We start from the raw sequence: 72,089 nt of genomic DNA on the forward strand, positions 1-72,089 counted from the left end.
CAGATCCACAACTCTTTAAAACATTCATTGAAATAGGATTCCTCGGGCCATTTTTTTTGCCAGAACTAATTAAAGTCTTAGAGCTGAGGTTTCTTTATTTGTAAAAGAAGAATAATACTTTCTGCCTTACCTACCTTCATAATTTTTTAAAAATGAGGATCAAAAAAAAGGAGGATGGAAAAACATTTCATTTCAACAGGTTTTTATTCTTTTTCATTATCAGGAGTTGTTTTAGCCTGAATTTGTGTTCCTGGATCAGATTAATTATTTGTTCATAGGCTTTGAGAGCCTCTGTCCAATGAATCATTCTGTGACTCAGCAGTGGGGGTCAAGTTCGAGAAGTTAATATCTTATTTTAACTTTGAGGATGCAGGCAGAAAACTCTGATAGTGAAGGATATTTCAGGAGAGAAATCTTGCAACTAACAAATGCTCTCTTCTCCTCAGGGCCTATCAACAAACTGGTGGAATTACTGGCACTTCCAACATCATGTAAAACCAAACATCTACCCCAAAGACCCAGACATTGATATAGGTCCACTTTTTGTTATTGGAGATTCGCAACCTGTCAAGGTACGTTTAAAAATCCTGGGCACTGGAGAATTTTCCTGGAAGCGGTTCTTGGAAAGGTCTACAACCTTGTCTTGGGGAGATCAGGCTGGAGGTTCCCATTCAAGCTTGTTTTCAGAGCATCTCTTCTTTTAAGTCCAGGATACAGATTTGAAATAACTGCATCTGGGGTTGTAAGAATAGAAGAAGATGTGGAGTGCATGACTCCATGACCTTAAAGGTCACTCAGTCCAACTCACTCACTCATAGAAGACACGCCGGTACATTCAACGAGCGCTAAATCACAAACGTCTAAATATCTAGTTATGTCAACTAACTCTAGCTCTGTTAGAAGAAACTAAGCTGTTATTTTTAATTCAGGTTCATTTTGGTTCATTTATACACGAACCACAGCTCAAATGCCTCGTAAGACACTTAGTGATGTCTTACCTCTAATTCAGACTTCTTAAGCCACAGACAAAGGAAGGGAAAACTCCAGAATGTCTCAGCTATTGACTTTTTTTAACCTCAACTTAAAATCATCACTTAAAGGATTATTACCAAGTTTTTTAGAAGGGAGTCTTCTTTCAACATAGGTGGTATAAGGATAACCACAGAAAGGTATATCTCCTCAAGGGGAAATGATGGATCCTGAGAGTCAGGTGCTTAGGAAGAGGCTGCTACCTCCTTCTGGAAGAACTTTAGGAGTTTAAAAAAAAAGAGTGTAGCTTTGTCAGTTGCTGCCTGCACTTTGTGGTACATAAACCAAAATTACACAACTTTCTGAAAATAGATTTTCCCAGTTTTGGAAGACTCAACTTTCTCCAGTTAGGAAACAAATTCTCTTGCCTATATATATATATATTTTTTCACTATTTATTTATTTATTTATTTTGGCTGTGTTGGGTCTTCGTTCCTGTGCGAGGGCTTTCTCTAGTTGTGGCGAGCGGGGGCCACTCTTCATCGCGGTGCGCGGGCCTCTCACTGTCGCGGCCTCTCTTGTTGCGGAGCACAAGCTCCAGACGTGCAGGCTCAGTAGTTGTGGCTCACGGGCCTAGTTGCTCTGCGGCATGTGGGATCTTCCCAAACCAGGGTTCGAACCCATGTCCCCTGCATTGGCAGGCAGATTCTCAACCACTGCGCCACCAGGGAAGCCCCTCTTGCCTATATTTAAAGAACAAGAAATCCTTGACTGTAGTCTTGAATCAGTTGCTGTTGACAATGGCTCCACAAACAAGTTAGACCTCTCTGATGTTTGTGGACTCCTAGGCTCATCACTAAACTTATGACATCTTGATTTCTCTAATCTTCCCACCCCACAGTAATGGCGATTTGTCTCAGTGGAGTTCAAGAGGCAGCGTGACCCCCTCCAGAAGTGTCTTCTTTAGAACTATATCCAGTACACATGCCGCTTCTTCACAGATGATGGAGGTCACCTCTTCAAGTTTTACAGCTACTCTTGAGACATATCCCTAGAACCTTAGGCTTCTGTATACTATAGTTTCAAAGCGACTGTACAAGACATTACTTAAAATTATTTACACTCTAAAATTCAGTTGTTTTGCATCAAAAATTGTTCTGATAAGCCCTAAACGTTTCTGTTCTTCCCATTTTACTGTCAATCCTTCTACCACTTTCTTCAAACATTCATTCCTTCGACAAGCATTAATTAAATCTACGTGCCAGGTCCTGTGTTCATATTTTGGTAAAGTTAGAATTCTCCTTTGGAGTGATACTCAAAACCAATCCTTCACCTATGTTTGCCAGCTCTCAAAATTTTCCCACCCACCCCCTCTTCCATGTTTCCTACTACTTAAATATCTAGAAACTTGGGAGTAACTGTAAATATCTATTATTACTTTATCACTAGGACATTTCTTTTTATTTATGACAGTAAGAGAAGGAAGGATCAAATCTACTATCCAAATAAGAGAAGAAATCTATTTGTAGAAGGGAAGGTGTCAAAAGAATGGGAAAAACAAAAATCAAACACTGCCCATAGTGTTGTAACTCAGTGATACATAGTAAAACTATAGAGGAGATGTGAAATATCATTCATTCATTCATTCCTTCAGTTAAACATTTATTAATTGTCTGCTAGGTAATGGAGATATACTATTACTTCTATGCCTCCTCTCAGGATATTTGTTGTCTTTGTGCATTCGGCACAGACTAAATTAACTAAAAAGACCCCTAGAAAATGTCTCAAATTCCCAGTAGTAAGATTATATATAATATCATTATGCCTTAAAAATAGTAAATCACAGCATGAGATCCATGATGGAAACACAAAGGAGGAAAGATGAAGCAGATATTAGGGGTCATGCCTGTATCTTTTATCACTTGACCATTCAGTAAATATCTGTTGAATGGATGAATGGAGATGGAGACTGAGCTTCAAGCAGAATACTAAGCACGTAGGTTGAAAAAGAGCTCAGAAAACTTATCAGAAATATTTCTTTTTAATCATCATTCCAATCCACATAAGGACAAAAATTTCAAAATGGCTTCCATGGGCATAATAAAAGTAATAAAAGATCACAATCCCCGTAGTCAAATGGAACAAACCACGCAAGCAAGAACTGCCCATATTTAAATAAAGCCAAAAGACACCACAGTATCTCCTCCCACTCCAGTTCTGGTTCTTCTAGTGCCTCAAGTTTGACAGTCAATGAATTCTGACCAGATGGCTCTTTCTATAGAGATTTTACAAACACACACACACACCTCACACACACACACACGACCTTGAGTATAATGACAAGAAGTTTATATTGTCTCTTATTTGAGTTTTATTCTCTCTTCATTCAGTATGGCAAGAAGAAAATAAAATACATCGACTACAAGAAGCAGCATCTGTACTTCTACATGTGTGAGTCACCTGGCAGCCACATTCCTTATCATCCCATTTCCCTGAAGCAAACAGTTGTCAAGCCAAAAGCCATGACTGAAATCCTCCGACAGAGAGACCAGCTCATGTCTTATTGTGACCGAGAAAAAGCAGCATGTTTTATTTCATACTTACTAGGGTGAAAATCTGAAAAGGAAAACAGGAAAGCAAACAGGCATTCTTAATGGGCATCTCATCACTCTGGGTACTGGGCAGGGAAGGAGATGCTGCAAGAAGGATGGAAGGCAGGATGCCCATCAAGGGGTCTGGCATCTGGGACTCTCATCCTGGAAAGACTAAATACCTCTCAAGAAGAAAAGGATGGTGGTATTTGGGTAGGGAGGAGAGACAGGAAAACAATGCTCAAGCACTGACAATAGGATGCCAGAAAAAGTAGAGTCTCATGAATAAAAGTCACCTATAGAGTTTCTGTGTGGAAGAAAGCTAGCTGTTCCCATGGCTTACATACAGTTGTAGAAGATATTTTAGTGGATATATATATATGAAACAAGTAAAACAGGTCTGAATGGGGGTCTAGGCTTAAGAGAAAATAGGGTAGCTGAATAATGCTAATACCAATAAAAAAGCATCAGAAGGAAAAATGCTTTGCTCTTGACCAAGTCAAACTCATGATAGCTCACAAAGAAAGGTTTAGTGGGATCCCAAAATATGCTTATCTAAAATATGCTTATACATTTGGAAAATAAAACCTTTGGAAAGGTTCCAAACATTTTCTATAGATCAGTGGTTCTCACCTAGGAGCAATGTTGCTCCCAATGGGACATTTGACAGTCTAGATACATTTTTGGTTATCATAGCAAAGGGGCAGGGATGGTACTGGCATCCAGGGGGCAGAAGCCAGGGATGCTATGAAATATCTTACAATTCTCAGGACATTTATCTGGCCCTAAAATGCCAACAGTGTTAAGACTGAGAAACCCTGTTGCAGATGATCGGATTTGCCCAAATGTTGGCCACCAGTGGTCATCTGTAACACGCCTGACCAGGATGGCCTGTGGGCCCATTTTCTGAGATATGGGGATCAATTACCACTGCTGCCCTTCCACTGCTAGAATTCTGCAAACCGATCCTAAGGCAGTCCTTCTCTTGCATGACCAAAATGAGGAATGAGGACATTGGTGTCCCATTCTGAAAGGTAACCGATCCCCAGCCCAGATAAATGTATATTCACATAAGAAAAAGCTGTTGGAGTTTCTTTTCTGAACTCTCCTCCCCTGTCTGTGGTGCTACAATACACCCTTAGCTTCCGAGGAATGAATAAATGGTGTAGATTCACTGCAGAATCCAGATTACAAACCACACTATCCTCAGGAGCTGTTTCATTGTGTCCTTTCCCTTCATATGCCTTCAACTTAGTATCTCAGGTACAAGTGAGTCATGCTCAAACTGTCAAAGAGAAACTGGGTTGGACGTTTGGTAAAAGTGGCAAGACAGATTTGATTCAGGTTTCTGTAGTAGGGGAAAGGGACTTCAGTATAAACTGACCTTAACTCTGCTGAAACAAAAGTGGGAGACTTCTTAAACACTGGGACATGCTAAAGGAAATTACTGAAAGAGGTTAAAGTGAGAGGAAGCTGGTCATGGGCCATGTGTGTCTGCTAACTGGTGCTTATCAAAGTCAGGCTCCTACCCTCCCAGAGACTGGGGTACAGGGCCCAATTCTCAATGATTACACTTCAAAGGGACGACTCCCAGGTCCTTGAGAAAGACATCTCTGGGTTAGGGAAGAACCATCTCAAAGGGACAGAGAAAGGACTTCATAATTGTAAGTTTTCTAATAAATGATCTAAGGAAACAGAGATCAGAGGCCTATAGTCAGGTTTTGGCTTGAACAAACAGTAAGTTCTTTGGATAGACTTGAACTTTCTCAGGCAGGAACTTTAAGGGGGCTGGGGTCATCCCAGGGGCATGGCCTTGAGCTATTCTTAGAAACTATGCTAGCATTTGTGAAAGTCCCTTAGTATGTAGGGTGGACAAAATCATTTGTGCTGACAGTTTGCAGAGTTTGAATGTTTACGGGCCCACTTTGAAGCCTAGTCAAGAAAGGGGCTCAGAGGATCTGACTAAAGTTTGGTCAAGGAGAGAGTTGTCAAAATCCAAAGGGTCTCCATAAGACTCTTACATGCTCCAGGCAGCCTCACTGGTCCTGGGGGAAAAGCAGGTAAATAACTATGTGGCCAGGAACTGAGTACACCTGCTCTATTTCTGCCACCTCGACATACTGTGATAGGGCCCAGTGCTAAGGATCGTGAAGGACTGAAGGATTCCATGGACCTTGAGAAAACTTGAAAGCTCACAGCAGAAGCCCTTCCAGGATGCCTTCATCAAGAATGACTCAAATCTTCAAAGCTTCCCTAGTCTCCTGAAGGGAGCTGGAACCAAAGTCCTGGTTCAGCCTCAGAGACTCTAAAGCCCAGTGGAGTCCAGGATGTGGTCGTGGATCTCCACCTTGCATCCCTTCTCAGGGGTTAACATTCCAGGGGTGGCATGTTAAGGAGATCGACCCCTGCTGGTTTCCAAGGGAATCACATTCTGTTCATTTGTTCACCATCTTTTTAAAAATTGTTCTTCAGTTGGGCTCCCCCTCCTCATGCCTGTGTATTTCAATGGGCAATCCATGCAAGTGATGTACCTCCAAAGGTATTGGGAGGTGAGTAACTTGCCTCCTTCTCTAAAACTAGATCAGGCTGGTAGAAAAGGGGAAATGAAAATGCTTGGTCCCTTCCAGATGTAGCTTCCTTGAGTAATAGGATATAAGATTTAGCCAGTTTTATTTCCAAGAGCCTAACTTTCAAGCACTTCTTTCTGCAGGACATTGCCTGGGTCAGCAGGTTTTACATCCGCTATTTCATCACATTTGGCCCTTTCTATGGAATCTTCGGAACCATGGTGCTCATATATTTAGTCAAGTAAGAAAGCAAGAATATTCTCTTATTCTCATTACCTAGATGGCCCTTTACCTTCCTTATCTGAGCTATTTATGATTAGCAATGATTAGCAGATTATGACACCATGCCCTGTTCTCTCGTAACTGAGACGTTTCCAAGAAAATGTGGGAAAAAATAGCTGAAATAGGTGAATAAGAAGAGTTCCTTGGAAAATGAATTTGCCCAAACTTGCCTTTTTTTCCACTTGCTTAATTCCCCATTGCAGTACAGTCATCCCTCAGTATCTGTGGGGGATTTGTTTCTGGATCCACCACAGTTACCAAAATCCAGAGATATTCAAGTCCCAGAGTCAGCTATCTGTATCTGTGGTTCCGCATCTGTGGATTCAACCAACTGCAGATCATGCAGTATTGTATGTATTTACTGAAAAAATTACTGAAAAATTACTGAAAAAAAAATTACTGAAAAAATCCACATTTAAGTGGGCATGCATGTTGCTCAAAGGTCAACTGGGTTCCAGCAATCCCCAAGTCCTTAAAAATTGTAATCCAACAATTCCCAAAGCCCAAATGACTTCAGACTGAAAAACCCTCTTCAAATCCCCAATTTATTCCTCCCTCATTCTTTCACATTATTATTCTAAATCCTACATAACAATAAAAATAATGGTAGCTACTATGCATCAGGCAATTTGCTAAAGGATTTATATGCATTATCTTATTTGATGTGATTATACTTACAAAACCCTGTAATGTAGATAGTATCAGCTTCATTTTTCTCTTTTATATATTTTCAAATCTTTTACTTTAATGATGACCAATGATGTATTCATAATTATACATATTTCAGAAAACCAAGGTTGTGTGTAACAAGAAATGTTGGGTGTTTCTTTGTTTCCAAGGGCTAAGTGGGGACTCCGGAGTCAGACTTGTCTGTGTTCCAGGCTCTACCACATGTTAGCTGTATGACCTTAGTTAATTTCTCTACACTTTGGCTTTTTTTTTTTTTTTTTTTTTTCATGTAATGTCTGAAACATTTATATTAACATATTTCCATACAAATAACCCAATGAAAGTTTAGTATTAGTTGTTTTGTTTGTTTTTTTATACTGCAGGTTCTTATTAGGCATCAGTTTTATACACATCAGTGTATACATGTCAATCCCAATCGCCCAATTCAGCACCCCACCATCCCCACCCCACCGCAGTTTTCCCCCCTTGGTGTCCATATGTCCATTCTCTACATCTGTGTCTCAACTTCTGCCCTGCAAACTGGCTCATCTGTACCATTCTTCTAGGTTCCGCATACATGCATTAATATACGATATTTGTTTTTCTCTTTCTGACTTACTTCACTCTGTATGACAGTCTCTAGATCCATCCACGTCTCAACAAATGACTCAATTTCGTTCCTTTTTATGGCTGAATAATATTCCATTGTATATATGTACCACATCTTCTTTATCCATTCGTCTGTTGATGGGCATTTAGGTTGCTTCCATGACCTGGCTATTGTAAATAGTGCTGCAATGAACATTCGGGTGCATGTGTCTTTTTGAATTACGGTTTTCTCTGGGTATATGCCCAGTAGTGGGATTGCTGGGTCATATGGTAATTCTATTTTTAGTTTTTTAAGGAACCTCCATATTGTTCTCCATAGTGGCTGTATCAATTTACATTCCCACCAACAGTGCAAGAGGGTTCCCTTTTCACCACACCCTCTCCAGCATTTGTTGTTTGTAGATTTTCTGATGATGCCCATTCTAACAGGAGTGAGGCGATACCTCATTGTAGTTTTGATTTGCATTTCTCTAATAATTAGTGATGTTGAGCATCTTTTCATGTGCTTTGTGGCCATCTGTATGTCTTCTTTGGAGAAATGTCTATTTAGGTCTTCTGCCCATTTTTGGATTGGGGTGTTTGTTTCTTTGATATTGAGCTGAATGAGCTGTTTATATATTTTGGAGATTAATCCTTTATCCGTTGATTCATTTGCAAATATTTTCTCCCATTCTGAGGGTCGTCTTTTCGTCTTGTTTATGGTTTCCTTTGCTGTGCAAAAGCTTTGAAGTTTCATTAGGTCCCACTTGTTTATTTTTGTTTTTATTTCCATTACTCTAGGAGGTGGATCAAAAAAGATCTTGCTGTGATTTATGTCAAAGAGTGTTCTTCCTATGTTTTCCTCTAAGAGTTTTATAGTGTCCAGTCTTATATTTAGGTCTCTAATCCATTTTGAGTTTATTTTTGTGTATGGTGTTAGAGAGTATTCTAATTTCATTCTTTTACATGTAACTGTCCAGTTTTCCCAGCACCACTTATTGAAGAGACTGTCTTTTCTCCATTGTATATCTTTGCCTCCTTTGTCATAGATTAGTTGACCATAGGTGCGTGGGTTAATGTCTGGGCTTTCTATCTTGTTCCATTGATCTATGTTTCTGTTTTTGTGCCAGTACCATATTGTCTTGATTACTGTAGCTTTGTAGTATACTCTGAAGTCAGGGAGTCTGATTCCTCCAGCTCCATTTTTTTGCCTCAAGACTGCTTTGCCTATTTGGGGTCTTTTGTGTCTCCATACAAATTTTAAGATGATTTGTTCTAGCTCTGTAAAAAATGCCATTGGTAATTTGATAGGGATTGCATTGAATCTGTAGATTGCTTTGGGTAGTATACTCATTTTCACAATGTTGATTCTTCCAATCCAAGAACATGGTATATCTCTCCATCTGCTGGTATCATCTTTAATTTCTTTCATCAGTGTCTTATAGTTTTCTGCATACAGGTCTTTTGTCTCCCTAGGTAGGTTTATTCCTAGGTATTTTATTCTTTTTGTTGCAATGGTAAATGGGAGTGTTTCCATAATTTCTCTTTCAGATTTTTCATCATTAGTGTATAGGAATGCAAGAGATTTCTGTGCATTAATTTTGTATCCTGCAACTTTACCATATTCATTAATTAGCTCTAGCAGTTTTCTGGTGGCAGTTTTAGGATTCTCTATGTGTAGTATCATGTCATCCGCAAACAGTGACAGTTTTACTTCTTCTTTTCCAATTTGTATTCCTTTTATTTCTTTTTCTTCTCTGATTGCCGTGGCTAGGACTTCCAAAACTATGTTGAATAATAGTGGTGAGAGTGGACATCCTTGTCTCGTTCCTGATCTTAGAGGAAATGCTTTCACTTTTTCACCATTGAGAATGATGTTTGCTGTGGGTTTGTCATATATGGCCTTTATTATGTTGAGGTAGGTTCCCTCTATGCCCACTTTCTGGAGAGTTTTTATCAGAAATGGGTGTTGAATTTTGTCAAAAGCTTTTTCTGCATCTATTGAGATGATCATATGGTTTTTATTCTTCAATTTGTTAATATGGTGTATCACATTGATTGATTTGCGTATATTGAAGAATCCTTGCATCCCTGGGATAAATCCCACTTGATCGTGGTGTATGATCCTTTTAATGTGTTGTTGGATTCTGTTTGCTAGTATTTTGTTGAGGATTTTTGCATCTATATTCATCAGTGATATTGGTCTGTAATTTTCTTTTTTTGTAGTGTCTTTGTCTGGTTTTGGTATCAGGGTGATGGTGGCCTCATAGAATGAGTTTGGGAGTGTTCCTTCCTCTGCAATTTTTTGGAAGAGTTTGAGAAGGATGGGTGTTAGCTCTTCTCTAAATGTTTGATAGAATTCACCTGTGAAGCCATCTGGTCCTGGACTTTTGTTTGTTGGAAGATTTTTAATCACAGTTTCAATTTCATTACTTGTGATTGGTCTGTTCATATTTTCTATTTCTTCCTGGTTCAGTCTTGGAAGGTTATACCTTTCTAAGAATTTGTCCATTTCTTCCAGGTTGTCCATTTTATTGGCATAAAGTTGCTTGTAGTAGCCTCTTAGGATGCTTTGTATTTCTGCAGTGTCTGTTGTAACTTCTCCTTTTTCATTTCTGATTTTATTGATTTGAGTCCTCTCCCTCTTTTTCTTGATGAGTCTGGCTAATGGCTTATCAATTTTGTTTATCTTCTCAAAGAACCAACTTTTAGTTTTATTGATCTTTGCTATTGTTTTCTTTGTTTCTATTTCATTTATTTCTGCTCTGATCTTTATGATTTCTTTCCTTCTGCTAACTTTGGGTTTTGTTTGTTCTTCTTTCTCTAGTTTCTTTAAGTGTAAGGTTAGATTGTTTACTTGAGCTTTTTCTTGTTTCTTTAGGTAGGCTTGTATAGCTATAAACTTCCCTCTTAGAACTGCTTTTGCTGCATCCCATAGGTTTTGGGTCGTCGTGTTTTCATTGTCATTTGTCTCTAGGTATTTTTTGATTTCCTCTTTGATTTCTTCAGTGATCTCTTGGTTATTTAGTAACGTATTGTTTAGCCTCCATGTGTTTGCCCTTTTTACGTTTTTTTCCCTGTAATTCATTTCTAATCTCATAGCGTTGTGGTCAGAAAAGATGCTTGATATGATTTCAATTTTCTTAAATTTACTGAGGCTTGATTTGTGACCCAAGATGTGATCTATCTTGGAGAATGTTCCGTGCGCACTTGAGAAGAACGTGTAATCTGCTGTTTTTGGATGGAATGTCCGATATATATCAATTAAATCTATCTGATCTATTGTGTCATTTAAAGCTTCTGTTTCCTTATTTATTTTCATTTTGGATGATCTGTCCATTGGTGTAAGTGAGGTGTTAAAGTCCCCCACTATTATTGTGTTACTGTCGATTTCCTCTTTTATAGCTGTTAGCAGTTGCCTTATGTATTGAGGTGCTCCTATGTTGCGTGCATATATATTTATAATTGTTATATCTTCTTCTTGGATTGATCCCTGGATCATTATGTAGTGTCCTTCCTTGTCTCTTGTAACATTCTTTATTTTAAAGTCTATTTTATCTGATATGAGTATAGCTACTCCAGCTTTCTTTTGATTTCCATTTGCATGGAATATCTTTTTCCATCCCCTCACTTTCAGTCTGTATGTGTCCCTAGGTCTAAAGTGGGTCTCTTGTAGACAGCATATATATGGGTCTTGTTTTTGTATCCATTCAGCCAGTCTATGTCTTTTAGTTGGGGCATTTAATCCATTCACGTTTAAGGTAATAATCGATATGTATGTTCCTATGACCATTTTCTTAATTGTTTTGGGTTTGTTTTTGTAGGTCCTTTTCTTCTCTTGTGTTTCCCACTTAGAGAAGTTCCTTTAGCATTTGTTGTAGAGCTGGTTTGGTGGTGCTGAATTCTCTTAGCTTTTGCTTGTCTGTAAAGCTTTTGATTTCTCCATCAAATCTAAATGAGATCCTTGCCGGGTAGAGTAATCTTGGTTGTAGGTTCTTCCCTTTCATCACTTTAAGTATATCATGCCACTCCCTTCTGGCTTGCAGAGTTTCTGCTGAGAAATCAGCTGTTAACCTTATGGGAGTTCCCTTGTATGTTATTTGTCGTTTTTCCCTTGCTGCTTTCAATAATTTTTCTTTGTCTTTAATTTTTGCCACTTTGATTACTATGTGTCTCGGCGTGTTTCTCCTTGGGTTTATCCTGTATGGGACTCTCTGCGCTTCCTGGACTTGGGTGGCTATTTCCTTTCCCATGTTAGGGAAGTTTTTGACTATAATCTCTTCAAATATTTTCTCTGGTCCTTTCTCTCTCTCTTCTCCTTCTGGGACCCCTATAATGCGAATGTTGTTGCGTTTAATGTTGTCCCAGAGGTCTCTTAGGCTGTCTTCATTTCTTTTCATTCTTTTTTCTTTAGTCTGTTCCACAGCAGTGAATTCCATCATTCTGTCTTCCAGGTCACTTATCCGTTCTTCTGCCTCAGTTATTCTGCTATTGATTCCTTCTAGTGTAGTTTTCATTTCAGTTATTGTATTGGTCATCTCTGTTTGTTTGTTCTTTAATTCTTCTAGGTCTTTGTTAATCATTTCTTGCATCTTCTCAATCTTTGCCTCCATTCTTATTCCGAGGTCCTGGATCATCTTCACTATCATTATTCTGAATTCTTTTTCTGGAAGGTTGCCTATCTCCACTTCATTTAGTTGTTTTTCTGGGGATTTTTCTTGTTCCTTCATCTGGTACATAGCCCTCTGCCTTTTCATCTTCTCTATCTTTCTGTAACTGTGGTTTTTGGTCCACAGGCTGCAGGATTATAGTTTTTCTTGCTTCTGTTGTCTGCCCTCTGGTGGTTGAGGCTATCTAAGAGGCTTGATGGGAGGCTCTGGTGGTGGGTAGAGCTGACTGTTGCTGTGGCGGTCAGAGCTCAGTAAAACCTTAATCCACTTGACTGTTGATGGGTGGGACTGGGTTCCCTCCCTGTTGCTGTGGCGGTCAGAGCTCAGTAAAACCTTAATCCACTTGACTGTTGATGGGTGGGGCTGGGTTCCCTCCCTGTTGGCTGTTTTGCCTGAGGCAACCCAACACTGGAGCCTACCCGTGCTCTTTGGTGGGGTTAATGGCAGACTCTGGGAGGGCTCACACCAAGGAGCACTTCCCAGAACCTCTGCTGCCAGTGTCCTTATCCCCACGGTGAAACAGAGCCACCACTCGCCTCTGCAGGAGACCCCCCAACACCAGCAGGTAGGTCTGGTTCAGTCTCCCCCAGGCTCACTGCTCCTTCCCCTGGGTCCTGATGCACACATTACTTTGTGTGTGCCCTCCAAGAGTGGGATCTCTGTTTCCCCCAGTCCCGTCAAAGTCCTGCAATCCAATTCCCACTAGGCTTCAAAGTCTGATTCTCTAGGAATTCCTCCTCCCGTTGCCTGACCCCCAGGTTGGGAAGCCTGACGTGGGGCTCAGAACCTTTACTCCAGTGGGTGGACTTCTGTGGTATAAGTGTTCGCCAGTCTGTGAGTCACCCACCCAGCAGTTATGGGGTTTGATTTTACTCTGATTGCGCCCCTCCTACCGTCTCACTGTGGCTTCTCCTCTGTCCTTGGACGTGGGGTATCCTCCTTGGTGAAGTCCAGGGTCTTCCTGTCAATGATTGTCCAGCAGCCAGTAGTGATTCTGGTGCTCTCGCAAGAGGGAGTGACAGCACGTCCTTCTACTCCGCCATCTTGGTTAATCTCTACACTTTGGCTTTTACATTTGTAAAGTGGGGCTAGTGACAGTACCTACAACATACGATTGTCGTGAGCATTAATGGGACAGTAAAAAAGATCATAAAGGAAGCCTCAATAAATGTTAACTGTTACATTATTATCATTATCATTATAGTATTATTATTACTATTAGTCACTAAGTATAATGTTTCTATGTTTCTTTTGGATTGGAACAATAGAGCATGCTTATAATTAACTAATAAGTTCATTGTTATCTGTCGTGGTTTATCTGTTGATCTGGTTCTTGGAGAAGTTAGCCATGCTCTTCTGTTTCTTCAGGTATAGTGTGGTAGAAATTCTACTGCTCCTTATTTTGTCTTTAATTGTCTTTCTTCTTTGTGCTTCACCTATCAGTTGCTTTGACATTGGTGAATATGATGTCAAAGTTTATGCATTTCAATATGTCTGTTTTTGACTTTACAGCTTCATTTTTCTGATAAGAGAGCTGAAGCTCAGAGAAATTAAATCACTTGCTGAAGGTTATAGAGCAAATAAGGGCCAGTGGCAGTGCCAGATCAGAACTTGAACCCAGCTCTATCTGATGACAAAGTCCAAGCTGTTAATCACTTTGCATACACCCTTAAAGTTACCTAGGTATCTTTTGAACCTTGCACCAATGCCAGAGCAAGCTTTGGGGGCACATTAGGCTGCAAGGCAGGTCATGTGACTGAATGCTTAGTGTGTCATCTCTAGATGTAAAAGGCCTCCAAAGACTGTCATACAGAATGAAGTCAGAAAGAGAAAAACAAATATCGTATATTAACACATATATGTGGAATCCAGAAAAATGGTATAGATGATCTTATTTGCAAAGCAGAAGTAGAGACACAGACGTAGAGAACAAATGTATGGATACCAAGGGGGAAAGCGGGGGGGGGGGGGGCGGGAGGAGTTGGGAGATTGGGATTGACATATATACACTATTGATACTGTGTATAAAATAGATAACTAATGAGAACCTACTGTATAGCACAGGGAACTCTACTCGATGCTCTGTGGTGACCTAAATGGGAAGGAAATCCAAAAAAGAGGGGATATATGTATACATACAGCTGATTCACTTTGCTGTACAGTAGAAATTAACACAACATTGTAAAGCAACTCTACTCCAATAAAAATTAACTTTAAAATAAAAGAAGAAAACAAATAACCACCATATTATTGGAACCTTTGAGTCCCTGCCATTTCCTTTAATGCTTAGCCAGATCTGCCAGTGGTTGGAACTGAAACTCCCCAAGGAGTGACACTTCCTCCTTCTATTCTCTGAAAGGTTTCTTGAAAGTCCCTGGATTGCATATGTTACCCAGATGAGCCACATACCAACGAAAATGAGCAGAGAGGAGAACAAGGACTGGCTTAGCACTCAGGTAATCTTGGAGTTCCTGGGAAAGCATCCATCAAAGCACCCTGATTTACAGTCTGCTTATGTCAAATAATAATAATTCATACTTATTGAATGCTTGCCAGGGGCCAAGCACTGTCAACTGCTTTGCATGTAACTACATGAGGTACATGCTATATTCCCACTTTATAGATGATAAAATTGAGGCATGAAGACGTTGAGTAATTTGCATAAGACCACACAGCTAATAAGTGGTAGAAGCAGGTTTTAAACTTAGGCAGTTCGATTTCAGAGCTTTTGCTCCAAACCAAGCGTTAGTATAGTCCAAGGGCGAAATCCAGCCCACTCTCTGTTTTTATAAATAAAGTTTTATTGGAACACAGCCATGCTCACACGTTTACATATTATCTATGACAGCTTTCATGCTACAACAGCAGAACTGAGTAGCTGTGATGGAGAATTAAAATATTTACTGTCTGGCACTTTATAGAAAAGGTTTGCTGACCCCTGCCCAACATGAAACAGGTTTTCAATGAATCTGAGACTCCTAGAATTAGAGGATGAATTTTATGACCTAGAAGGACCCTGGAATCCACCTCATTTCATTGTATAGATGAAGAGGCCCAGAGAGGAAACATGGCATGCTCTGCAAGCATGCTGTTAACGATTAACAGAATTGTGACCCATGCAGAATACACCTGCCTCCTAAGCCTTCCACTGGCTGTGCCATGATTAACTGGAGAATCCAGTCATTACACTGCTTCTTTCTCCAAGCTCATTCCCAGATTCAGTGGACCTTCCAGAGAGTAGTGGTTCTCAAACTTCTTGGTCACAGAACCACTTCACACTCTTAAAAGTTATTGAGAACCTCAAAGAGCTTTTGTTTACAGAGGTTATATCCACTGATATTTACTGTATTTGAAATTAACACTGAGAGTTTTAAAATATTTATTAATTAATTTTAAAATAATAAGAATAAAGCCAATGCATATTAACATCAGAGTGACGATGTCATCCCATGTTTAGTAGCCTCTGGAAAAACGCATTCTATAAGCATGAGAGAATGAGAATGAAAAAGGCAAATACTCTCTTAGAAGGATTATGGGAATCGTTTTGACCTTGCAGATTCCCTGAAAGTGTCCTCGGGAAACCCAAGGTGCTCTAAATTACACTTTGAGCAACCACATAGAGCAGCCACAAAAATAACATTCAAAATGGCAACAACGCCAACAAGAACTAAACCTTAGAAAGGCACTGAATAAAATGACATTCGTAAAGGTTCTTAATCTAGGCAGTCTGGAGAAGCCTGTGAACTTCTCCTCAGGATAATGTTTTTAAATGTATAAAATAAAATACCTTAGATTACAAAGGAAATATTTGTATAGAAATGCATTTCTATGCACAGAACCCTTGACTAAAGCCCTTGCATGCCATACTCCTCATTTAGAAGTTCTTTCAGTCTACCCTATGGAAATGGTATTCAAACCCCTGCAATTTCTACCAAAGTCCTACAATCCTACTTCCATCTGCCAAAGTCCTCATTCATGACACCTTAGTCTTCTGTATTTGAGGGCTGAGAGTGACTTAGCTCCCTCAAATCCTACATACTTCTTCATATCTATTGCCTCATATATACTTAGAGAAATGTCTTATTGCCTTTTTAAATTGTAAGCTCCTTGAGACCTGGGACTGTGTATCTTTTTTATCCCTCATGGTTTCTTACACAAAATAGGTACTCAATAAGCACTTGTGGAATGATTGACTGAATAAAAGAACAACTAAACATTTTCTTTGTTTGACATTTGGGCTCATTTATATCTAATGTAAGCTTTTTCTTTGCAGGTCTTGGCCACCTGTAATGCTGAACAGTCCTTTTTCAATGACTGGCTCACTGGGCACTTGAACTTTCAAATCGAGCACCAGTGAGTGAGAGAAACAGTTCATGATAAAGGGCAAGGGCTGTCACTTATAACTGCCCCCCATATAGTCCAGAGCAGAGCCCTAGGCTTGGGATCTAAAAGAGAAAACATGAACCAGAATTCTCTAAAGGCTGCTATTTTTCTATTAACGTCAATGGTAAGGAAGGGAAGAAAGAAATGAAGGAGGTGAAACAATTGTGAGTAAGTGGAGTGAAATCTTGGAAAAGTACCAGGGACTCAGTTTCCAGATTCCTATGGGCTTAGGAATTGGTGATTGTTTTCTTTGCATTTGGTTTGTTGGCAAAAGCCAAGAAAAATCATGGCGATTGGGTAACCAACTTCTGTTGAAACAACTACAATTTAATTTAAATATTTACTTACCTGTATCTTTAGAGCCAATGTTACAAAATAATGAATAATGAAGTGGAGTCCCTGCTGCAATTTCTAGATGGGATCTGGAAATACTTTACCAGTGGGTCAGTTAGGGAGATATGCCTGAAAGAAAGAGAAAATGATAATATTTTGAGAGTCAATTTCTCCAGAATATTCAGGGGAGAGACTTTCCACATTCTCTTTGTCTAAGCCATGTCTATGATAGTCAAAGAAGGAAAGAGACCTTATATTTGTTCAAGGGGTTTTCTCATTCTTTTTCTCATGTTAGTCCTTGAAAATTTCAGCCAAACAAAAGAAGGATTATTATTTATAGTTTATCAAAGAAGAGGTTAAAACCCAAGACAGTTATCTGGCTGATTAGTGAAAACCTTGGATAAAAACCCATCTCTCCTCACTTCTTATTCCTTTCCTGGGACTTTTAGTTATATACCATGATTAGAACTTATTGAATATTCATCTATTCATGGTGCAGAAGTTAGAGAGACAGAGACAAAGATAAAGATGGAGATTAGCAGGGGTGGGGTAGGGGGGTTGATATCTCCAGCTCTCTGGGTCGTTCAAAATGGTAGAAAACCCTATACTTACATTTGATCTGGTCAAAACGAAACCTACTGATGGAGCTAATATGTATTCTCTTAGTTCTGCCTAAACATTTGCCACCCACAGGGCTTGCAGAGGGCTAAGAGATGAGTGCTCCATCAGGTTCCTTAACTTCCCAGAACAAAAGTATCGTGCAAGTTCAAGGTTGGGTCTGCGTGGCTGATATAATTTTATTTTATAATGGGGAAAGAAAACTCTGGGTTTCTCTTTAGGTCTAAGCTTTATATCTCTTCTCTCTGTTTCCCTAGTCTGTTCCCCACAATGCCGTGCCATAATTATCACAAGGTGGCACCTCTGGTGAGGTCACTGTGTGCGAAGCACGGGCTGCAGTATGTGAATAAGCCCTTGTTGAAGGCATTTGGAGACACTGGCAGGTAATGACAGTCTCTCAACTCACAGCTCTCATTTCCCTTCACTGCTGGTCCCCAGACTGTTCACTGGCTTATGCATCATTCACCCAACAATTATTTATTAAGCAACATCCGTATGCCCAGCATGGACGTGAGACTCTACAGGGAACAACAGCGACAACAGAAATGATAATAGTAATTCCTACCATTTACCTACTGCCTTCCAGGTACTTCTTAGTGAAAATGCCTTGTTGTCCTACTAAATTTCAAGCTTCTTATAAACCAGGGTTGTGTATTATTTGTCTTGTATCCCCCAAAGAGCCTTGACATGCTTTAGAACTTAAGTGGTGGGAGGGACTCTCAAATCATCTGGTCCAGGGTTGCAAACTAAGATGTCTGCAGGGTCCAGTGGGACATAAGTGTGTGGATCAGGCAGGGGTGACTGTCCAACACTGGAGAGACCTGAAGGAACTGCAAATCCATACTCATCCTGAAGCATTCATAGTTCCTTAGAGAACATTGTGCTGGTCAAATTAACAGCCAGTGACCTTGGTCGAATAATTTTTTCTTTGGGGATTAGGAAAAAGAAAAAAAAGCAGTATCTTAAATACGCCAGCAAGGCCAGGCCTGGTCTGATCTGATCCCTGAATAGTGTTCCATTTTCAGGCTTTCTACCACTGCCCTCCTTCTTTTCTGCCCTCCAGATATCTAGCCTCCCTTCAGTTGCTACATAACTCCCTGCCCCTTGCCATATCATAGCCTTGGTCATCTTTTCTTCCACCTAGAATATTCTTCCAACCTGCCACCTCCCCTCCTGTCACCTTGTCAATTTCCATTCACTCTCCAAAGCTCACCTCAAAGGTCTTTTCCTCATCTTAGTCTTCCCTTGCCCCCAAGACTAAACCTGTCACTTGTTCTTACAGCACCTGGTTCTCTTCATTTCTGACCTTTATCACAATCATGATTAAATACCATATTGGGTAATAAACTATGTAATATGTGTCTCCCAAGCTAGACCAGAAACTCCATGTGGACAAGACTCACATCTCTCCTATTCATTGCGGTATCACCAGAGCCTAGAAAAATATCTTTCACGTTATAAAATAGGAAGGGTAAGTGGGTACAGGATGGGTTGGCTTACAGGTATATGCTTTATCTTACAGAGATTCAAGGAGCTTTTTCTTTTAATACTAGAGAAAAGGATAAGTGATGCTTTGGAGTACAGAAGAGAATAAAATGAAAGAAAAACTCAATCTCCTTCATATAGAAACGGTGAACTCACCTTCTAAAAAATAATTCAGTGTATCTGACTCCCTCCACTGGGCAAGAAAGAAAGACACCTTTCAGATACAGCTGAAGATGACAATGTTGCCCTGAATTAAGCAAAAGAGCAAATGTTCCATGAAGTAGCTCCTTTGACATGACAGTCTCACCTACTGATGATTTTGTTTGCTCCTCCCACAGAGCCTTGAAGAAATCTGCAGCCCTCTGGATGGATGCTTATTACACCCATCCAGAAACATGATGCATATGGGCATGTGTTAAAGAGAAAACCATAAGCCCAAGAAGTGTCACTTGTGCTAAAGCCCATGATACCAAACCTCTACAATATCTGACTTAACTGCAGTTTCAACCTTCCCCAGAAATGTAATCTTAATTAACTAGTGTGGAATTTTCTGCAAATGAGGGTGTCTGGCCTAAAAATACTTTGCTAATGGCTTCCTTGCCCCTCCCTTCTTCCTATAAAAACTTTCCATTTGTATAACCCCTCAGAGCCTCCTTCCTTTACTCACTGGGATACTGTCCAATTCATGAATCATTGAATAAAGCTAATTAAATCTTCCAGTTTCCCTGGTTGAATTTTTGTTCTTTAACAGCTTATTCAATAAGATTCTCAGAGGAGAAGAACCAAGGCCTGTTACTTTCACAACTTCCCAGATCACTGAGCGCTGAGTTAGAATTTAGACGGTCAATCCTGCAGATCATTTCTGCCCTCTGCTCTCTGGCCACATGAATAAAGATGGCTTAATTGGCCAGACTTCTGTCTCTTTAAACTAAGTGACTCGTGAGAGTTACGTTACAGCTCTACCTGAAATTCTTCAATGGATTCCCATGGTTCTTGGAATAAAGATGAAACTTGGTGGTTGCCAACAGACTACCAGCATTGGCCCTCCCCCATGCACCCTGCCCCACCTTGTACCACTTGCTCCCTCTGCTTTAGCCCCAGTGGCTTCTTTCAAGTCTCACACACTCTTCTGCTTCAGGGTCTTTGCTCCTGAATCCAGTGTCTGAACTGCTCTGTCACCCTCCCTGCCCTCTCTCCTTCTCACCTGGTTAGTTGCCAATCACCTGCAATCCTGTAACCGCAGAACAAGCCCAAACTAGACCTATCTTCTTTCTAACAAGATACTGAGTTTTTTCAGAGACAACAGAACAAAACTGCAAGTCAGGCAGCCAAAGCACACAAAGGAGAATATTTTTGACCTCAAATAACACCCAGAACCAAAGTCCCCACCACCATCCCCAGGGACCCAAAGGATCAGGACATGACTGGAACTTGAACACCAGAATCCTTTCAGAAGAGAAGGGTCCATTGTCCTAGAAGATCCCATGTTGAAGCCTCCTACCATATCTTACCATAAATGGCCAAGTTCCAAAGCTCACTAATCAAAACCTGCCCCACCGGCATTTCTGCATACCAACCCATCCTCCACTAACTCATAAAATTTGACCGAACCCTCAGATGGCAGAGATAGATTTGAGCCCTGCCTCCTGTCTCCTTGTCGGCTGGCCTCAAAATAAAGCTCTTTTCTCAAAAGCCAGTGCCATAGCATTGGCTTCTATGTGCATCGAGCAGCGAGCCCTTTGCTTGATAACACTCCTAGGGAAGCTTCCCTATTAAGTCAAGGCCTCCTGTGATACACTTTGTAGTAATCACTACAGGGATAATTTTATATCCATTTGTGTGATTCCTTAATTAATTTGTTTTCCACTATAACCTGCAATATCCATGAGAGTAGAGACTGCCTGACATGATAGAGACACTCAACAAAGATGTGCGGAAGGAACAAAGCTAGGAAGGAAGGAATGGAGGGAGGGAGGGAGGAAAGGAGGGAAGAAGCGAGAGAGAGAGGGAAGGAGGGAGGGAGGAAAGAAGGGAGGGAAGGAGGGAAGAAAGGAGGGAGGGAGGAAGGGAGGGAGGGAGGCAGGGAGGGAGGGAAGACAGGAGGGAGGGAAGGAGGAAGGAGGCAGGGAGAAATGAAGGGGTATCTCTCTCTCCATTAATCTATCTTTTTTTATGTGCTTCAAAGTAAATTTCCTGGGGCTTATTTTAAAAAATAAATCTCAGATTATGCAAACTACAAGTGCATTTCTCCTCTTCAATAAAGAATTGTGTAGCAGCTTCATCTTTAAGGGAATCTTGAAGGGAATTTTGCTATGTGAAGGGCATATAACATTGTTAACTTTCTGCAAAATAAATTATTAACTCAAAACAGAACAAACCTTCTTGTGCATACACTTATCCTTCATTATTTTTCAATTATTGATATATATTTATCTTCATCATTCTCTTTCATTTGGCAACATTTACTGAGCACCTACCGTGTCTCAAACTTGGGCCAGGTGATGTGAACAAGAGTTGCAGGAGCCCAGGCTCTTGGAGCTTACAATCCAGTGGGAAAAAAAAACAGTCGATAAAGAAATAAATGGAAGAAAAAACAAGATCACTACATATGAAGAAAACAAAGGGTGTTGTGTTGTGAGAGAGTGATAAGCAGGGACTAGTTTAAATAAGGGGCTCATAGAAAAGTGACCAGGAGAAGAATATGAAGGAGCCTCTGCCATGAGATCCTGATGACCAGAATCATCAGAAGCAAGTGCAAAGGCCCAGAGGCAGGAACAACCTTCTGTTCAAAGAACAAAGCAGGAAGCCTGTACGACTACGGAATAGTGTGCCAGGTTTTTTCCTCACCATCGCTTCAGCTTCAGTGTGTTTTGCCTTGGCTTTTCAGAGGCATTCAACCATAATTTTCTAGATAAGTAACAAGGATAAATTGTATACCACAGGGAATTATAGCCATTATCTTGCAATAACTTTTAATGGAGTATGAACTGTAAAAATATTTAAGCACTATGATGTACACCTGAAACTAATATAATATTCTGAATCAACTATACTTCAATAAAAAATAATAAGAATAATTTTCTATTATTTGTACAAGCATAGTTTTCTCTGGGAAATCTTCTCAGATTTAACTGACCAGGTTAATTCTCCCTTTACAAGCTCTTATGCCCTGTGCACCTCACTAATACAACTTATCTCTGCCTGTACACCCACTAGACTAAAACTCCATGAGGGCAGTGAACCTGTATGCTGTTACTCACCATTTTATCACCAGCCCCAGTCCAATGTTTGGCATTGACTTGGTATTCAACAAATGTTTTAATGAATAATTAGTTAACCTATCTTCTCATGACAAGCTTTCCAAAAAGTCCTGGTAATTGCTGCCTAGAATCCAGCTGTCATTCTGATGCTCTCTGTTCCATATGGAGACAAAAAACAAAAACCAAAAACACCTAAGTGCCTAAGTGGACGGCGTTGTTAAAGCCTGTAATTAGGAACCCTTTGCTCAGTCAGTTGAGAAAGGCTGCACAAGAGTGACTTGGGGGACTTCCCTGGTGGTGCAGTGGTTAAGAATCCGCCTGCCAATGCAGGGGACACGGGTTCCATCCATGGTCCCGGAGGATCCCACATGCCACGGAGCAACTAAGCCCATGCGCCACAACTACTGGGCCCGCGCTCTAGAGCCCGCGAGCCACAACTGCTGAAGCCCACGCGCCTAGAGCCCCTGCTCCACAACAAGAGAAGACACCACGATGAGAAGCCCACATACCGCAACGACGAGCAGAGCCTGCGCGCAGCAGTGAAGGCCCAACGCAGCCAAAAGTAAATAAATAAAATAAATAAATTTATGAAAGAAAAAGAAGAGTGCCTTGGTTCTCCATCTCATTGGGACAAACCCAAACACTGACTCACACCAAAAGAATTTTCATTCTGACACATGATTTATTGGGAAAGGACTAGGCAGAGCTGAAGAGATAAGAGAGTGAGGCTGCCCTAAACCACAACGGGGAGTTTCTAGCCATGAGCTTACAGTGGCAAGAGCCCTGGACTTAGGTTCTCTTAATAGTTACACATCTACTCCTATCATACTCTCTGATCATGAGCTTGGTCCTTCCTTTCTAGAGATTACCTCCTTTATTCATAGATAATAAATGAAATACAAGGAATTATTTGGGTTAATAAAAACACAATATATGTTAAAGTGTCAGTACCTTGCCTGGCACAGGTCAGCTTTCATGGGCTACTGCATTAGCTGCCTAACTGTTCTCATTGCTTCCTGTCTTCTTTCCTCATAAGCACCTTTGAACTCGATGCCCTAGCTGCCTGGAATCTCCCAGATATCTGCATGAGGGGTACCTATTTATTATTTTGGTCACCTTCCATTCAATGCAATTTATGCACAGAATCCCTGTTCCCTCCCTCACCACGATTGCCTATCGTTCCCTAAGCATTAACCTGTTTTATTTACTTCACAGTATTCAGCACCATCCAAAATCATTTATTTGTTATCTCAACTCATTGGAATATGTTTTAACACAGAAACCCGGAAGAGTGCTTGGCAAATGAATGAATGAATTTAAGTATATCCTTGTTCATAAAGTGTAAGGAGGATGGGAAAATAACATCAGCTCCTTGAGAGCAGTGGTTTTGGACTGATTTGTGTTATATCTCCAGCACCAAAGCTGCCCTGAGTGCCTGTTCAATAAATACCTGTTCTTCAAGGACTGCTTTTTTTTCCTCTTCAAGCCACCAAACACATCTCAAAGTCGTCCTGCAGAGGGTACCAGGTCCAGGCCTAGCTGGAATTTCCGAGGGCAAAGCCACCAGCACTATCCGATGGAGGAAAGTTTGGAGGACTTCGGAACGTCCAGCTTCAGAGAATCCAACAAGTAACGACGGAGAACCTTATATTGTGGCTAAAGGGCACTGCAGGCACATGCACTATGGACACGCCAGTGTTTCCCCCTCAAAGGGCTGGCGATTTTATTAAGACAAGACTCATATAAATTTAATAGAAAGATAAAATTAAGATGACCAGGGCTGCGTCCTACACAAGGGGCACGGGAGAGGTGGGGGAGGGGAGGAGCCGGGGAAGGGGGCCGCGAGGCGCCTGCGCAGTAGCTGCCCATTTCCGGTCGCAAGATGCGCATGGCTGAAAGAAGCTGCCTGGGGCGCCGCAGGCTGGGTCAGGCCTGAGGCTGGGATGCGCCGCTGGGGAGAGAGGCCTGGCTGGTTCCTTCTCACTGGTCCTGGAGAAGCTGATGGAGAACCACCCCTACCGCCGCGCGAGGCGCTCCCGGAGAAGGGGAAGGAAAAGCCGGGGGAAGAGCCGGCTGCGGCAGCCAGCACCGTGGCCAGCTCGGCCTCCCTCGTGCTGCGCGTCCGGCACCAGGCCTTCCGCGGAGACGGCGAGACTTTCCACCTGCAGTACGTGGACCTGGACCGGTTCCTGCCTGAGAACCGCCTCCCCGCTGGCCCCACCCACCGGGCCCAGAACCTGCGGCTGCCAGTGGCCGAGCTGGAAGGGAAGGAGCCTCTTCCACGGCGTCCCCGCTGCTCCTCCACCGCCGTCTTCAGCCCTCGGAAACCTGTCCAGGCCAGGTTGGTGCCGGGTCTTTGGGCAGGACCCCCTGGCCCATCCTAGGAAGTCCGCCTCCCACTGAGGGCTGCTGGTAGCCACACCCCCAGTGAGCCCCGTCTCCCCGGGGAGGTCCTGGTGGGCCCGCAGTGGGGAGAAACCCTCTGCTTCCCACCCTTTAGCACAGCACCCCTCTCCAACCTGGGGACTTCAGCATATGTCACATCAGCAGCAGTCGGAACCTTTGTGTTGGTCGCTGTGCTGCGGATGGTGAGGACCTTGGAGTGAGATGCATTTTCTCGTGCTGCTCTTTACCCCACATGCACTTTGCCACTGATTGTTCGGAAGCTCAGGCAATAATAATAATAATAGCAACAACAGCTAACATTTATTTAGCACTTACTCCATGCCAGGCATTAACACATAATCCTCACAAAAAATTGGTACTCTTATCCCCGTTTTATAGGTGAGGAAACAGAGGCACAGAGAAGTTAAGTAATTTGCCCAAAGTCACACAGCTGGTAGGTAATGGAGGCAGTACTAGAACCAGGATGGCTGTCTGCATAGCCAAGTACTGCTTAGGCGCTGGCACAAAGAAGGCACTGCCACTGCCCAGCCGGGACAAACATCATCTTTGGGGTTCCTCCTTCATCTTCTGGTCCTTTTTTTGGTTTTACCTCCTGGGATTGGTTTGTTTGTTTGTTTTCATGCCTCTTGGACGTGAACCCACCAGAGGAGGCATGGCCCCCCTTTTCAGGAGGGTCTGCAAAACTTTCTGCAGACTCAGTTGGAGACATATAGGCTGATGTCTCCTGAGAAGGACCCCAGGAGCTGGGATGGAACCCAGAGAACCTGTACCAAAGGATTCTCATGCTCTTTTTTTAAATTTTTATTATGGAAAATTTTCCAAAGGCAAAAGTAAAAGGTTTCTATAATGAACCTCCATGTAACCATCACTTAGCTTCCATAATTCTTTTTTTTTTTTAAGTGAAATGTTTATTTGGCAGAAAACTTTTGAATTTAGTAAAGAAATGACAATAACTGGTGCACACATTAATTCAAAATATTTTTACTAAGCACCAAATAGAATAGTTCCTGAACTTTGCACTAAGAACCTCTTCATTACTGAAAGAATGCCTAAAATGTAATCCATTTAGTTAGGTTTTTAATCAAGAAATCTAAAGCTGCCAATCAGAGCTTCTGATTGGCACGAGATGACCAGGTTAACAACCTTGAAATCAGATAATGTGATTAAAAACAACTTTTAAAAGCTTTGTTTAACTATATACTCTGCTTGAGGGAATTTGTTGGCCTCCAGCTGTGTCCCATACACACACGCACACAAACAAAAATAAGTACTAAGTTATTATGTATAAAAATTAATAAGTGGTCCCTGTATATCCAGAGGGGAATAATGCCTACTTCTCATGAGGAACGAAGAGACAGATCACTAACCCCAGAGAGAGAACCAAGCAAGGCTGGCAGAAGAGACAAGAAGTCCTGTGTCCTGTGAATACGATGGAGAGGGCGTTTGGAGGCTGCAGAGACCAGGTAGCGTCCAGGCCAGACGGGAACCCAAGTGGATGTCAAGGTGGGTGGGGCGGGACCTTCAAGGCTGGAAGAAAAGCGAGCCAAGACACTGAGTCACAGAATTACTGCCTGTTCAGAAAACAGTGCTGCACTCGTTGAGGGTGAAGGGGTGTAATCTAATGAGGGAATGTAAACAACAGAGAAAGGAAAGCCTCATGCAAGGAGACCAGGCACAATGCTGGTTTGTATTTCTCAACAGCAGACCAGGTACAATGCCGGTTTGTATTTCTCAACAGCGGTTCAACAGACAGTCTGAGGTGGCCTGTGCGACCGACAGAGGGTAAAATATCTTACCGAACGCCACGTCTCCCATGCACCCTACAGCCAGCCTCCCACCTCAAGGCCCCAGTCCCTTGGAATCAACACCATCCATTAGCAAGAACCTTCATTAATGGAAAAATCTGCTCCAAATAGCAGAACAAATAAACAAAACTCAGAGATTATCACAGCAAGCTTTAACCCTCATATTTCACCTATGCCCCTGTTGAGAGCAGGGTCCTCTCCGTTAGTTAAACTGATTATTGCATAAATGAATATCACTTAGCATATCACTGCTCCTACCACCCCCCCTCCAGAAAAAGTAAGTAAACACTACAAAAAATATAAACTTATCCCTAATAAAAGTCAACATTAACTTAAGGATACTACTGGATTGCTATAGCACTAGATTACTACAGTACAGTAACAGTTACTACACTAACCTACGATATTATAATCCTCTTCCAACCTATTTACAAAATATCCACATTCTGAGGTTCTGGAAGTGTTAATTGTTGCATTAGATTCCTCTTCTTGAGGTAGTTCAAAGTTGCGAAAAACAAGCAAATTTATATATTTTTATATACTGCCACTGAGGGGTAAATTATCATAAAAGGCCTACAACCAAAATCCTCATCCTTTGATATGCAGATCAGATCATACAAGCTTTTCCCCTCAGATCATACAAACTAATCTAAAACTGGAAACACAGAGATTAACAGTCATAAAAAAATAAAGATAAAAACAAGCAGAAAAAAACACAAAAACCAAAAACATAAAAAGGAATCTGTAAAAAGCATCACACTAACAGTCTTAAACTTTGCTAAAGACAGACAATACGCTTGGTTTACTAAAGCAATAAGCATTTTATAAAGTACTCCAGAAATAACGCTTATGAAAATAGGTGGACATTTTTAGGTGAGAGCACAAAACTAAAATCATCTCATTCTCTGGCAAAGTGTTCTCCCAGAATGTCATGTCTATAAGAAGTGATGTTTGGCAAGACTGTGTCTGGACTGAGTCAGCCACCAGCTCATTTTCAGGTGGCTTTTCCTCAGGTTTGCTTCATCGGTGCAGGGATATTTGCAGACGCCTGCTCGAGGTAGGCCAGGGAACCCTGAGGGATGTCGGCTGGCTTTTTGGGCTGCATGTTGATGTCCTCCAGCACCTGTTGCCAGTGTCTCCGTTTTGTGAAGTGCTTCTGAACCAGAGCATCCTTGCGCTGTAATTCATTCCTCAGTTCCGAGACATCCTCTTTGATAACTTGCTCTGGTTTCTGAACAGGTAACTGCAATCTTTTTGGTAGGAAAAAACATACTGTCTGTCTCACAATATCTAGAAATTTCTGGATACACTGATCAACACCAGTTGGAATTTCTTCCTGATCTGTACTATTGACATAATCCTGACTCACCAGAGAAGCAAAACAAGGCTCGAAAGATGACGCCAACTCATCCACCAAGATACTGTGAGAAGTTCTTGGAATGCCTGGTGTGGCCTGAAGAAGCCCCCGCGGCGGTGGCGGGGGTCCAGGTGGCTGCGCAGAGAACATGCCTCCCAGCAGAGCCCCCATTTCTAAAAATCCATAACTCTTAACTCATAACCAATCTTGTTTTCTATGACACCTTCCATTCCCCTCACCTGATTATTTTCAATCACTTCCTAGATATTATATCGTTTCATCCATAAATATTTCAATATGTATATAAAATATAAGGACTCTTTTTAAAAACATAACAAAAAATACCAATTTTATATCTGAAATTGACATCAACATTCAAATGTTAAAAAAAAAAATAGAGGTAACAATAATCAAGACTCTAAGAAGGAATCATGTGCTCTTCTAGAATAAGAAAACACTGGCAATAATACCTACTGGGCTTTGGTCTCTGTGCCTTGGACTTCTCATGGGTAAATTAAATGAGAGAGTTAAGATGATGGTTAAGTTTTCATCTAGCTCAGATATTCTAATAGTTTTCAAAGCTAAATGGATTATCTTGTACCTATGGGTCTGGGTACCCTTAAACATGCCCTCAAAGTTTTTATTAATAATTTCAGTAGTATTTCATTTATCTCTCCTACCAGAATGTACACTTCTTGAGGGTCAAGAATTTATCTCTTATTCACTGCCAGATCCTCAGAGCCTAGTGGGCAAATTGTGAGGGGCCTTCTGTGCTGAGCCAACGAGTCTGAACTTTATCCTAAAAGAATGAGGAGTCATGGAAGGAATTTAGTGAGAGAAGATGCATCACCAGATGTGCTCTTAAGAAAGATTGGATTTGTGCTACAAACAAATGCTGAAGAGGGTGTGGAGAAAAGGGAACCCTCTTGCACTGTTGGTGGGAATGTAAATTGATACAGCCACTATGGAGAACAGTATGGAGGTTCCTTAAAAAACTAAAAATAGAACTACCATATGACCCAGCAATCCCACTACTGGGCATATACCCTGAGAAAACCATAATTCAAAAAGAGTCATGTACCACAATGTTCATTGCAGCTCTATTTACAATAGCCAGGACATGGAAGCAACCTAAGTGTCCATCAACAGACGAATGGATAAAGAAGATGTGGCACATATATACAATGGAATATTAGCCATAAAGAGAAATGAAATTGAGTTATTTGTAGTGAGGTGGATGGACCTAGAGACTGTCATACAGAGTGAAGTACGTCAGAAAGAGAAAAACAAATACAGTATGCTAACATATATATATATGGATTATAAAAAAAAGAAAAATGGTCATGAAGCACCTAAGGGAAAGACGGGATTAAAGACGCAGACCTACTAGAGAATGGACTTGAGGATATGGGGAGGGGGAGGGTAAGCTGGGACAAAGTGAGAGAGTGGTATGGACATATATACACTACCAAATGTAAAATAGATAGCTAGTGGAAAGCAGCCGCATAGCACAGGGAGATCAGCTTGGTGCTTTGTGACCACCTAGAGGGGTGGGATAGGGAGGGTGGGAGGGAGGGAGACGCAAGAGGGAAGAGACATGGGGATATATGTATATGTATAACTGATTCACTTTGTTATAAAGCAGAAACTAACACACCATTTTAAAGCAATTATACTCCAATAAAGAGGTTAAAAAAAAAAAAAAAGAAAGATTGGATTTGTGTAATATGAGAGTAGCGAATGGGAGGTCAATTAGGGAGTTACTCTTGTGATACTGAGCCGAAGTAGCAAAGGTATGAACTAAGGCAATGGCTATGGAGATGGAAAGTAGGGAGCATATGAAAGAGAAGTCGAATTAACTGGGCTTTAGAGAGGCATTCAAACAAAGACCACTTTGAGAAGCCCAAATATGGCCAATGGAAGGAAATTATAGACTTCATTCATATTTGGATTGAGAGCATTAATTCCCTCTTGGCATGGTCTAACCCTTGGTGCAAGAGCAGCCAAATGATCAAGATATGGTGGGACAGTTGATGGGAGTGAAGCATGGTAAGTGACGCTGGTCACCACTAGAAGGTTCAGTGTAAATTATTCTTTTAGTACAGTCAGGATTTGGCCAATCAAATTGCAACTAGTACAATGCCTGCTACTTGGTAGATATTCAGGCAACAGATCCAAGTCTCTTGAGCACGTCAATAAACATGGATTAAATAATTTAATGTATGATAGAATCCTTAAACCCACAAAACCAAAAGTCCAAAGTCTCCAAGAGGTTCAGTAACTTGCCCATATTCACTAGGTTAACGGGTGATAGAGCCAGGCTTTGGACACAGACAGAATGACTCTGAGAGTTCATGCTTTAAAAACTCCTGTGCCATACAGCCTATCACCTTGTCAATCCTCCTAGGAAAAAGATGAAGGAAGATAGCCATTTAATACTGGCAGATCACCAAATATAAGAAGAGGAGGCAATAAAATATGAAGTTATGACAACCTTTTGTTGTTCAGCCAGAGTCGCTGCCAGGGCATCTACTGCCTGGAGGAGAAGGGATTTGAATTCTGTAGAATCACTCTGTGATTGAGCTCAAGGAGAACATATAAAGAGCTCTCTAAAATGATGGTCTAGAACCATAGGGTAATGCCTGTGAGCTTTCTTCTAATAACCACCATGGGGTTAATAAAGTGAGGCAGATAGTTAATCATGTTAATAAACTGAGGCATGTGAATGTCTCTGATGATGTTGGGGACAGAGCTTAAGTTGAGGGTCCTGGCTAGGTAAAGCTCCAAGAGTCCTTTAGGTATATGACAATGAGGACAGCTGCACCAGGGAAAGAAGAAAGAGGGGCACCCAGATTTGAAGAAGTCTTCTAACAGGAATAATCCTGATAATCCCTTTCATGGCAATGCCCTTCACAGTTCAAAAGGCATATGCATTCCTCACGTGATCTTCCAGCACCACTGAGGCAGCCAAGTCTAGTATCATTAGCCCGATTGTACAAAGGGAGAAACTGAGATTTATAGTAAGTGGAAGATCCAGGATGCAAAGCCAGGTTTTCACAATCTAAGATCAGCTCCAGTTTGGAACAGATGGTCCCCAAACTCATGGAAGTAAACAAATGCAAAGTCCCGAGAGGACAGAAACTTGAAAGAAAAAATTTTTTTAATGTTCTCAACTGGGAAGCTCAATACGGTACACTCAACTCAGTCCCCAGTGTCTGAGACTCTCATGAGAATGGGTCTTAGTCCCACAGCCCTCAAAAATAAACCCCGTATTTGTAGCAAAAGCAAAATATCACCTTGCTACAAGTGTAGAAAGGGATATTCTAACATAAATAGGACTTAGTTAAAAAGTAACTCGTATTTTTCTAAGCGGACACTTGCTGTAGTGTCTGGAAGGAAAATCCAAGTCTACTTGTTAGAGAAATACAACAGGAATTTTATCTGTGATTCTTTGCAGGCTGCAGAAGAATCCTCCTCCAGAAAATCAGGAGTGGAAACAGAGTAGCAGGATCTGCTGATAGGGTGAGTTGGGAACACTTTGGACATCAGTTCTTAAAACAATGCCTCGAATATTGTCAATGCTCGGTGAAAGTTTTGCAACGGAAATACTTCATCTTAGTTACCAGTTAACACTTCTGGGAAAAAGAGAGGCCAGGTCTAGACTCAAAATTTACCTTACTTAAGAATATCTTCCAGTAGAACAGTGGTTGCCAGGGGCCAGAGGTGGAGGAAATGCTGGTCAAAGGGCACAAACTTCCAATTATAAGAAGAATGTGTTCTGGGGATCTAATGTACAACATAGTGACTATAGTTAGCAATTCTGTATCATGAACTTGAAAGTTGCTGTTAGAGTGGATTTTAAACTTTCTCACCATAACAGCAACAACATGGCAGTTATGTGAGGTGAAAGATATGTTAACTAACCTTATTGTACATATTTAGCAGTATATGTGTGTATCAAATCATCACATTACACACCTTAAACTTACATGTTACATGTCGATTATATCCCAGTAACGCTGGGGGAAAAAAGAATATCACTGAAAGAGGTACAAGAAAAGTCTGTTGTAATTTTATATACAAATTGCTGCTACACTCCTTAATTGTATATAACATGAGTCCCTGTTGCCTCTTGCCCTTAGTTTATGGGGCAACGTTCACGTGCTTCTATCCAAGGTACTTCCTTTGTTTGGAGTTACCTTCTCTGGTTGTTCACATCTCTAGCTTATATAATCGCAAACCTGTTTCTAGTACCAATTTTAAAACTACTTATTTCAGGGAAGATTTCTAGATCCTCTAACAAGATGAGATCATTCCCTGAACTAAAGTCAAACAGCATTTGGTTTGTATCTCCTCTTGGATATGATTAACTCTGACTTTTATCACAGAGAATCACTGTTAACAATTGAACTTCAGGACTGTGGATGCAATTTATTCACCATTTTAGAAGTCTCTGAACATTGTTTTTAATAACTAAGATGCTCTATTTTTCCTTTGGATTGAATTGACCTCTTTTAACCCTTAAAATGGTAATACCCTTGTTTCTCTAATGTCTAGTAAAGGAGGTGTGGCTTTGATTTAGTAAAACTGGCAGCATTTTGACTTGCTGAGAGATGGTATGTCTGTAACCTGTGCTTTAAAGGCAGTTTGGGGATGTAAATATGTACAAAAATATATAATAATTATAAAAAGGCATACAGAATATACAACGAACACATGTAACCACCAAATATAAAATATCACCAATACCGGTGAAGGTCCGATATTATACTGTGCTATAATTAATCAATAAGCTCTTTCCCTCAACATTATGTTTTTAAGATTTGGGTTGAGAAGTGTAGCTCTTGTGAATTCATTTTCACTAATGCATGATATTCTTCTCTATGCCATTATTTATTTAATCATTAGTTGTTTAGTTTCTTTTTAGTCTTTGTCTATTATATCATATGGTTTGATTTATATTTATAAAATCCAATTTCACAATCTTTGCATGTTAATGATGAGTTTAGTCCATTTATATTTATTCACCGTATTAATTCATTTGGATTTATTTATGCCTTCTCAGGTGATTTCTATTTGTCTTGGTTTTTCCTACTGTTCTCTTTATCTTCTTTATTATGTTTAGATTGGTTGATTTTAAAAGTCCATTTATTCCCCTAAACTTAAAAATATTTCATTGTTATCTTTTTAATTTTTGAAAATACATACATCTAAGTAAAAGTACAAGAATTTTAGAGCACTCAATTTAATGAAGACTCCAGTATAATGTGTTAGTGTTAGCTGATATTTTTAATTATCACTTCCCCATAGACAATATTATCAATATTTAATACAGCCTCTGTTTATCCCAATATGTTATTTCCCATGTGTTTACCAGCTTCTAAGCTCACCATTTCTTCTTGCTTCTGAGACTTCATTCAGAGATCACATTCCTCTCTTCTGAACAACAGTCTTTAGAAGCACCTTAAGTGCACAACTATAGATGGCAAACTCCATTTGTTCTTGCATGAAAATGTTTTATTTTATTCATGTTTTTCACTAACTTCATATTTTTTAACATAAAACCTTCATAACAGTTAAAATGATAGTACAAGAAACATTGGTAAGCACTTCACCTAGATTAACCAATTCTTTTTTTTTCTTTTTCTTTTCATTTAGCTATATCTTTTTCACACCGAAGGAATTTAATATTGATAAAATAACATTATCTATTATGTACTCATTATTTAAATTCCCCTACTTGTCCCAACAATATCTTTTGTAGATATTTTCTTCTCAGATTAAGGATCAATCAAGGATTGTGTATTAAATTTAGTTATAATATCTTTCTAGTCCCTTAAAATCTAAAACAGTTCCCAGTTTTGTTTTTGGTTTGTCTTTCATGAAATTGACAATTTTTTAGGTGTCCAAGCCAGTTGATTTGTAGAATTTCCCATCATCTGGATTTTTTCAGGTTGCTTCATCATGATTAGACTCAGGATAAATATTTCTGGCATTAAAACAACATAGGTGATGCTTTTGCCCCCGCCAACTTTGTATAATTGATATGTAGGTGTACAATTCTAGACTGTGGTTGTTTTCTGTCAGCACTTTAAGGACCTTATCCTGCTCTCTTCTGGGCTTTATTGTAACTGTTGGGAAGTCTGTTTTTTCAGACTGTTATTCCCTTCTCTCTGACTGCTTTTATGATCTTCTGTTTTCTTCTATTGTACGACTTTTTTTCACAATGTTATTTCTAGATGTGGACAATTTTTATTTATTCTGCTTGAGAGTCTTCATACTTTCCAAATTTTTTTTATCTTTTGTCAGTTCTCAAAACTTCTCAGCCATCATTTCCTAAAACATTCTCTTTCTTTCTGACATGCTAATTTTATGCATTCTAGTCTAACTTCCACATTTCTTTTTTTTTATATAAATTTATTTATTTTATTTATTTATTTCTGGCTGCACTGGGTCTTCGTTGCTGCGCGCAGGCTTTCTATAGTTGCGGCGAGTGGGGGCTACTCTTCATTGCGGTGTGCATGCTTCTCATTGCAGTGGCTTCTCTTGTTGCGGAGCACAGGCTCTAGGCACGCGGGCTCAGTAGTTGTCGCTTGCGGGCTCTAGAGCACAGGCTCAGTAGTTGTGGTGCACGGGCTTAGTTGCTCCACGGCATGTGGGATCTTCCCGGACTAGGGCTTGAACCCATGTCCCCTGCATTGGCAGGTGGATTCTTAACCACTGTGCCAACAGGGAAGCCCTAACTTCCACACTTCTTAACTTTTCTCACATAGTTTCCATCTCCTTGTCAGTTTGTCCCATATTCTAGGGATTTTCTTCATATATGTCTTCCAGCTCACCAATTCTCTCTGCTATTTCTAATTTGTTGTTTAACATACCTACTGAGTCTTTCATTTCAATGACTATTTTTTTAGGAAATCTATAATACTCTTCTATAATTCTTTTGGTAATCTTTGATAGTCTTTTCCCCTTGCTCTTATTTTCATTTTTAAATTTCTTTAAATAATAAAAAATCTATTCTATATTCTGTACCTGATAATTCCAGTATCCCAAACCCTATGTTATTCAGTTCTGCTATTTGTTGTTTCTGCTAAGTTTTGTTCAGGATAACTTTTTTCTTTGTATTTTTTTGAATTATAATATTATTTTTACCTGCAGGAATCTTAAGGTAATTTGGATTCTTGTTAATTCCTACTCATGATCTTACTTTGTTTCTGCTAGATAGCAAAGGTATTCACAACCCAGCACAATGTTCTATTAATTTCTTACATAGTAATATAAATTTATAAACTCCAAACCCATGTGAATTCAGTGTGGTAGTTACAAATACTCAGGTAGGACTCTTTTTTGGCCAAAACAGAAGCTCTTTTTCCATCAAGGTGATTTTTTTCTAAGCCATCATTACTAAAATTCTATATTTGGGTCCATCTATACTCTACACTCTGCATATCCAAGACATAGTTTGCCATCCCCCACTGAGGTCTTTAAACCAAAGAGCTATGTTTAATGTAATGACAGAAGTCCTTGTGACAGCCTCAGCACCATCTCACGACCACAGCTCTGGTTTGCAGGTTCCTTTTCAGTCTTCAGTGCTAGGCATTTTTCTTGCTTCTGAGCTCAGTATGACTTTACAGTGGTGTTTGTTATATTTTACCAAGCATTTTCAGGTGTTTTGTGCAGTCTGGTTTTCTCATTATCTTTTATATTATACAGCCTGGAGCAGAAGGATGAAGGCAATTTTCAAAAGTAATTCTTCCCACCTTCTCACTTGTTTTGAATTACCCCTCAAGGAACAAAAATTTCCACTGTGGGTTTATGTTCAAGAAGATGGATTTCAGATTCTAAAAGCAATTACCAAAGGAGAATTCTCAAAAACTATTTTGTTAAAGGCATTGTCACTGGTATTAAATATTCAGCATCCAAAGCATATTGAATTTGACAATATTCATTAAAATGTGAAATTTCTGGTGAAATATTAATCAATATTTTGGGGGCGATACTGCCTATAAAATTGATCCTGTTATTTTGCAGCCACATCTTCACATAGAATTAGTTGTCATTTGCATTCATGATGGTTAGGTTTACAGAACTTTACTTTAAATGCTTAATTTCTTTTAATACCCCAGAAGACAAAACATAGAGAATAAAAAAAAAGACATTGAAATGTATCAGTTATGCTTTCTTTTTTGCAAAATAATGCATTCTAAACCATACAGAGACTCACAACTCACAAGACTCAGTCTTGCCTAAGCAGTATTCCAAATTACTATGTATCAGAAGATTAAAGGTCACTCATGAATAATCAAAAGCATGACTGCAATGAGAGTTGATCAAAATAACATTAGCTGTTATAATAAAAAAATCCCCAAATCTCAGTGACTTATCACAACAGAAGTTCTCAGTCACATAAAATCTAGTGGAGAAGAGGGGCTGCTGGCAGAGTGACTGCTCTGCACAGTCATTCAGGAACACAGCGTGAAGGAGAATGCAATAAGCAACGCAGGTAGGGTTGCGTGATTTAGCAAATAAAAATACAGGAGTCTCAGTTAAATGCGAGTTTCAAATAGACAGTGAGTAATTTTTTAATATATAAGTATTTCCCATGCAATGTTTAGATTATACTTATACTAAAAAATTACCCCGTTGTTTACCCACAATTCAAATTTAACTGGATGTCCTTTATTTTATCCGGCAGCCCTAACACATGGCTTCCGAAGTTTCCATGAATGTCAGTGTCCAGCCAATAGATGAGGTAGAAAGGGAGCAGAAAGTCATATGCTTCCAGTCTGAGGGGAGCGGGGAGGAGCTGGTCCAGGCCTAGAAGTAGCATTCATTCCATTTGCCCGTGTTCCATTGGCAGAACATGGTACCATGGCCACACTTAAGACAGTTTGGTTGGCAGTGTGCTCTAACTCTGTGTCCAGAAGAAAGATCTATTGATGAGCAGCAAGTCAATTTCTGCCATAGCAAAGGTCCATGATACATTACTCCACAATGAGCAGTGCTCAGCAATATAGAATGGTGTTTAAGAGTAAAGGCACTAGAATAGGGGAGTTTGAGGGTTTGCAGAATATGAAAAATTATGGACAAAAACAACTCAGCTGTACCAGGTACAGGGGTAGTATAACTCAAAGTGGAAAATAAAGAGATCTATAATTTAAAATAAGCTCTCATTATATGTTAATAAAATTATTGCAAGATGATTTGTCCTGCAGCTAGGCTATAACTAAAAAGAAAAACAAAGGAATGGGAAATGCAAGACTATCTCTCAGAAATATATAAATGCATAAATATACACACATTTATATATATATTATATATATGGCTTGTGAGGAAGGGAGTTGCATACTAAGGATAATAGTTTAGAGATACTCTGAAACCTTTATACATATATGGATCATAAACAAACCTCAGAAACTTCCTCTAATTAATGCTACTAACTTCAGGAACTTGACCGAGATTAAAACGATAAATGACTGAGAAAAACTATAGGTTGTTGAAAAGGTACAAAATCACATTTGAATATTGGTTTAAGCAAATATAGATGCTTGTATAATATATTGGAAACGTATGTTAGTCTATGTTTCTTAGAATCACACATATTAGAAATCAGTCTTCTTCTATGAAATCTTACTTATTTTGGAAATGAGTCAATGGCTAACGTGTCACTGTTTATGTGGTGGTTTCTTATCAAGAATATAGAAGAAATACTTTGAAAGCAATAAACCCTGTCGTGAGTGCTTGCCATGAAAATCTAATTCAAAAAAGGTGACTGGAACGTAAACTTTTCTATTCAAGAAGTCATAAAGATTTCCTTTTCTTGGTCCCCCTCTTGGTCCTTTCTAGACTTTCAGTACTCATGACACAAAGAAATAGCACTGAAGTGACTGAATTCTTTCTCCTGGGATTCGGAGACCGACACAAGTCTCGGTATGTCCTGTTCACTGTATTTCTAGTCATCTATGGGACCTCTGTGGTGGGTACTGTTGGAATGATCCTACTCATCAAGACAGATTCCAGACTCCAAACCCCCATGTACTGTTTCCTACAACAGTTGGCTTTTGTTGGCATCTGTTATACCTCTGCTGTCACTCCCAAGATGCTGCAAAACTTCATAGTAGAAAACAAATCAATATCATTCAAGGGTTGTGTCATGCAATTATTGGTTTATGCAACATTTGCAACCAGTGACTCTTACCTCCTGGCTGCTATGGCAGTGGACTGTTATGTGGCCATCTGTAACCTATTTCGCTATCCCATTGTCATGGCGCAAAGAGTATGCATCCAGTTGGTAGCTGGTTCATATGTAATGGGCTCAATAAATGCTTCTGTGCACACAGGTTTTACATTTTCACTGGTCTTCTGCAAGGGTAGTACCATCAATCACTTTTTCTGCGAGGTTCCTCCAGTTCTTGCCCTTTCATGCTCCAAAATTGACAACAACATCATGCTACTTGTTGTCTTTGTCGGATTTAACTTAATTTTTGCTGTGTTGGTCATCATCTTTTCCTGGGAGAACATCATAGCTGCCATCCTAAAGATGTCTTCTACTGCAGGAAGGAAAAAAGCCTTCTCCACCTGACAGCTGTCACCATTTTCTATGGAGCCCTCTCTTACATGTACTTACAGTCTCATTCTAATAATTCCCAGGAGAATATGAAAGTGGCCTCTGTATTTTATGGCATTGTGATTCCCATGTTGAACCCCCTGATCTACAGTTTGAGAAATAAGGAGGTAAAAGAAGCTCTAAAGGTGATAAGGAAAAAATTCTTCTAGATTAGACCCAAACTGTTAAAATTCAGCACATCAAAGCATCCAGTAGAGATGTTTGACCACTATTTAATATTTCTGAAATAGGCAATACATTCACATCTTAAACCAGTGTTACCTCCTTCAACAGATAATTTCTTTGAATGCAAGAAATATAGTAATGTCTCATAGGACTAATTTTCTCATGGATTTAGTTTGAGAAACATATCCCATACTACCCATCAAAAGGGGCTTTATTGAGATTATTTAAAATATTAAGTATGTGTAGACTTGACAAAGTATATAGTTATTTCAAATATATTTCAGATATATTTTTAAAGACTAGAAAACCCAATTTTGTATGTAATCAATTTGAAAATTGAAGTTTATGATTTCCTGTTCATTTAAAGAAGTTCCCTAAATTGTCAAGAAGGAGGCTCCTCCAGGGTCCTGTGATCCAGGGACGACTTCCCTGGGAGAACACACGGCGCGCCTCAGGCTGGTGCAATGTCACGCTGGCCTCTGCTGCCGCAGGCTCGCCCCGCATCCATACCCCTCCCTCCCCCTGGCCTGAGTGAGCCAGAGCCCCCGAATCAGCTGCTCCTTTAACCCCGTCCTGCCTGAGTGAAGAACAGATGCCCTCAGGCGACCTACATGCAGAGGCGGGGCCAAATCCAAAGCTGAACCCCAGGAGCTGTGCGAACAAAGGAAGGGAAAGGGAAATCTCTCCCAGCAGCCTCAGGAGTGGCGGATTAAATCTCTTCAATCAACTTGATGTACCCTGCATCTGTGGAATACCTGAATAGACAACGAATCATCCCAAATTGAGGAGTTGGACTTTGGGAGCAACAATATATATATTTTTTCCCTTTTTCTTTTTTTGTGAGTGTGTATGTATATGCTTCTGTGTGTGATTTTGTCTGTATAGCTTTGCTTTTACCATTTGTCCTAAGGTTCTCTCTGTCCGTTTTTTTTTTTGTTTTGTTTTTTGTTTGGTTTTTTTAGTATAGTTTTTAGCGCTTGTTATCATTGGTGGATTTGTTTTTTGGTTTGGTTGCTGTCTTCTTTTTTTTTATTACTTTTTAAAAAATTTTTTTTAATAATTTTTTTATTTTAATAACTTTTTAATTTAATTTAATTCAATTTAATTTAATTATATCTTCTTTCTTTCTTTCTTTCTTTTTTTCCTCCCTTTTATACTGAGCTGTGTGGATGACAAGGTGTTGGTGCTCCAGCCAGGCATCAGGGCTGTGCCTCTGAGGGGGAGAGCCAAGTTTGGGACACTGGTCCACAAGAGACCTCCCAGCTCTATGCAATATCAAACGGTGAAAATCTCCCAGCGATCTCCATCTCAACACCAAGACCCAGCTCCACTCAATGACCAGCAAGCTCCAGTGCTGGACACCCTATGCCAAAAAACTAGCAAGACAGGAACACAACCCCACCCATTAGAGAGACTGCCTAAAAACATAATAAGGCCACAGACACCCCAAAACACACCACCAGACGTAGACCTGCCCACCAGAATGACAAGATCCAGCCTCATCCACCAAAACACAGGCACTAGTCCCCTCCACCAGGAAGCCTACACAACCAACTGAACCAACGTTAGCCAGTGGGGGTAGACACCAAAAACAACAGGAACTATGAACCTGCAGCGTGAGAAAAGGAGACCCCAAACACAGTAAGTTAAGCAAAATGAGAAGACAGAGAAACATACAGCAGACGAAGGAGCAGGGTAAAAACCCACCAGACCCAACAAATGAAGAGGAAATAGGCAGTCTACCTGAAAAAGAATTCAGAATAATGATAGTAAAGATGATCCAAAATCTTGGAAATAGAATGGAGAAAATACAAGGAACATTTAACAAGGACCTAGAAGAACTAAAGAGCAAACCAACAATGATGAACAACACAATAAATGAAATTTAAAATTCTCTAGAAGGAATCAATAGCAGAATAACTGAAGCAGAAGAACGGATAAGTGACCTGGAAGATAAAATAGTGGAAATAACTACTGCAGAGCAGAATAAAGAAAAAAGAATGAAAAGAATTGAGGACAGTCTCAGAGACTTCTGGGACAACATTAAACACACCAACATTCGAATTATAGGGGTCCCAGAAGAAGAAGAGAAAAAGAAAGGGACTGAGAAAATATTTGAAGAGATTATAGTTGAAAACTTCCCTAATATAGGAAAGGAAAGAGTTAATCAAGTCCAGGAAGCACAGAGAGTCCCATACAGGATAAATCCAAGGAGAAACACGCCAAGACACATATTAATCAAACTATCAAAAATTAAATACAAAGAAAAAATATTAAAAGCAGCAAGGGAAAAACAACAAATAACATACTAGGGAATCCCCATAAGGTTAACAGTTGACCTTTCAGCAGAAACTCTCCAAGCCAGAAGGGAGTGGCAGGACATATTTGAAGTGATAAAGGGGAAGAACCTACAACCAAGATTACTCTACCCAGCAAGGATCTCATTCACATTTGACGGAGAAATAAAAACCTTTACAGGCAAGCAAAAGCTAAGAGAATTCAGCACCACCAAACCAGCTTTACAACAAATGCTAAATGAACTTCTCTAGGCAGGAAACACAAGAGAAGGAAAAGACCTACAATAACAAACCCAAAACAATTAAGAAAATGGTAATAGGAACATATATATTGATAATTACCTTAAATGTAAATGGATTAAATGCTCTCACCAAAAGACATAGACTGGCTGAATGGATACAAAAACAAGACCCATATATATGCTGTCTACAAGAGATCCACTTCAGACCTAGGGACACATACAGACTGAAAGTAAGGGGATGGAAAAAGATATTCCATGCAAATGGAAATCAAAAGAAAGCTGGAGTAGCAATACTCATATCAGACAAAATAGACTTTAAAGCAGAGACTATTAAAAGAGACAAAGAAGGACACTACATAATGATCAAGGGATCAATCCAAGAAGAAGATATAACAATTGTAAATATTTATGCACCCAACATAGGAGCACCTCAATACATAAGGCAAATGCTAACAGCCATAAAAGGGTAACACAATCATACTAGGGGAATTTAACACCCCACTTTCACCAATGGACAGGTCATCCAAAATGAAAATAAATAAGGAAACATAAGCTTTAAATGATACATTAAACAAGATGGACTTAATTGATATTTATAGGACATTCCATCCAAAAACAACAGAATACACTTTCTTCTCAAGTGCTCATGGAACATTCTCCAGGATAGGTCATATCTTGGGTCTCAAATCAAGCCTTGGTAAATTTAAGAAAATTGAAATCGTATCAAGTATCTTTTCCTACCACAATGCTATGAGACTAGATATCAATTATAGGAAAAAATCAGTAAAAAATACAAACACATGGAGGCTAAACAATATGCTACTTAATAACCCAGAGATCACTGAAGAAATCAAAGAGGAAATCAAAAAATAACTAGAAACAAATGACAATGAAAACACGACAACCCAAAGCCTATGAGAGGCAGCCAAAGCAGTTCTAAGAGGGAAGTTTATAGCAATACAATCCTACCTTAAGAAACAAGAAACATCTCAAATAAACAACCTAACCTTACACCTAAAGCAATTAGAGAAAGAAGAACAAAGAAACCCCAAAGTTAGAAGTAGGAAAGAAATCATAAAGATCAGATCAGAAATAAATGAAAAAAAAAATGAAGGAAACTATACCAAAGATCAATAAAACTAAAAGCTGGTCTTTGAGAAGATAAACAAAATTGATAAACCATTAGCCAGACTCATCAAGAAAAAGAGGGAGAAGACTCAAATCAATAGAATTAGAAATGAAAAAGAAGTAACAACAGACACTGCAGAAATACAAAGGATCATGAGAGATTACTACAAGCAACTATATGCCAATAAAATGGACAACCTGGAAGAAATGGACAAATTCTTAGAAATGCACAACTTTCTGAGACTGAACCGGGAAGAAATAGAAAATATGAAGAGAGCAATCACAAGCACTGAAATTGAAACGGTGATTAAAAATCTTCCGACAATCAAAAGCCCAGGACCAGATGGCTTCACAGGTGAATTCTATCAAACATTTAGAGAAGAGCTAACACCTATCCTTCTCAAACTCTTCCACAATATAGCAGAGGGAGGAACACGCCCAAACTCATTCTATGAGGCCACCATCACCCTGATACCAAAACCAGACAAAGATGTCACAAAGAAAGAAAACTACAGGCCAATATCACTGATGAACATAGATGCAAAAATCCTCAACAAAATACTAACAAACAGAATCCAACAGCACATTAAAAAGATCATACACCATGATCAAGTGGGGTTTATCCTAGGAATGCAAGGATTATTCAATATACACAAATCAATCAATGCGATACACCATATTAACAAATTGGAGGAGAAAACCCATATGATCATCTCAATAGATGCAGAGAAAGCTTTCCACAAAATTCAACACCCATTTATGATATAAACCCTCCAGAAAGTAGGCAGAGAGGGAACTTACCTCAACATAATAAAGGCCGTATATGACAAACCCACAGCCAACATCATTCTCAATGGTGAAAAACTGAAACCATTTCCTCTAAGATCAGGAAGAAGACAAGGTTGCCCACTCTCACCACTATTATTCAACATAGTTTTGGAAGTTTTAGCCACAGCAATCAGAGAAGAAAAAGAAATAAAAGGAATCCAAATCGGAAAAGAAGTAAAGCTGTCACTGTTTGCAGATGACATGATACTATACATAGAGAATCCTAAAGATGCTACCAGAAAACTACTAGAGCTAATGAATGAATTTGGTAAAGTAGCAGGATACAAAATTAAATGTTCAGAAATCTCTTGCATTCCTATATACTAATGATGAAAAATCTGAAAGTGAAATTAAGAAAAGACTCCCATTTACCATTGCAATAAAAAGAATAAAATATCTAGGAATAAACCTACCTAAAGAGACAAAAGACCTGTATGCAGAAAATTATAAGACACTGATGAAAGAAATTAAAGATGATACAAATAGATGGAGAGATATACCATGTTCTTGGATTAGAAGAATCAACGTTGTGAAAATGACTCTACTACCCAAAGCAATCTACAGATTCAATGCAATCCCTATCAAACTACCACTGGCATTTTTCACAGAACTAGAACAAAAGTCTCACAATTCGTATGGAAATACAAAAGACCCCGAATAGGGAGGGTGAGAGGGAGGGAGACGCAAGAGGGAAGAGGTATGGGGATATATGTATATGTATAACTGATTCACTTTGTTATAAAGCAGAAACTAACAGCATTGTAAAGCAATTATATTCCAATACAGATGTTTTTAAAAAAAGGAGTCTCCTCATATGCTCTCTTCCAATTATTGCATAAACCTGAAATGTAAATAAATGTACTGCTTTGAAAAGCGCCTTATGACTCAACTCAAGCTGTTACACTTTCTACCTAATAGTCTTTTACTAGTTACCTTCTCTAACACTTGAAAACACCTATTTCTTATATGATAGTATGACTTCATTTTGGCATTAGTTACCCTGTTGATTCTGAATCCATCTCTTTCTTGAATAAGGTAAGGAGACTCTTGGAAATATTTTCTACATACTTCTCCATTAGAGATAGAAAATCTGTAGGTGGATCTAAAAGCCCAAAAAGTGGTCATTCACTTAGGAAAGATATACCAGTTATTTTTGTGCAGACAGATAACTTTAAACTACAGAAATTCACAGAGAAATTGAAGAGAGTCCAAGAGCCTTTTGAATCAGGAAGATAAACTGTTTACAAAAACGTTTTAGTTGATAGATTCAGGATAGGTGATGGAAAGCCCCACATGAATCTAAAGATGCCATGCTAGCTAGATAAAAGAGCAAGTTTCACATTAAAATAGTACTAGCCAATCTAATGGACTGGTCAGAAAATGCACTATTAAATAACAACACAAGGAGCATTGGGCAAAAAAAGAAAAAGAAGATTGTGAGATGATGGATATGTGAATGAGGTTGATAGTGGTGATAATTTCACAGTGTGTACCTGTATCAAAATACAAAGTTATATGCCTTAAATATACACAAATTTTATCAATTATACCTCAGTAAAGCTAGGGAGGAAATGATAAAACAAAATAAAACTTAATACAGGTTAGGAAGTCCAGGTGTCCAAATTGGAAATAGGGCACAAAATAGAGAATCACGTAGTACTCTGCTTTCAGTACTGAGGTGAAAGAAATCCCAAAAGGAAATATTTGGACATCCCAAATAGGAGGAAATAGTTGATCTGGGTTCTGACCAGGGAATGATTAGCAATTGTTAGCAGTTGTCCAAGAGAAAATCCTTCCTTTCAAACATTGTATAGAGTAGTAATGGTCTGATTTGCATGATCACATATGTTTCATAAATCATCAGCTACACTTTAGGCTGTTTGGGTCCAGACTAGACTGAGAGGGGCAGAAAATAAAGATCCCAGTCTTGACTGAATCAGTATTTTGTGCATCCATTAGTGTATTTATTTGCAATGTCAAACATTTACTGATGGCCTAGTGTAGAATCACTGGACACCTGTAATTGAACCAGATACCGTCTCTAGGAAGAGATTTAGGAAGTAACTACATGATTCAAAAGGGAATAAAAAGACGCTGTTTTGCAAAGAAAGGGATGGATAGAGATGTAGGTCTCATTCCCAGCCTAGAACAGCAGCCCCAGAGCCTGAGAGAGCCAAGTGGAAGGGTAGCTAGAGACCAAGACAGGATGAAGACTAAACAAATATCCATGAAGCAGAAGTGCAAAGCTCAACCATCAAGAGGATACCCTCCTAAAAAATGAAATCACTCAAGAATAAAATCAGTGAACTATTGATACACACAACAACTTGGATGAATGTCCAGGGAATTATGCTGAGTGAGAAAAACCAAAGCAAAAAGTTATACACTGTATGGTGCTCATTATATTTGAAATGACCAAATCTTAGAAATGAAGGACAAACAGATTAATGGTTACGAGGGTTAGAGATAGAATGAGGTAGGGCTAGGGAACGAGGAAGTGGTGGTTAGAAAAGAAGAATACAAGGGAACCTTGTGATTTGGAAACTGTTCAGTATCTTGACTGTGGTGATGTACAAAGGAAACTACAACAGGTGATAAAATGTTACAGAACTTAATACAAACACACAGACACAAACTGGGGAAATCTGAGTAAAATCAGTGGACTGCATCAATGTCAATATCCTGGTTGTGATATTATACTATAATTTTGCAGAATGCTGCCATTAGGGGTGTATTAGTTTTCTGTTCCTGCTCTAACAGATTACCACAAATTTAGTGACCTAAAACAACACAAATATATTATCTTAGAGTTCTGGAAGTTAGCAGGTAAAAATGGGTCTCTAAATAAAAGTGTCACCAGGGCTGCGTTCCTTTGGGGAGATTCTAGAAAAATCTACTTTCTTAATTATTTCGGCTTCTAGAAGCCACCAGTATTCCTTGACTTATAGCCTATTTTCTCCATCTTCAAAGCCAGCATCACAACATCTTCAAATCTCTGACTCTCAATCTTATGCCCCCTCTTCCAATTTTAAGGAAAATCCAGAATAATCTTTCCATCTCTAGGTCAGCTGATTAGCAACCTTAATTCCATCTGCAACCTTATTTCCTCTTTTCCATGTAACCTAACACATTTAGAGATTCCAGGTGGAGGATACAAAGATCTTTGGGAACTGCCTATCACAGGAGGAATCTGGGCAAACTGTACAAAGGATCTCACTGTATTATTTCTTACAACTGCACGTAAATCTATAATCATCTCAACAAAAATTCAATTAAAAACACATTTGGTGAAAATGTTTTTTAATCTATCCTGTAATTAACTTCATTTTGAATTGTGTTGATTGTTATTTTCTCATACACACATATCTTCCACCATCCTGAACTTGCCCTCTGCTACAGGGGAAGAAAAAGTCCTGCACCACAGATGTCTTGCTCCTGACATCTCTCATCATTTTCTTTGGGGCTGCCTCTTACAGGTACTAACAGCCTAAATCTACCAACTCCCAAGAGTAGGGAAAAGCATCATCATCTTGTGGCATTATGATTCCATGTTAAACCTCCTTATCTACTGCCTATGAAATGAGGAAGTAAAAGAAGCTGTACAATCAATAAGGAATAAGTCCTTCTTGCTCGGACATAAATTACTAACACTGAATGCGAGACATATCCAAGTGGTTAGTGTTCTACTACATTTGCTGATATCACATTGGCCATAGCAAATCACATGGCTAACCCAGATTGAAAGATTTGGGGTAATTGACTCTACCACTTAATGGAAGGCTCTGCAATATCACCTTGAAATGCTGAGGCTGCATTGAAGGAAAGAATTTGTGACCATTTTATAACATACCCAGCATGCTTTTGCCTGTAGTAAATATTTTTTTATACCATATGTTATTGCTTGTATGTGGAATCTAAAATATGACACAAATGAACTTATCCATGAAACAGAAACAGACTCATAGACATAGAGAACAGACTTGTGGTTGCCAGGTGGGAGGTGTGGTGGGGGAGGGATAGATTGGAAATTTGGGGTTAGAAGATGCAAACTGTTATATGTAGGATGGATAAACAACAAGGTCCTACTGTACAGCACAGGGAACTATATTCAATATCCTGTGATAAATCATAATGGAAAAGAATATGAAAAAAATATATATGTATAACTGAATCACTTTGCTCTACATCAGAAATTAACACAACGTTGTAAATCAACTATACTTCAATAAAATTTTTAAAATATATATTTTTTTAGCTGACACCCTGGTCAGGATATGATTCATACTGCCATAGGTGTATATATGAGAAACATGCAAATTTAATCTCTGTAAACACAATGATAATGTGTAGTTTGCTCATTATTGTAACCCCAGTATCTAATAATTCAGGAATTTATTAGGTGCTCATGAAATTCTTACTAAAAGAATGAGTAGAGATTGCACCAAAAAACCTAACTGTGGTCAGTGCAGTGAGAAAGAATGCTAGCTACAGCACAGTACAGCTAACTGTTCTTGTAGTATCCCATATTATAAGGGCTTTGGGGATCCAATGACTGTCTCTAAGACATTATGATGGAGGCTCAATTCTTCAATCAAAATTGGAAGTCAAAGATTAGCAAAAATGACTAACTTAATAGAAAATATTTGTCTAGACCAAGATGGAAGAAAATATGGTATCACACAAAAGTTTTGAACAAGAATGACATGGAGAAGAGAATCTCTACAGAAGCTTAAGACAAAGAATCTATTCACCACCCCCTATTTATATATGGCAAAATATACTTGTTTTTTTATCCACTGTCCATTCTCCTCTTATTCCTTCCTAAAAAGAACCCAATATTATATGGAAGGTGATGCAGCCTGATAAATAGCTATATTACTTTTCAGCTTCCACTGTAGCTACAGTGTTATGTGTCTTAGTTTGGGTTCCTGAGATATGGCCTTGGGTAAAGGTAATATATGGGGGGGGGGGGGGGGGGCGGTGTGCAGTGAAGAAGTAACCTTACCTAAAGAAAGGTCTGGCCTTTGCCTTCACCTACTTGGAGTTGATCTCTAAGCCCCTGAAATACCTACCCTAAAAGGAGGATCTTTGTTTGCCTGGAGGCTTTGGCCACTAGACAGTCTAACAATGTGATATGTGATGGGGGCTTTGGGATATGCCCTATCAGTTCTAACCTCCAGAGGAACTGGGAGCCAAAGGTATAACACTGAACCTCTAGGAGGGATTGAGAACTAAAGACCAGCCACATGAGCAATGACATAGAGCCCAAAAAAGAACTGTGCACACCCAAGGCTCAGGTGAGGTTCCGGGTTGGCCAGGCTCCACGCATATTGCCACATGTTGACATGTGGGGGGGTAATGCATACCTGAGGATGATGGAAGCTTCAGGTTTGGATTCCTCATAGACATTGCCCTCTATGCATCTTCCTTTGACTGGTTATAATTTGTATCCTTTTGCTATACTAATACTGTAACTGTACATATAGTGCTTTCCTGATGTGTAAGTCAGGAAAGGCTCTAGGAAAATTTCATAGACTGAGTGGCTTCTAAACAACAGAAATTTAATTCTCACAGTTCTGGAAGTTAGAAGTCTGAAATCAGGGTGCCAGCAAAGTTGGGGTCTGGTAAGAGTGTTCTTCTCCACTGCAGACTGCTGCCCTGTCATTGTGTCTTCACAGGATGGATAAACAACTGGCGAACAGTCTGGGGTCTCTTTTAAGGGCAATAGTCCCATTCATTTGGTCTGCTCCCTCATGATTTAATTATTTCCCAAAGGCCCCACCTCCTAATACTGTCACACAATGGGTTAGGATTTCAACAGATGAATTGTAGAGGGACAGAAACATTCAAGCCATAACATAGAGTGATTTTAGTGAATTATCAAACCTGAGGATGATTGTGGAGACCCCTAATGAGAGGTGCAATTGAGAGTGGCTCCGAGGACCCTTGAGTTTTTGACTAGTGTCTAACTGACATCAGTCCTATGGGAACTGTTCCCTCACACTATGCAGTTGACTAAGCTTTTGGAAGAGAATTATCCTAAGCAGCACAGGGAGGGAGCAGGAATAATGAGATAGAAGGACAAAAGCAAGGAAAGGATGAATAACTTAGCTGACTGACACCCAGGAAACTGAAACTCAATCCCACAGGGAACTTTGGTAAACTATGTAGAATGTCCTACACAGCTGTCCTTGTAAAGAACAAGAGCTTAAGACAATTATTCACTTCCCCTCCCCCATTGCTTGACGGTCACACAATATCTTGCATGGCTTCTGGGATATTCCTGAGACAGAGATGCAGAGAGATACTGTAGGAAACCTGCATTCCACTGCAGATGCACTGAAATCGAGTAGCTGAGATGTGGTGTAGGGCACAGAGGTTTCTGCTACTCCAGGTAACACAGTTCTAGCCAGTGAGATCTAAGTAGACGTCTGCTGGATTTGGGGAAAGCTTTTGTTTTCCTGATCAAGGGTGTGTATGTGGTTATCACTCTACCCTCCAGGATCCTTTTCCTGCTTTGAAAGGGAATGTGACGTCTAGCACTATAATAGACATGTTAGACTGTGAAGCAACCAGCATATGGGAAAGATTACGCAAATCACAAAATGTGAGTTTTGACTTCCAAACTAATGCTAGGAAGGAAATATAAGTCTCTGTCTTTGCCAAAGTAACAGCCAAAAGTAAGTTGGATTTTCTTCTACTTGCAGTGGAACACACTGCTAACTGAGACACTGGTCATTCCAATAAGGAATGTTGAACGTCAGCTCACCACCCTTTGGCAATAACTTTCCTTCAGACAAGAAGCTACAGACTCATTGAATCTCGCTTTCTCCTTTCATAGATTAAAGGTTTAGCCCTAGCAGCATCATAGCCAAACGCTACTCAAAATCTCTTATTCCAAACTGTTATCTGAAGTATTCTGATGGTGTAAACTGTAACTGGAAGAAAGGGTGTCTTTATCCAGGACTGACTTTTAAAATATAAACATTATTAGAAAAAAAGAAAGAAGGGATCGAGTCAATTTTTTTCTTCAAATTAAAAAATGGTCAAAGTGGTAATGTAAAAAAATTATTCACATAATAGTAACTCTATTTGTCTGATTAGGGACATAGGGACTTAAACTGAGATTAGCTTTGGATTTCTTTTTTCCAGATAGCCCTATTTTTAGCTGATTATGGTGACCAGGTCAATTTTCTAGAACTGAACACAAATTCTTAGACGTAGTAAAACTTGCTCAACCTGATTCACAAGAAAAAATTTTAACGGAGCTGTTCTATGACAAGACAACACACAGACAAAGAAGTCCCTAATGACATAACATGATTAAATATATCTTCTCTAGAGAAAGCTTAAGTGTTCTCCAGCTGAAAATAACTACTCAACATTGTTTATTCCGATTCCATTACAGCCCCTGGAAGCTCAGGTTCTCAAGGGAGAAAGTATTGATCCCTTAGGCTCCAGCTTTAAACTCCCCAGTTAGAAGGAAGCACACAGAGACCTTGGTAGACAAGTTGCCTGTACCAGTTGCAGAAAGAGAATCTGGATGCAACTCTCATGTAAGTAAAACAAAGCACAGCCCATTTTTCAAAATCAGCCATGTGTCATCCCAGTGTGTGCTGGAAATGGTGGAGCAAAGGGGTCAGAGCCAAAGTTCTAGAAGTTTCACCCCAAGACCCAGGAACGAAGGCTTCATCCCTGGTGACACAGTGGAAATGGAGTGAGGGAAGTGAACTGGGCTGAGTGTTGCCTGAGAAGGATATGAATGAACAAATGATTGAAAGATTAAACGAATGAATGAATGAATGAGTAGTGAGTAGTTTATGGCTTTAGTGTGTTATCTGCATGTGTTATGATCAGTTTTGAGTGCCCGTTCAATGTCTGGCCCTGTGCTGGGTAGTTTATATAAATCACATCACTTTAAGTCACAGCATTACAAAGCAGACTTGACTTCTTTCCCTTCCCCTTCCTTCTTAAAACAATTAAAGCTATTTTAAAATGAAAAGGTGATGAAGTTTAAAAGTTTAAAGACTTCTTCTCCCTACTCACATGCCCAGGGATAGTCATTAAAAGTTTGGTGTGAATCGTTCCAGAGCTTTTTCATGGATAAATTCTAAAAATGAGAAAAAGAGAGAGAGGGAGTAAAAAAAAAAAAACAAAAAACAAGTTTTATTTTAAGAGAGTCCAGCTCTACATATTATTCTGCAACTTTCTTTGTTCATTTGACAATATTATATGATCACCTTTTCATAAGAGTATATATTTATCACGTGCTTTTTGGACTATGTATTGATTCATAATATGAATCTATTCTGATTTATTTAACTCTATTTCCAAACTTTTGCTATTGTACAGTGTCACAATGAGCATTATTACCTTCTAAGTAATTCTGTGATCCCTGTCTTATATAAGGTAGAACTGAGGATGGGGGAGTTATATCATTTGTCTCTATGAGGTGGTGGGACCATATTTCAAACCCAGGTGCTTTCTACTGCACAGTGCTTAATACAAATGAAGCTTCAAAAGCACCAGGTTTCAGTGTAGGTTAAGCATGTTCAGGATACTCAGGTTCTTGTGTGTGTGTATTTGTGTGTGTGTGTTTGTGTGGTGTTCTTTGTACTGGTTTTTACATAGCTCTTGAAAACTGTCATGTCATACATTTTATTTGAATTCAAAATGATTAAGTTAACATAGCAAATCTCATTATCTCATCAAGATACTAGTTTAAGTGGACTCATGACCTATGCTAGCTTCTTCTGACAAGTGCTATCACCCACTGGATGGAAGCCTCCTTGAAAGGGTTGCATTTCATCTATTTTACAGCAAATTTACCTGAGGAGGCAAATCACACATACTTATTAGCCTTTAGCCCTCACTAAATGTTGAAAGAAGAGAATTGTTTCTTCTTCTTTCACGACGGAGTTATCCCACTCTGTTCATTTCTCAAGCTGTTTGAAAGATGCAGACTCTCCACATCAACCACAGGTTTGCTTTGCTATACTCCCCACCACTAAAGGCACCTTCTTATCCCAAACTGACTATCGCATCCGTGGAGCTACAGCTCTGCCTGGCATTACAGACACCAGAGTAAGGAGCCCTCTAGTGATGTATGGGGATGTGGGTTTTTTTGTGAGGAACTTCTGTCATTGCACAATATTTAAGGTGCATAAAAATACATTTAAAATAATGTAACAACCATTCATATAGCCACCATCTAACGTCTGCAACATTTTTGGGGTTTTTTTTTTTAAACATCTTTATTGGAGTATAATTGCTTTACAATGTTGTGTTAGTTTCTGCTTTATAACAAAGTGAATCAGCTATATGTATACATATACCCCCATATCTCCTCCCTCTTGCATCTCCCTCCCACCCTGCCTATCCCACCCCTTTAGGTGGTCACAAAGCACCGAGCTGATCTCCCTGTGCTATGCGGCTGCTTCCCACTAGCTATCGATTTTACATTTGGTAGTATGTATAAGTCCATGCCACTCTCTCACTTCGTCCCAGCTTACCCTTACCCCTCCCCGTGTCCTCAAGTCCATTCTCTATGTCTGCGTCTTTATTCCTGTCCTGCCCCTGGGTTCTTCAGAACCATTTTTTATTTTCTTTAGATTCCATATATATGTATATGCAAACATGCCATATGCTAAAAATAGCATACGGTATTTGTTTTTCGCTTTCTGACTTCACTCTGTATGACAGACTACATCCATCCACCTCACTACAAATAACTCAATTTCGTTTCTCTTTATGGCTAAGTAATATTCCGTTGTATATATGTGCCACATCTTCTTTATCCATTCATCTGTTGATGGACACTTAGGTTGCTTCCATGTCCTGGCTATTGTAAATAGAGTTGCAATGAACATTGTTGTACATGACTCTTTTTGAATTATGGTTTTCTCAGGGTATATGCCCAGTAGTGGGATTGCTGGATCGTATGGTAGTTCTATTTTTAGTTTTTTAAGGAACCTCCATACTGTTCTCCATAGTGACTGTATCAATTTACATTCCCACCAACAGTGCAAGAGGGTTCCCTTTCCTCCACACCCTCTCCAGCATTTGTTGTTTGTAGATTTTCTGATGATGCACATTCTAAGTGTTAGGTGATACCTCATTATAGTTTTGATTTGCATTTCTCTAAAATTTAGTGATGTTGAGCAGCTTTTCATGTGCTTCTTGGTCATCTGTATGTCTTCTTTGGAGAAATGTCTATTTAGGTCTTCTGCCCATTTTTGGATTGGGTTGTTTGTTTTTGTAATATTGAGCTGCAGGAGCTGTTTATATATTTTGGAGATTAATTCTTTGTCCGTTGATTTGTTTGTAAATATTTTCTCCCATTCTCAGGGTTGTCTTTTCATCTTGTTTATGGTTTACTTTGCTGTGCAAAAGCTTTGAAGTTTCATTAGGTCCCATTTGTTTATTTTTGTTTTTATTTCCATTATTCTAGGAGGTGGATCAAAAAAGATCTTGCTGTGATTTATGTCAAAGAGTGTTCTTCCTATGTTTTCCTCTAAGAGTTTTATAGTGTCCAGTCTGACATTTAGGTCCCTATCCATTTTGAGTTTATTTTTGTGTATGGTGTTAGGGAGTGTTCTAATTTCATTTTTTTACATGTAGCTGTCCAGTTTTCCCAGCACCACTTATTGAAGAGACTGTCTTTTCTCCATTGTATATCCTTGCCTCCTTTGTCATAGATTAGTTGACCATAGGTGCGTGGGTTTATCTCTGGGCTTTCTATCCTGTTCCATTGACCTATGTTTCTGTTTTTGTGCCAGTACCATATTGTCTTGATTACTGTAGCTTTATAGTATAGTCTGAAGTCAGGGAGTCTGATTCCTCCAGCTCCATTTTTTTCCCTCAAGACTGCTTTGGCTATTCAGGGTCTTTTGTGTCTCCATACAAATTTTAAGATTTTTTGTTCTAGTTCTGTAAAAAATGCCATTGGTAATTTGATAGGGATTGCACTGAATCTTTAGATTGCTTTGTGTAGTATAGTCATTCTCACAATATTAATTCTTCCAATCCAAGAACATGGTATATCTCTCCATCTGTTGGTATCATCTTTATTTTCTTTCATCAGTGTCTTTTAGTTTTCTGCATACAGGTCTTTTGTCTCCCTAGGTAGGTTTATTCCTAGGTATTTTATTCTTTTTGTTGCAATGGTAAATGGGAGTGTTTCCTTAATTTCTCTTTCAGATTTTTGATCATTAGTGTATAGGAATGCAAGAGATTTCTGTGTATTAATTTTGTATCCTGCAGCTTTACCAAGTTCATTGATTAGCTCTAGTAGTTTTCTGGTAGCATCTTTAGGATTCTCTATGTATAGTATCATGTCATCTGCAAACAGTGACAGTTTTACTTCTTCTTTTCCCATTTGGATTCCTTTTATTTCTTTTTCTTCTCTGATTGCTGTGGCTAGGACTTCCAAAACTATGTTGAATAATAGTGGCGAGAGTGGACAACCTTGTCTTGTTCCTGATCTTAGAGGAAATGCTTTCACTTTTTTACCATTGAGAATGACGTTTGCTGTGGGTTTGTCCTATATAGCCTTTATTATGTTGAGGTAGGTTCCCTCTATGCCCACTTTCTGGAGAGTTTTTATCATAAATCGGTGTTGAATTTTGTCAGAAGCTTTTTCTGCATCTACTGAGATGATCATATGGTTTTTATTCTTCAATTTGTTAATATGGTGTATCAGATTGATTGGTTTGCATATATTGAAGAATTCTTGCATCCCTGGGATAAATCCCACTTGATCGTGGTGTATGATCCTTTTAATGTGTTGTTGGATTCTGTTTGCTAGTATTTTTTGAGGATTTTTGCATGTATATTCATCAGTGATATTGGTCTGTAATTTTCTTTTTTTGTAGTATTTTGGTCTGGTTTTGGTATCAGGGTGATGGTGGCCTCATAGAATGAGTTTGGGAGTGTTCCTTCCTCCACAATTTTTTGGAAGAGTTTCGGAAGGATGGGTGTTAGCTCTTCTCTAAATGTTTGATAGCATTCACCTGTGAAGCCATCTGGTCCTGGACGTTTGTTTGTTGGAAGATTTCTAATCACAGTTTCACTTTCATTACTTGTGATTGGTCTGTTCATATTTTCTGTTTCTTCCTGGTTCAGTCTTGGAAGGTTATACCTTTCTAAGAATTTGTCCACCTCTTCCAGGTTGTCCATTTTATTGGCATAGAGTTGCTTGTAGTAGTCTCTTAGGATGCTTTGTATTTCTGCTGTGTCTGTTGTAACTTCTCCTTTTTCATTTCTAATTTTATTGATTTGAGTCCTCTCCCTCTTTTGCTTGATGTGTCTGGCTAATGGTTTATCAATTTTGTTTATCTCCTCAAAGAGCCAGGTTTTACTTTTATTGATCTTTGCTATTGTTTTCTTTGTTTCTATTTCATTTATTTCTGCTCTGATCTTTATGATTTCTTTCCTTCTGCTAACTTTGGGTTTTGTTTGTTCTTCTTTCTCTAGTTCCTTTAGGTGTAAGGTTAGATTGTTTATTTGAGATTTTTCTTGTTTCTTGAGGTAGGCTTGTATAGCTATAAACTTCCCTCTTAGAACTGCTTTTGCTGAATCCCATAGGTTTTGGTCGTCGTGTTTTCACTGTCATTTGTCTCTAGGTATTTTTTGATTTCCTCTTTGATTTCTTCAGTGATCTCTCTGTTATTTAGTAACGTATTGTTTAGCCTCCATGTGTTTGTTTTTTCTTACTTTTTTTCCCTGTAATTCATTTCTAATCTCATAGCTTTGTGGTCAGAAAAGATGCGTGTTATGATTTCAGTTTTCTTAAATTTACTGAGGCTTGATTTGTGACCCAAGATGTGATCTATCCTGGAGAATGTTCCATGCACACTTGAGAAGAAAGTTTAATCTGCTGTTTTTGGTGGAATGTCCTATAAATATCAATTAAATCTATCAGGTCTCTTTTGTCATTTGAAGCTTCTGTCTCCTTATTTATTTTCATTTTGGATAATCTGTCCATTGGTGTAAGTGAGGTGTTAAAGTCCCCCACTATTGTAGGTTACTATCGATTTCCTCTTTTATAACTGTTAGCAGTTGCTTACGTATTGAGGTGCTCCTATGTTGGGTGCATATATATTTATAATTGTTATATCTTCTTCTTGGATTGATCCCTTGATCATTATGTAGTGTGCTTCCTTGTCTCTTGTAACATTCTTTATTTTAAAGTCTATTTCATCTGATATGAGTATAGCTACTCCAGCTTTCTTTTGATTTCCATTTGCATGGAATATCTTTTTCCATCCCCTCACTTTCAGTCTGTATGCATCCCCAGGTCTGAAGTGGGTCTCTTGTAGACAGCATATATATGGATCTTGGTTTTGTATCCATTCGGCAAGCCTGTGTCTTTTGGTGGGAGCATTTAATCCATTCACGTTTAAGGTAATTATTGATATGTATGTTCCTATGACCATTTTCTTAATTATTTTGGGTTTGTTATTGTAGGTCCTTTTCTTCTCTTGTGTTTCCCACTTAGAGAAGTTCCTTTAGCATTTGTTGTAGAGCTGGTTTGGTGGTGCTGAATTCTCTTAGCTTTTGCTTGTCTGTAAAGCTTTTGATTTCTCCATCAAATCTAAATGAGATCCTTGCCGGGTAGAGTAATCTTGGTTGTAGGTTCTTCCCTTTCATCACTTTAAGTATATCATGCCACTCCCTTCTGGCTTGTAGAGTTTCTGCTGAGAAATCAGCTGTTAACCTTATGGGAGTTCCCTTGTATGTTATTTGTCATTTTTTCCCTTGCTGCTTTCAATAATTTTTCTTTGTCTTTAATTTTTGCCAATTTGATTACTATGTGTCTCGGCATGTTTCTCCTTGGGTTTATCCTGTATGGGACTCTCTGCACTTCCTGGACTTGGGTGGCTATTTCCTTTCCCATGTTAAGGAAATTTTCGACTATAATCTCTTCAAATATTTTCTCTGATCCTTTCTCTCTCCCTTCTCCTTCTGGGACCCTTATAATGCGAATGTTGTTGCATTTAATGTTGTCCCAGAGGTCTCTTAGGCTGTCTTCATTTCTTTTCATTCTTTTTTCTTTAGTCTGTTCTGCAGCAGTGAATTCCACCATTCTGTTTTCCAGGTCACTTATCCATTCTTCTGCCTCAGTTTTTCTGCTATTGATTCCTTCTAGTGTAGTTTTCATTTCAGTTATTGTATTGTTCATCTCTGTTTCTTTGTTCTTTAATTCTTCTAGGTCTTTGTTCAACATTTCTTGCATCTTCTCGATCTTTGCCTCTATTGTTTTCCCGAGGTCCTAGATCATCTTCACTATCATTATTCTGAATTCTTTTTCTGGAAGGTTGCCTATCTCCACTTCATTTAGTTGTTTTTCTGGGGTTTTATCCTGTTCCTTCATCTGGTAAATAGCCCTCTGCATTTTCATCTTGTCTATCCTTCTGTGAATGCGGTTTTTGTTCCACAGGCTGCAGGATTGTAGTTCTTCTTGCTTCTGCTGTCTGCCCTCTGGTGGATGAGGCTATCTAAGAGGCTTATGCAAGTTTCCTACACAGTGTTCTCTTGGCTGCTCTTCTTCCTTAGCTCTACCCTACTTGCCAAGACACAAGTGTATATTATTTTTCACCTATATCCATGCAATAGCCTCCTCACTGAACTCTGAATCCTCATTCTTTTCTTGCTGCTAGTTACAATCTGAGAACACACAATTATGCTGCTCATTCTTTCCAATGATTACCACTCCTCCAGCTTTCTTTTGATTTCCTTTTGCATGGAATATCTTTTTCCATCCCATCACTTTCAGTCCGTCTGTGTCCCCAGGTCTGAAGTGGATCTCTTGTAGACAACATATATATGGGTCTTGTTTTTGTATCCGTTCAGCCAGTCTATGTCTTTTGGTTGGAGCATTTAATCCATTTACATTTAAGGTAATTATCAATATGTATGTTCCTATGACCATTTTCTTAATTGTTTTGGGTTTGTTATTGTAGGTCTTTTCCTTCTCTTGTGTTTCCTGACTAGAGAAGTTCCTTTAGCATTTGTTGTAAAGCTGGTTTGGTGGTGCTGAATTCTCTTAGCTTTTGCTTGTCTGTAAAGGTTTTAATTACTCTGTCAAATCTGAATGATATCCTTACCGGGTAGAGTAATCTTGGTTGTAGGTTTTTCCCTTTGATCACTTTAAATTTGTCCTGCCACTCCCTCCTGGCTTGTAGAGTTTCTGCTGAAAGTTCAGCTCTTAACCTTATGGTGATTCCCTTGTATGTTATTTGTTGCTTTTCCCTTGCTGCTTTTAATATTTTTCCTTAGTATTTAATTTTTTTTTAGCATTTACATTCAGATCTATTACAAGACGGCAAAAGTTCAGCAACATTTAAGTACTATCAAGTTTCATTAAATGGTTCCATGTTTTTGGTGAAAAATGTAAAAATATTTTTCTATAAACACTTCATAAGAGGCAATGTGAAAATTACCATATTTTTCAGAAATAATTAAGTCCATCCTCAAATGTTCCTTTTTAATCCTCTAACTGCAACTTTCATATCTAGAGGGAAAACTTATTTTAAACCCTGCCCTGTGACTGTTGTCTACATATTTAAATTATGGGGAAAAGTCTTTAGAACTTAATTTTTCTAGTATTTAAAATAAAAGCAAGACACAAAAATCACTTGGCAGTCAGATGTGACATGAGAGCCAACACAGTTCTGAAAACCAACAGTTGCATTAGGCAGAACTCAGAGACCAGAAACTCCCTTTTTCTTCTTTCCTCATGCCTGTTGGTAATTCTGGAAGTCCATGCCAGTCTTCCTTAAGTTTCTTGTTGATATTTACAGATCACACACAGATCTCATAGTGCATTGTACTCCACACATTTTGATGGATCTGTAGGAAAGTGCTTCTGGCAAATGGTCATTAACCTCTTCAGTCCCTGAATATATTTCCACTGTGTCTCATCATTTAAAACATGTGCAACATTCTTGGAAAAAAATCTTTTCCCTACCAGTTCTGGCAAGGATGCCAACCACAGTGACACCAATGGGCCAAGGAGCATTTCCAATGACCATCTGAAGATAAGCATCATTAGCCTTCACATATTCCCTCTGCAACATGAATTTAATGATATCTGTTATAGATTCTTTAATATTGGCAGGAAGATTCCTTTTCCGTAGCTTTCTGAAAAGGGGTCTGAGATAGGACTCAGTCTGTTTCTGAGTAGCGCTGTTCAGTTTACCCTACATGCTGCACTTCACATAATCCTCTCTGGCATTCAGCTCCTTAGCACAAACACCAAGAAGAAACTTAAGGAATTTGGTAATGATGTCCATGTCTTTATGATCATCACCTTTTCCTAAAGACTATCCCAGTGCCTCTAACTCTTCAGTTGTGGTGTTTTCTTCATGAACTTTCAAATCATTCTGGGCATCTTACTCTCCAGGTTCTTGGCCACCCACAAGTTCATTGAGGTACTGCTGATCAATCTTATCCAAAGCTGCTTTCAGATCATTCCTCAATCCCTTGTTAACTTCCGGTGAGAGGATCTCTATTTTTCTTGAACGCTGAAGAGCATCATAATCAGTTTCTCCAAAGAGTCTGATTGGTTCTCCTCTTTCTCTTAATCTCCTGATAACCTCTTGCCTAGAAAGAGTCATGGGTAATTTTTCTTCTGCCAGTTCAAATTCTAATACTGAATTCAATGAAGTTAATGGTTTCTGGTCCTCCTCTTTTGACTGTATCTTGTAGCCACATCTTTCAAAATATGCTTCCTCTTCTTTTTTTGCAAATTCACTACGCTTGAAATATTTTTTATTTTCCACCAGCAGGTTCCTGTCCTCCACCAGCTGCATCTTCTGGAGGATCTCTGATTTCAGTACAGCCATCTCACTGCCTGGGTTGAAGCTCGAGTTTTCTTTTTCTCTCTCTGGCTCATTGGACCAAGCCTTTTGTCTCAGCCAGCCGCCACAAACCCACTACACAGCTATATTTAAATTTTGATAGTTTGATTAATATGTGTCTTGGCGAGCTTCTCCTTGGATTTATCCTGTGTGGGACTCTCTCCGCTTCCTGGACTTGATTGACTATTTCCTTTCCCATGTTAGGGAAGTTTTCAACTATAATCTCTTCAAATATTTTCTCAGACCCTTTCTTTTTCTCTTCTTCTTCTGGGACCCCTATAATTTGAATGTTGGTACTTTAATGTTGTCCCAGAGGTCTCTGAGACTGTCCTCAATTCTTTTCATTCCTTTTTCTTTATTCTGCTCTGTGGTAGTTACTTCCACTATTTTATCTTCCAGGTCACTTATCCGTTCTTCTGCCTCATTTATTCTGCTATTGATTCCTTGTAGAGAATTTTTAATTTCATTTATTGTATTGTTCATCAGTTTGTTTGCTCACTCTTTAGTTCTTCTAGGTCCCTGTTAAACATTTCTTTTATTTTCTCCATCCTATTTCCAAGATTTTGGATCATCTTTACTATCATTACTCTGAATTCTTTTTCAGGTAGACTGCCTATTTCCTCTTCATTTGTTTGGTCTGGTGGGTTTTTACCTTGCTCCTTCATCTGCTGCATATTTCTCTGTCTTCTCATTTTGTTTAACTTACTGTATGTGGAGTCTCCTTTTCACAGGCTACAGGTTCATAGTTCCCGTTGTTTTTGGTGTCTGCCTCCAGTGGATAAGGTTGGTTCAGTGGGTTGTGTAAGCTTCCTGGTGGAGGGGACTTGTGCCTGTGTTCTGGCGGGTAGGGCTGGATCTTGTCTTTCTGGTGGGCAGGGCCATGTCCAGTGGTGTGTTTTGGGGTGTCTGTGAACTTAGTATGATTTTAGGCAGCCTCTCTGCTAATGGGTGGGTTTGTGTCCCTGTCTTGCTATTTGTTTGGCATGGAGTGTCCAGCACTGGAACTTGCTGGCCTTTGAGTGGAGCTGGGTCTTAACGTTGAGACAGAGATCTCTGGGAGAGCTCTCGCCAATTGATATTATGTGGGGCCAGGAGGTCTCTGGTGGACCAATGTCCTGAACTCAGCTTTTCCACCTCAGAGGCTCAAGCCTGACACCAGGCAGGAGCACCAAGACCCTGTCAGCCACACAGCTCAGAAGAGGGAGAAAAAAAGAAAGAAAAATAAAATAAATAAAATAATTAAAATTTAAAAGTTAATAAAATAAAAAAAAATTTTTAAGTGATAAAAAAAAGAAGAGAACAACCAAACCAATAAACAAATCCACAAATGATATCAAGCACTAAAAACTATACTAACATAAACATAAAAATCAGAAACAAGTTAGTGGCATACAGCAAACCCTAAGTCTACAGTTGCTCCCAAAGTCCACCACCTCAATTTTGGGATGATACATTGTCTATTCAGGTATTCCACAGATGCAGGTACATCAAGTTGACTGTGGGGATTTAATCCACTGCTCCTGAGGCTGCTGGGAGAGGTTTCCCTTTCTCTTCTTTGTTCGCACAGCTCCTGGGGTTCAGCTTTGGATGTGGCCCCACCTCTACATGTAGGTCGCCTGAGGGCATCTGTTCCCAACCAGACAGAACGGGGTTAAAGCAGTGGCTGATTAGGGGGCTCTGGCTCACTCAGGCCAGGGGGGAGGGAGGAGTATGGAATGTGGGGCGAGCCTGTGGCAGCAGAGGCCAGCGTGACATTGCAACAGCCTGAGGTGTGCCATGTGTTCTCCCACGGAAGTTGTCCCTGGATCACGGGACCCTGGCAGTGGCGGGCTGCACAGGCTCCGGGGAGGGGAGGTGTGGAGAGTGACCTGTGCTCGCACACAGGCTTCTTGGTGGCTGCAGTAGCAACCTTAGCATTTCATGCCCATCTCTGGGGCCCATGCTGATATCCACAGCTCGCGCCCATCTCTGGAGCTCGTTTAGGTGGTTCTCTGAATACCCTCTCCTCGCACACCCCAAAACAATGGTCTCTTGCCTCTTCGGCCAGTCCAGACTTTTTCCCAGACTCCTTCCCAGCTAGCTGTTGTGCACTGGCCCCCTTCAGGCTGTGTTCACACAGCCAACCCCAGTCCTCTCCCTGGGATCTGACCTCCAAAGCCTGAGCCTCAGCTCCCAGCCCCCACCCTCCCCGGAATGTGAGCAGACAAGCCTCTCAGGTTGGTGAGCGCTGGTCGGCACCGATCCTCTGTGCAGGAATCTCTCTGCTTTGCCCTCTGCACCCCTGTTGCTGCGCTCTCCTCTGTGGCTCCGAAGCTTCCCCCACCCTCCCACCCCCCGTCTCCACCAGTGAAGGGGCTTCCTAGTGTGTGGAAACTTTTCCTCCTTCACAGTTCCTTCACAGAGTTGCAGGTCCTATCCCTATTCTTCTGTCTGTTTTTTCTTTTGCCCTACCCAGGCACGTGGGGAGTTTCTTGCCTTTTGGGAAGTCTGAGGTCTTCTGCCAGCATTCAGTAGGTGTTCTATAGGAGTTGTTCCACATGTAGATGTATTTCTGATGTATTTGTGGGAAGGAAGGTGATCTCCACGTCTTATTCCTCTGCCATCTTGAAGCTCCTCCCTAGATTGTTATTTTAAATTTAAGGATTTCTGTTCTGTGAAAGATATCATAGACAAAATAATAGATGATAGAATGTGAGAAAATATTTGTCAAGTCAACTGACAAGAGATTTAAATCTTGGATAAACAAAGAAAATGTAAAATCAGTTCACTAGAAACATTTACAAAAAATTTTAACAGGCAATTTACAAAATAATAAAATCCCAGAATTCTAAGAACGTTTACATAATGATCAAATCTACTTATAACTAAAGGGAAAAAACCAAAAATGAGACATCATTTTACACCTATTTTCCTGACCAAAAAATATTAGGAAAATATCAATGCTCACTAGGAAGTGAGGATGTGGGGACCCCCATGCAAAATTAGTAGGCGTGTACACTGGCGCATCTGTTATATAAAATGATCTGGAAAAACTTGGTCAAATGAAATATGTGCATACCCTCAGACACAAAAATTTTGTCCCTAGGAATACACCCTAGAAAAATTACACACTGAGTTGTTTGTAGTGGAGACAAGTTGTAGGCAATCTGCTATCCATCACTAGGAAAGCACATAGGTAAATTAGGATGGATGGACACCATAGAGCAGTGCTACTCAATGTGTGGGCCATGAACCAGCACCAGTCCTGGGACTCTCTGTTTCCACTCTATGATGAGATAACTACAGAAAGTGAGATTGAGCATTTAAACCACCACAAAGTTTTGACAATGCTGAGAACTTTTTATGTTTTTTGCAAACATGGGACCACAACAGATTGGACATTTTATAAAGAAAATTATCCTTTACCATAAATACTTTGATAAACAGTTCTGTGAAGGACTCTACAATTCTACGTGACCATCATGGCAGAGAAGAGCTTCTATGGAATGAAAAGGAATAAAATGAAAATATGGAGCTAGGTGGGAACAAGATCATGTAGAACCCCATGCATATGTCAAAATTTCAAATATAATGATTAGTATTTAGGCAAATTGGGATTTCTAATTAAAATATAGATAGTATAAAAGAAAGCCTAATTAAATAAAACAATGTTCTTATATTTTCCCGAATTGATGTATGTATTAAATACTGTCAGTTTGCACACTGAGAACACAGCTACTCGTCCATGGCAACTTCTCCAAACTATAGATGAAAATATCTAAATTAGGTGTCAAGGTTCAGCCTTTAAAATCTAACTCAATTATATCATGGAAAATATTCTCTGACACCCCACTATGAAATTAGATATACCATTAGTTAAAGGATCACAATGGTCTTAGTTTTCTCTGCTCCTCTTCCTTTGCAACTTTATATGTTTAATTTTGCTAGCCATGGAACAAAACAATGGCACTGAAGTGACTGAATTCATCCTCCTGGGATTTGCTGGTCAACACAAGTGTGCTCATTCTAGAGGGTAACATTGGCATGATCCTATTCATCAAGATTGATTCTTCCCTTCACACTCCCATGTACTTTTTTCTCCAAAACTTGGCATTTGTTGATCTCTGCTACACCTCTGCTATCACTCCCAAGATGTTGCAAAACTTTGTAGGGACAGAACAATCCATCTCATTCATAGGATGTATGGTGCAGTTACTAGTCTGTGGTACTTTTGCAACAAGTAATTGCTACATCCTCGCTGCTGTGGCAGTGGACTGTTATGTAGCCATCTGTAACCCACTTCACTATGGAACAGTTATGCCCAAGAGAGTCTGCAGTTCATACTTCATGGGTTTCATACTTCATGAGTTTCCTTCATACTTCATGGGTTTCCTAAATGCTTCTGTAAACACAAGTTTTCCTTTCTCATTGAACTTTTGGAAATCCAATAAAATTAACCATTTTTCTGTGATGAACCCCCAATTCTGGCCCTCTCATGCTCCAGTATTTACTTCAATGTCGTACTACTAGCAGCCTTTGTGGGGTTTAACTTGACATTCACTGTGTCGGTCGTCATCTTTTCCTACATGTTTATCCTGGCTGCCATGTTGAAGATCTCTTCTGCTGCAGAGAGGAGAAAAGCCCTCTCCACGTGTGCCTCCCACCTGACAGCCGTCACCCTTTGCTATGGGACTCTGTCTTACACGTATCTGCACCATCGCACCACAGAGTCTCAAGAGCAAGAAAAAATGGCTTCTTTGTTTTATGGCGTCATGATCCCCATGTTAAACCCCCTCATCTACAGCCTGAGAAACCAAGATGTGAGAGAAGCCCTAAAAGGGGTTGGAAAAAAGTACTTCAAGTTTGATCCTTGATTTCTAGTTCTCTGTGCTTGTAAACAACCAGACTAACAGTGCCAATGTTTAAGAAATCAAAACATGCATAGCACAGGGAGATCAGCTCGGTGCTTTGTGACCACCTAGAAGGGTGGGATAGGGAGGGTGGGAGGGAGACGCAAGAGGGAGGAGATGTGGGGATATATGTATGTGTATAGCTGATTCACTTTGTTATAAAGCAGAGACTAACACAACATTGTAAAGCAATTATACTCCAATAAAGATGTAAACAAATAAAAATCAAAGCAAAGAGCCAAACAACATAGGAAAGGTTGCTCAATCTATTAATATGGAGCTGAAAATTAAAGTAACAATGAGATAACCACCAATATGGCTGCCAAAAATTGAAAAAGAATGATAATGCCTATGAATTGCTATGATGTAAGGGAAAGGATGCTCTCACATTTGCTAATAGATAATTGAAGTGTTACCTTACTTCAGAAGGAATCTGGCAATATCTTTTTAAAAGAAGAATCTTCCATCCAGAATTTCAGCCTTGCAAATGGATCTATGGAAATAAAAGTTTTAATCTGTAAGAACATATATGTAAGGATGCTTACTGTAGCATTGTTTTGAAAAACAAGACCAAGAAAGTAACTGTTCCTCAATAGGGAAATAAATCTGTATTATCGTAACTCCAAATTGTGTCTATTGCTGCATAACAAATTTCCATAAATTTAAGGGCTTAAAAAACACACAATTGTTATCTTATAGTTTTATGGTCAGAAATCTGCACATCACTTAACTGCATCCTCTGAGATGCTACAATCAAGGTGTCAGCCAGAACTGGGAACTCATCTGGAGGCCCAACTGGGGATGGATCTGCTTCCAAGCTCACTCATTTATTGACGAAATTCATCTCCTTGCCATTTAAGACAGATTCCTACCTTCTTGCTGGCCGTCAGCCAGGGACTACTCACAGCTCTTAGAGACTATCCACAGTTCTTTGGCACAAGGCCCTCTTCATAAGCCCTCTCATAACATGGCCGCTTACTTCTTCAAAGCCAGAAAGCCATATACAGTTATTCAGTACATTCACCGTGTGAAACAAAATATTGCCATATGCCCAAATCTTACTACCAATTCAAGAGTCAGTCTCTCCCTGAAGTTTTCCCAGGTCAGCACTGTTTCCTGTCAACTTTCTGCCCCTGGAAGTAATTTCTTCTTCCACTGAGTACCCACAGCACTTCACTTGTATCAATAAATATTATTTATTATTTATCACTTCCTATCTAAATTATTTATTTACATATAAGACCTTCACTATCATCTATAAGGCAATTGAAATATGCTTTCTTTCTATGACCTTTTAACATCTGGTATAGAGCCTTAGACACATTAGGTATTCTGTAAATATTGAATGAATGGATGGGTGGATGAATGATGATAAAAAACAATAATATGGGCAGCTTTCTAACTGGAAGTTATGTGAGTATGTAGCCTACACTTGTCTCTAAATATCAATCTGTGGACAACAGCATTCAAATGACCAGGGGAAGTTTTTTAAAGTGTAAATTACTATACCCCAGTCCTGGAGATATTGATTCAGTAATATTAGATGGAGCCCAATATATTTAAATATCTGCATACGTAGAATGTTGCTTTAATTGCATGCTCCACTAGAAAGTAGTTTTTAAGTGCACAGGATTTAGAATCTTTTGGAATGTGGTTTATATCCCACCCCTGCCACTCCCCAGAAGTGTCTTCCTGGAAGCTAATTGAGCTTTCAAACCTTGTTTCTCATAATAATACATATCTCATGAGACTTTTCAATGTGTTTGTTTGCTTGTTTGTTAGGAACAGATAAGATAATGCATAGAAATCATAGTGCCTGGTACTCTTAAACTCTAGGTAAATGTTAAAAGTAATGAGTACTAACAAGGACTATTTCAACATGGGTGTGACAGATATTACAAAAACAATCTCATCACATGCACACACACACACACACACACACACACATACACACACACACACACAGCAAATAAGAAGTCTCTTAAGATTTACAACATGAAAACTTTCCCCTCTGGGAAGCTCCTCTCTCCTGCAGCAGAAAACTAACTAATACAGGTTGTTTCCTTTGATCCTGTCTCAGCGCCTATAGTCACAAACACTCAAGGGAACAGGTAGTAATCCCATAGGCTTCAGCTATGAGCTCTGTCTAAGGAGAATTCATTTGGTGGGCAATCAGCCTACTAGCCTGGGAAGAAAATCTAAAGACAAAAGTCCTGTGAATAAAGCAAATTACACTTTTTCTTATTTAGCTGTGCATTATTCTGGAATATGAGGACCACAGTAAAATCTATAGGATTAGAGCCAATATGCCAGCATAATTAACTCTAAGATTGGGTAAAGTCATCTTATCATCAGCAAAATAAACTATAAATGGAGAGAGGAAATTATTGATGGTATGGAGAAATCATAAAATGGCCCTGGAGATGATAGCTGATATATTAGCTATAATGCTCCCAACTGAAAATAAACAACCGTTACAGAATATGAGCAATAAATAGACAAGGCCACTCCATGACTGAGATGGGCCAAGACAGAAAAAAAGGCCACTCTAAGTTTGTCTGAAATAAAACAGGGACAAGTACTCTTAGCAACAAAAAAAAAAATAGCTAAACATTCCCCTCTTCCAACTAAAATGAGTAAATACTCCTCCTTTATCCACTTTAATTTTCTCACCTCTTACGTATAAATTACCAAAATATTCAACCACCGAATTCCTAAAAACACTCAAAAGAGAACTCACCTCCACTTCCTAAATCCTTCTTAGAATCACCCAGCACAAGCCTAAATCCTACAAGAGGCCTTCCCAATCTCCTCTTATCCAACACTCTGGTCCCTCTGGGATGTGTGTTTCCTTATTATGAAATAAGCCTAACTTTACTTGACTACATATGTGCTCCTGGTGCTTGTTGGCTACTGGACGTTGATGGTGTGAATTGCACCAGGTGCATCTATTATCTCTCTTGAACTTTGTTTCTCTTGTTATTCATTTTTATTGCAAAAATAAATTAATATGTATCCATTATTTTTTAAATACAACTCCTTTTAAAGTTTAAAAAAAAAAGAGATTCTCTATTTTTCTTATTCCTACTTCCTACTTAAATTGTTCATATATCCCTGCAGATGGTGTTTTCTTCACATAAACACACAAACACACACACATACACACACACACAGAATTTTTTAATTAAAATTCAGTTCACACTCCACTTGTTTTTCTGCTTTACTCACTTAACAGTATGTTGTTAACATTTTTCCTAAGAATACATATAGTTCTCTCTCATTCTTATTAGGTGTTTCACAGAAATACAAACTATAGATTAACTCTGATTTGTTTTAGTATCACCCTATCTATTGCCAAATTTCTGCTATAAAAAAAAAATAATGCATAGACTCCTGTGTGTTTAAGGTAAATTTTTTTCCATCTCATTTTATCAAAGATTAAACCGAGGTTGAGGGAACTTACATTTCTTGCCCTAAATCACATACCTATTAAATGGCAGTTCCAAGATTCAAATCTAGATCTTTCCAACTTCAAAGCTTGTCCGCTTGTCATTGCAGGTGGTATAAGATAAAGCTTCAAAGTTGCTTTGAATACAATATAATTGGATACAATATAATTTGTACAACTTTAAAGCATAGGTCTTATTCATCCAATAAAAGTCTCTTCCAGAACTCCCACTTCTGCCCACGATAGAGTAACAGGGACTGGATTTACCCTCCTGCCTGAAACAATAAAAATTGGACAAAATATATGAAATACTACTTTGCAAGACACTGTGCATCAAGCAATAAAGGACAGTGGTTCCTGAGAAGCAAGAAAAAAATAAACCCAAAATTTCCCCAGCTTTCTGTGTTAAGAAGGTTCCTAGACCACAGTGCAGAGAGGGAGTACTCAGGAAATGTTTAGTGGACTTCCTAAAGGAAATGGAGCTGAAAATTTGATGAGAGCAAGGCAACTAAAGTTTGCAGGACAGAATGTTGAAGGAAGTTCATTGTAAAGAGAAAGAACCCCAAGATCTGCAGAGGGTCCAATTATTTAGCTGAGTACTAATCGGTACATACACATGCGGAAACAATTTGAGGTAGGGAAGGAAATAATTACAGATAATAGTGCTTGATGCTCACATAAGGCTGGGAGTAGTGCCTGTTCTCACCAGACAGACTAGAAAACCTCAAGATTCATAATGCGCTGGGTAGAACACACAGAAAGGACTTGCCTCAGTAGTGCAAATGATTAGCTCTATACTGAACTCAGCTCCAGTTACAACCAACAAATCTACAAAGCAAGACTCAAAAGAATCAAACAATTTCCAAGTAACTTAATTGTACTCCAGAACAAAGCTCAAGAATATTTATAAGTATATGAAAATACCTAGCAACACACATGGTAAAATTCACAATGCCTGGCATCCAATCAAAAATTACCATACATACAAAAATCAGGAAAACATGCCATAAGTAGAAGAAAAATCAATGGACAAAACTGACCAAAACTGCCAAAAATGTCAGAATTGGCCAAGGACATTAAAGCAATTATTATAACAATCCTCCATATGTTCAAAAAAGACAAGTAGAGATGTGAAAGACAAGCTAAATCCTATAGAGCCTGATGATTAAAAAAATTTCACTGGATGGGAGTAACTACAGATTAGATATTCCAAAAGAAGTGATTAGTGATCTTGAAGACCTAGCAATAGAAACTATCCAAAATAATAGAAAAGTGACTCAAAGAGATAAATGAACAACACATCAGTGAACTGTGGAGCAACTTTAAGAAGGCTTATGTATGTGTAATTGGAATTCCTGAAGGACAGGAGAAACAGGGTTGATATACAAAATGTTTTTGAACATTTTGTAAATGTGATGAAACTATAAAACCACACATTCAAGAATCACAAGAAATTCCAAGCAAAAGAAACATGAAAAAGCTACAGCAAGGCACATCATAATCAAATTAATCAAAACCAGGAATAAAGGGGAAATCTTAAATGCATACAGAGGGAAAAAAGACACATTATAAATAGAACAAAAGTAAGGATAAAAAGAAGATATACAGATTGCCAACAAACACATGAAAGGATGCTCAACATCACTAATCATTAGAGAAATGCAAATCAAAACTATAATGAGGTATCACCTCACACCAGTCAGACCATCATCAAAAAATCTACAAACAATAAATGCTGGAGAGGGTGTGGAGAAAAGGGAACCCTCTTGCACTGTTGGTGGGAATGTAAATTGATACAGCCACTATGGAGAACAGTATGGAGGTTCCTTAAAAAACTAAAAATAGAACTACCATGTGACCCAGCAATCCCACTACTGGGCATATACCCTGAGAAAACCATAATTCAAAAAGAGTCATGTACCACAATGTTCATTGCAACTCTATTTACAATAGCCAGGACATGGAAGCAACTTAAGTGTCCATCGACAGATGAATGGATAAAGAAGATGTGGCACATATATAGAATGGAATATTACTCAGCCATAAAAAGAAACGAAATTGAGTTATTTGTAGTGAGGTGGATGGACGTAGAGTCTGTTATACAGAGTGAAGTAAGTCAGAAAGAGAAAAACAAATACCGTATGCTAACACATATATATGGAATCTAAAAAAAAAACCCAAAAGGTTCTGAAGAACCTAGGGGCAGGACAGGAGTAAAGACACAGACGTAGAGAATGGACTTGAGGACACGGGGAGGGGGAAGGGTAAACTGGGACGAATTGAGAGATTGGCAGGGACATATATATACTACCAAATGTAAAATAGATAGCTAGTGGGAAGCAGCCGCATAGCACAGGGAGATCAGCTCGGTGCTTTGTGACCACCTAGAGGGGTGGGATATGGCGGGTGGGAGGGAGACGCAAGAGGGAGGATATATGGGGATATATTTATATGTATAGCTGATTCACTTTGTTATTCAGCAGAAACTAACACACCATTGTAAAGCAATTATACTCCAATAAAGATGTAATAAATAAATAAATAAATATACACAAGTGATTTAATGAATTCTACTAGGAAGCATGCTACTTACCCTGCTCCAGTTATTGTGGATGCTAAATGTCTTTATTTCTTTAAAAAGTATCCGATGATTCAGGCTGGCTGTTTCACAGAATCTACTTATTTTGGTGAATTCCTAGTCCTTGAAAACACGCATTACTGTCATTATTTACTACCATAATATGAGTCAGCTTTCTCCCTCGCCTAAGGGAAATGAACCTTGTAAACACTTTCTGGAATCCCAGCTTATGTTTACCCAAAGAGTGGAAGTGAATTCCAGGTGTGATCCACTTCTGTTTCAAGAATGGCTGGTCATACCTATGCATCACCTTTCCCTGACCATTTCACCCCATCAGGATACTACCAATGGCCTTCAAAGAGCCAACATGTTCCTAACTATATTCGTTTGATAGGGTTGCTGTAACAACTATCACAAATTGAGTAGCTTAAACAACAGAAATTTATTGTCTCACAGTTCTGGAGGCTAGAGTCTGAAATCAAGATGTTGGCAGGATTGGTTCCTTCTAAGTTGTGAGAGAAAGATCTGTCCCAGGCTTCTCTCCTTGCCTCACAGATGGCTGTCCTCATGTTCACATGGTGTTTTCTCTGTGTATGTGTCTGTCTCCAAATCTCCCCTTTTTATAAGAACACCAATCATATTGAATTAGGACCCACCTTAATGACCTCATTTTAATTTGATTAAAGTCTCTTTGAAGACCTTATCTCCAAATAAGGTCACATTCTGATGTACTGGGGGTTAGGACTTCAACACATGAAGTTTGAGGGGGAACACAGTTCAACCCATAGCATCATCTAGAGGCAAGGCTGCTCAACTCTTCAGGACACTAAGAATCTTATAAACATCTAGTCTAAAGCAAATCCAGATCAATCCTTTATTCCCTCTTCCTTTCTTGGTAGATGAGTCTCTGTGTGGCAATTGGACCTGTCATGACATTCCAGAATTATTGGAATTGCATCTTCTCCTGGCCAGGATGCCTCTCACATCCTTCAGAAAGAAGTGGGCTCTGATTAACAAATCCGGACTGAAGACTCAGAGAACT

General features: G+C 39.3%; 3 protein-coding genes and 2 pseudogenes across 3 annotated transcripts; 3 read left to right on the forward strand and 2 right to left on the reverse strand.

The window, feature by feature from the left end:
- Positions 1–428: 428 nt before the first annotated feature.
- LOC132370222 (fatty acid desaturase 2-like protein FADS2B) lies at positions 429–19,554 on the forward strand. Its single transcript, XM_059929950.1, has 8 exons — positions 429–572; positions 3,360–3,420; positions 6,033–6,109; positions 6,271–6,368; positions 14,696–14,792; positions 16,610–16,689; positions 17,928–18,053; positions 19,494–19,554. Exons 1-8 carry the CDS (start codon positions 429–431, stop codon positions 19,552–19,554), a joined length of 744 nt encoding a protein of 247 aa, XP_059785933.1.
- An 8,081-nt stretch (positions 19,555–27,635) lies between these two features.
- LOC132369972 (mediator of RNA polymerase II transcription subunit 28-like) lies at positions 27,636–28,154 on the reverse strand. Its single transcript, XM_059929692.1, has one exon. It carries the CDS (start codon positions 28,152–28,154, stop codon positions 27,636–27,638), a length of 519 nt encoding a protein of 172 aa, XP_059785675.1.
- A 3,283-nt stretch (positions 28,155–31,437) lies between these two features.
- On the forward strand, positions 31,438–38,759 carry LOC132369975 (olfactory receptor 5AK2-like). Its single transcript, XM_059929694.1, is given in 3 exon segments — positions 31,438–31,505; positions 37,830–38,554; positions 38,557–38,759. Coding segments are annotated over 2 exon segments (915 nt in total). The 5' UTR covers positions 31,438–31,505; positions 37,830–37,842.
- Positions 38,760–59,087: 20,328 nt separating this feature from the next.
- LOC132369973 (pre-mRNA-splicing factor 18-like) lies at positions 59,088–60,117 on the reverse strand (annotated as a pseudogene).
- Positions 60,118–64,061: 3,944 nt separating this feature from the next.
- LOC132369974 (putative olfactory receptor 5AK3) lies at positions 64,062–64,985 on the forward strand (annotated as a pseudogene).
- The last annotated feature ends 7,104 nt before the right edge of the window (positions 64,986–72,089 follow it).

This window comes from Balaenoptera ricei, chromosome 8 (genome assembly GCF_028023285.1).
Source record: "Balaenoptera ricei isolate mBalRic1 chromosome 8, mBalRic1.hap2, whole genome shotgun sequence".
Lineage (NCBI taxonomy): Eukaryota > Metazoa > Chordata > Mammalia > Artiodactyla > Balaenopteridae > Balaenoptera > Balaenoptera ricei.

Excerpts from the sequence above, each read along its gene's own strand:
- LOC132370222 (XM_059929950.1), top strand. The coding sequence starts at position 429 with ATGCTCTCTTCTCCTCAGGGCCTATCAACAAACTGGTGGAATTACTGG. Across the intron at positions 6,369-14,695 it reads GTGCTCATATATTTAGTCAA|GTTTCTTGAAAGTCCCTGGA; the intron begins GTAAGAAAGCAA and ends ATTCTCTGAAAG. Across the intron at positions 14,793-16,609 it reads AGGACTGGCTTAGCACTCAG|GTCTTGGCCACCTGTAATGC; the intron begins GTAATCTTGGAG and ends TTTTCTTTGCAG.
- LOC132369972 (XM_059929692.1), bottom strand. The coding sequence starts at position 28,154 with ATGGGGGCTCTGCTGGGAGGCATGTTCTCTGCGCAGCCACCTGGACCC.